The 72,089-nt window shown below is 41.7% G+C and overlaps 1 protein-coding gene across 1 annotated transcript; it reads right to left on the bottom strand.

Moving 5' to 3' along the window:
* Positions 1-38,594: 38,594 nt before the first annotated feature.
* On the bottom strand, positions 38,595-48,828 carry sox9 (SRY-box transcription factor 9). The gene is made up of 3 exons (XM_003224669.4): positions 47,714-48,828; positions 42,944-43,197; positions 38,595-41,896 (listed from the first exon to the last, which is right to left on the bottom strand). The coding sequence occupies exons 1-3, from the start codon at positions 48,220-48,222 to the stop codon at positions 41,079-41,081; spliced, it is 1,581 nt and encodes a 526-aa protein (XP_003224717.2). The 5' UTR covers positions 48,223-48,828; the 3' UTR covers positions 38,595-41,078.
* Between the last annotated feature and the right edge of the window lie 23,261 nt (positions 48,829-72,089).

The following is a 72,089-nucleotide window of genomic DNA, read 5'->3' on the forward strand; positions in this document are numbered from 1 at the left end:
AATATTAGAAATTCCTGCACTTGGGTGGCAGACTAAAGAACAGCTGCAGGTAGCTGATTCATTGCCCAAATCCTTGCAAAAAAAAGCTGCAGGGCCCCCTGCCAAAAATGAGCAATGGGTTTTCAAGCTGGAAAAGGCCTCAGAACAAGATGGATGAAGTTGGGAAAGGGGAGGGGGGAAGTTTGCAGTGGGGAAGGAGAGTTATGGAAGCTGGTGCATATTTAATAGGATTAGAGCACATGGGTTTCAGGCTGAGATTCCTCAGACTGGGCTTGTTAAACAGTCAAATGTGCACTCAGTGCCTGCTCCTGAAGCGAAGACAAGGAGGTGTGAGGCAGAGAAGAAACAGATCTTATCCAGAAGTGATAGTTTAAGTGCAACTAAAGAGGTGTCAAAAAGACATTGCGTGCTCCTGTCCCTCCCTTTGGAAATATCGGGATATTTGGTTGTATCCTTGAGAGGAATGCGTTCTACACCACTTCAGAACAGTGACCTCTTCAACCCACCCTGTACCCTCTGAAATGGCAATGCAGAAGTATGGAACTTTTGGCCTTCCAGATGTTGTGTCTATAAATCCCATCAGTCTAACCCAGTATGGTCAAAAGTAACAGACTGTGAGACCTGTCTTCAATAGCTTATAGAGGGTCAAAGATCCTCCCCCTCCATTGATGTACACAGTCCTCTGAAGTATTAGTTTCTAACACATTGCCACCCTCCAAGCAAAGGTTATCAATTGCCAAAAAAGAGGACATGATTTTGCACAGTATGTGGACATGGCATTTGGCATGTCTAGCCACAAGGATTAAAATAATTAATATTGCTTATATATAAATAGTATATCTCCCATCAGACTATTGCCTGGTGAATTTGTGCACCTGCTGTCCAATTTCTTTATCCAGACATGATGTAGCAGTTTCAGAGTCAGATTATAGCTCTGGGAAATGAGGGCCTGAATCCACACCCAGCCATGGAAACCCATTAGGCTGTACTCTCTCAGTCTTAGAGAGAAGCGAAGGCAACCCTCTTGAAAACTTTGAGATTTTGCTCTAGGGTTGCTATGAGTTGGAAACCGCTCTAAGGCACATGACAAGAACAACACCTTGGCTTCCCCCTCCCCCTGCATTGCTGGTTATTTATCTTTCAACCATAATAGTAATAATAATAATAATCATCATCATCATCATCATTTGTAGACCACCCTATCTCATACTTGGACTGGACAGTTCTTCAGGTGAGGGACAATACCAGTAGCATACTGCCTTTGAGAACCCATCAAATGGAGGACCTTCTTTCTGTAAAGTATGGCATATGGCCACTCTAAATGGAGTGGCTGGATACTCCCATGTGATTACTTTCAACAGATCATTTCCAGAAGCTGTCAGAGGAAAAAAAGCTTGGATTTCACCTGTTGTCTACCATGCTTCTTTAGTATCACCCGCGGGCAATAGCAATGTGGCTCAGAATTTTGCAAGCGTTTATTTCTTTCACTTGAGCCCAGTCTCTCTGCTCAGGTTCTATTTTAAAAAGAGAGCAGAATTGAAAAAATGCCCAAAGTAAAAGGCTTTTTGAGTCAAAGACTCAGATCTGAATACCCTGTACTTGTATTGTCTTGAGGGTAACTGTGAATGTTAATAGAGTAATAGACACACATCTCTACCCGTCTCCATCTTTGTGGCATCTTTGTGACCCCATGGATTTCAGGGTAAGGAATCCTTAGTGATGTTGCCCAATCCTTTTTCTAAAATATAGCCCATAGCTCCTTGCATTCCTTGGGGTTCCCTTGTCTAGGCATGACCTGCTTGACATCCAAGGTCAGACAGGTACCTTCAGGGTATCTCGGCCTCTCATCAAGATAAGATAAGTTGCCCCTCCTCAAGCAGAGCTACCAGGTTTTTTACATGGGTTGCAGGGAGCAGATTTAAGCTAAGAGGAGCAGTTGAGACTTGCATCACTTCTTCAAAGGCCAGGACAACTAGAAACCTATTCATACACACACATACACACACACACACACACACACACACAAACATCTGTATGTAGATCTCTTCCAATATTCAAAAAAGCCACAATTAAGAGTAAGAAAGGCCATGTCAGCTTACTAATTGTGCAATCTCACTCTTCATGTGGCCTCATGTTCATAAAGGTCATATATAAATATGACCATGGCCCTCCCTGCTTGCCTTTTGCAAGGCTGCTCGGGAGGGAGTGGATGGAATTTTGGGGAGGATGCTTAGCTTTTAAATGTAAACAATAAACATAATTTTAATTGTATTTTTATTATATTTCAATGTTTATATCAATGATACATTTTTGGTCTTTTGCCTTGCTTTCAGAGCCGGCCCTAGGTATTTTTCAAGTGTAGGCGAACAGAATTTTGCCCCCCCCCCCCCCCCCCCCCGCCCAAAACCAATTACTGAAAAATAAAAGCGTTGGATAAGCGAAAATGTTTGATAATAAGGAGGGATTAAGGAAAAGCCTATTAAACATCAAATTACATTAAGATTTTACAAATTAAGCACTAAAACATCATGTTTTACAACAAATCAACAGAAAAAGCAGCTCAATACCTTGTGGAGGCAGACTGCAGGAGACAGGAGTTGCCTCGATGGCACCCCCAACAAGATGGTGCCACAGGCAACTGCCTAGTTGGCCTGGTGGCTGAACCGCCTCTGCTTGCTTTCACATTCTATTGGGTTGTGCCATGTTATTATTAGCTGCCCTGAATCCCTATGGGGAAAAAGGTGTGATAAAAAATAAGATAAATAAACCAATAAAATAACCTGTGTTCCTAAACCAGGTTATTACTTCAAACTCTTTTGGCATGTTACAGAAGACAGAATGCCTGAGGGTCTACCAAAACCAAAGGTGTCACTTAATAACACTTGTCCAATTGAAATTGTGATGAGTTAGAATCAGGATATCAAGGTACATAGGGGCACACTGAAAATGTACCCAGATACCCCCAACATTTTATAGATGAACACCAGAAAACAAGTGGCCAACTAACAGCTGAGTGTGGTTAAATTTTAAAGTTATTGATGAGGAAATACACAGAGGCCAGGAGAGATTGTAGCAGTTTGCTTTTGCCTGAGCCTACAGTGTTGGGCAAGATTTTATTTTTGCACTTTGCACCTGGTTTGCAGCAATCCAACTAAGCCAAAGACCAAAGAGGAAATGGGAGGTGAAGGGAAAAACTGGGATATTTTAAAAGCAGCTGAAAAAGTGGGACAATGGAGAATGAATTGGGATTTTTCTCAATACTCTCCAGCTGTTGCAGTACCCTCTAAATTAGAACAGCTGGGAGATATATTTCCATCTAGAGCTTCATTGCTTGTAGATATGGGCTACTTTTGGTCTATCCAAGATATAACTTGAAGGGATGAAGCTGCTGGACTTTTTATTTTTATGGGTGCATCTACACTGTAGAATTAATGCAGTCCGATACCACTTGAACCATCATGTCTCAATTCTATCGAATTATGGGAATTGAAGTTTTGCAAGGTCTTTACTCTTCTGCTGCCAAAGAATGCTAGTGTCTCACCAAACTACAAATCCCAGGATTCTATCACTTTGGGCCATGCAGTACAAGTGGTGTCAAACTGCATTAATTCTACAATGTGCATTCTATGATCTCAGAGTGGGGCTGATTTCTCCTTCATCACTGCCTGTTTTACCATATTTGTTCGGACTGCTTTTTATAGCATAATGTTCTTCTCTATCTCTCTTTGCAATTATGTTCTTGTGACTTTATTATTTCACTGTCATTCAATTTGAGTTTATATCAAGGAAGTCAGGATATTAAATTAAATAACAGTAAAATAAGTAAGCACTGCAAAACTGGTTTGACAAGAGACCACTGGCTGGATACAAATACCAGTGATTGGCTTTCTTTTTATGTCAGCTTTAGTTCTTATTGGTCCCATCCAGCACAAATAGTGATGAGGGATAATAGTTCAGCAGCATTCTGAGGACCCATACCCCCCAACAGTCCTGATTTACTATATTTCATTGCATAATATTTGCTACCACATACAAGTCACACCCCCATTTTTTGGGAGGCAAAATGTGGTATTTTTACTTTCCCCACATAATAGTTGCACCCTTTATTCACGTGCTCATGTGCCTCCCCGCCAAATTATGGAGATTCCCATGGCTGGCAGCTGGGAGAAGTTTGTCACATCCTCCTTTTAAAAAAATGGAGGGATGTGACTATTATGCAGTGAAAAGCATAATAGTCACATAATAGTCAGTAGGGATATTTCCAATTAATCTTTGCCACCCCAGTTTTTTAGTTGCTTTTTAAATGTCCCAGTTTCTTTCTTCTTCTTCTGCTTTTCCTGTGCATCTTTGGAAATTTAAGAGTGGAAAAGCAGAACAACAACAACAACAACAACAACAACAACAACAACAACAACAACAACAACAACGACTCAGTTAGCAGGGAAGAGAGGGGAGGAGCAGGAATCTTGTCCTTCCTTGTAGACTCAAGCAAAAGCAAACTGCTGCAACCACTCCTAGCTGGTCTGTTCTTTTCCCATCTACACTCTTATGTTGCATGTGCACATTTGTCCTGGCTTTCATCTGTGAAATCTTGGAAGGTATGAGAACCATGTTTTCTGCACACTTCATTTTGTGTCTCTGAAACACTGTTGGATCACACAGCCCATAAATGAAAGAAATTTGAAATGAAATAAAATTGGCATTTATCTGTGGAATACATGTATGATCAAAGGCAAGGACCAAGCTACTGCCACTCTTGTCTCTCATTTCCCTTTCTGTTTCCTGTCCTGGGGATATCTAGTACAGTATAAGATATGATGTCCCAATGCTGTGTCACAACCAATGGGTTAATGGATAGTGTGATTTATATCAGTCACTTCATGTGATGTTCATATTTGGACTTCCCTAATGATATATATACAAATGATCTTAGCAAATGAGCTACATGACACACTAGCTAATTTTGGGACTCTGTTTCACTTACAGCTTTGACCAGTTTTGATATAAAACATATACTCATTTGCACATGAACACAAAGGGTATCTATCCTCCACAATGTATAGCAGGTTCATATCATTCTAACTATCATGGATCCATTCCACAGAATTCTGAAAGCTATAAGGTGCATCTGCATTGTAGAATTCATGCAGTTTGACACCATTTTAACTGCTATGGCTCAAGGTTATGGAATCCTAGGAGCTGTAATTTATTGAGACACCAGCCCTCTTTGGCAGAGAACGAGCCTGTCAAAACTACAGCTCCTATGATTCCATATAATTGAACTATGGCAGTTAAAGTGCATTAATTCTACAGTGTGGGTCTGCTCATAGTGTATTAAGGGACTTGGACTTTCCTGCTACAGAACTCCTGCAATGACATATATTTGAACATTCTAAGTACCTCACCAACTATGAACCCCAGAATTCTGTAAAATGGCACTTAAAGTGTTGCCAGACTGCTTTAACTGTAGTTTAGAGTTAATGAACTGGCCCATGTTCACTGTATGAAAAATACAGGCCAGGTCTTACCCCAACACAATGTGAGTTCAGACTTGAGTTATGCAGCCAACATTGTTATTGAAAAAACAAATGGGGATTCTTTCTTTTTTGCTTGGCTGCCATTATGATTTTCAGCAAAAAATCTAATAAAAGTTTATATTATAAAACAAAATATAACCAAAAACAAAGACAATTCAGAATGCAGTCCACTCCTTAGCTCCCATTTCATACAAGTTTAAGGGATGACTACATGCTTGTACATCTAATGAAAGCGATTTGTGTTAGAGCCCAAAACTGCATGTGTCTGAGTTTGAAGTCTTGATCACCAAAGAGGTATGGACATTATAAACACTGCTGATGCTGAATGTTTTCTAAGGCATGGCAATATGATCATGCACAGCTTTGCAGGGTTAAAACAAGTCATCACTTCCCATAGAGTTACTGATCAAAAGTGTTCCATATTGTGTGCCCAGTTTTTTGGTAGCTGTTCATCTATGGCAAGCTGAATTTGACCATGCTTTTTGTTTTTCTGTGGTTCTGGCAGAACAGTTGATTCTGGCTCATGATGTGACTGGATACAATAGATGACCAGCTCAAGGTCTATTACATGCTATGTTTGAAGCCATGGTGAGTTTGTATCTATAAAATGTCCTGGCTATTGTGAGTCTTGGCAGTACTACTCCTTGGGGAAATGAAGGATGTCGGTTGAGTTATTCTTTCCATAATGTATTTATGGACAGAAATTCTGAAAGAGACATTACTCCAGCATTCTGTTTACCATGTTGCAAACACACATACTTCTACAGATTATAAACCAGAGCACTTGATTTGTTATATTTCATCTTGTTTATTGCTATTGGCTTCAGGATGCTGAATTCAATTAAATTCCAGGCTTGCTGGTAGGACTGGTTTATGGATCCTTGCCATAGTCCTATGTTCCCAACTGGATCTCACTAACAATGGGGTGAGGTGGGGGGGGGGCACTTTCTTGGGATAAACTACACAACAAGGAAGACGTGACTAAACCTGTCCCTGCCTAATGTTTCTTAGCTGCAAAGGCTTTGTCCGCAGTTTTTTCTACTTGATTTTCCCCATCTGTGCTCTCAAACTAGAATCAAATAGCCTCACTTAGACAAATTCTGGAGATAATAATAATAATAATAATAATAATAATAATAATAATAATAATATTTTTAATTTATATTCCGATCTTCTCCTCTAGGGGACTCAGAGAGGATTATAGCATTTACAGCAGGCATAGGCAAACATTCAATGCCTTTACAATTGCATACAATAGACATGCAAACACAAACAAAGGCAAAGGCTTCTCCTTTCATTTCCGGCTTCTGGAGGCGGTGCTCATCTCTGGCTCTGGGGAGGTGCTTTTTCCATTTTCAATCCGAGGAGCCTGCATTGTTACCTTCTGGTTATGCGGCTGGCAAGATTGTTTGGAGCGTCTCTTTGCCTTTACCTGCCAAAGCGGCACCTATTTATCTACTCACATTTTCATGTTTTCAAACTGCTAGGTTGGCAGGAGCTAGGTTTGACAGACAGAAACTCACTCCATTTCACAGATTTGAGCTGCTGACCTTCAGGTCAGCAATTCAGCAGCACAAGGGTTTACCCCATTGTGCCACCATGGCCCCTTGTTAATTGTTATGAGTGCTGATGCTCCCTGGCTTTCCTTAAAATAGACATTGGTGCTACACAGAATTCATATCCCTTGCTCCATGCAAGAAATATGAAATGTCTCTCAATTGAACATAGGAGTCTCCACGTCCCAGTGCAGTTTGAAGAACTGACACAGTAAAAACAGATTGTCAATATTCAGGAAAGTAATGAAAAAGGCTGCAGAAATGAGAAAGAGCATCTTTCTCTTACTCATTCCTTCAGAAAGAGTGGGCTCCAAGCATTGTGGCAACAATGAAGAAACAAATATCAGGATCTATGTGATTCTCAAATCTTCATTTGCACTTTTGTGAATGTTTCAGTTGTAACTTCCATCTTTCTAGTTCAATTTACACATAGTTCTAAATTTTAATTTTATTTGCTTCTTCCTCCTGCAACACACACAGAGACATGAGTTAGGTTGGTTACTGTACACTGACACATAATCTCATTTTACAATTTTGCAAATTGTACTTAACGGGCTACCTATCATTTGCATCCAGCTATCATTTTTGTTCAATGTGCCGCTTGCATAAGGCTTTTCAAATTAGCACCGCCTTTCAAGCCGAGAGGGCCAGAACAGAGTTTGCAAGCCATAAAAAGCTTCTTATCAAAGCTTATTTCCTCAGACCTACCTTTCATCTTTTATAATATTTGCTTTGCAAATCCTTGAACTTAAAAGGATTAAACAGGTTGGGGGAGGGGAGGGGGAGAGAGGGAGACAGCTAGGATGCATTGAATGTAGATTTGTCAGTGGCCTGTAAAAATTGTAGATAAGGATAAAGCAATTTAGGCACTTGTGCATTCAGAGTCACTAAAAGCTTATAGCACATTAGAAACCATTTTTCTGCTATAACATTAAAACACAGAGAATGCACTTGCATGAATATAAACCATCTAATTTGTTTGGACATAAGGCAGGAAAGGCCAGCGGAAGAGCAGGTGCTTTGCATGCTCAAAGTTCCAAGTTCAACCCTTGTCATCTCCAAGTCTTGGAGAGCCCTTGCCAGTTGGTATAGAGACAATATTCAACTATAAGCTTCAAAGCTCTGACTGGATGTAAAAGGACAGCTTGCTGTGTTCCTATTGATTGCAGTTACTCAGTTGTCCATTTATATGGTTGTCTCCTGCAGTTGTGGTTTCTCAGGTTCTGATGGCTTCTGCATTTCATCAGCATATTTCTGCAAGTCAGTAGTAACATTGGCTTCTGAGCTGCTCTATCTAATGACTGTTTAGGCACCTTCAGTAGGGACTTTCAAACTAGAATACTATTCGTTAGTCCTAACAAGAGTATGTAATGTATATGTGCCTTCAAGCCACCAGTCAATTTATGACAATCACATGAAATTCTCATAGTTGTTGGTGGCAGGTCTCATCTTCCACTCTGTTCAGCATCCAACTTTTGATTACAAATAGAGTATATCAAATGTTTCTTAATTTGTCTCCCTAAGTATGTTTCTCTTTAATCTGGGATCAGCTCCTTTAGTGAAGAATTCTATCTTAGTTTCCAAACAGTAATGTATGTTCTCCTTGCACATACAATATTTATGTCTGTACATGTTTGAACAACAAGTTGTGAGCATTGTGGATGCTGTTATGTTACTATGAAGCAGCACCAGCAAAGTGCCCAATATAATAATTTTTAATAGGTAGTTTTAAACATTGAAGGAGTGAGAACAATAATGGGTATAGAACAGACAGTGAAAAGGGAAGCGAAGGTGATGGAGAAAAAAAAACCCTGCAAAAAAAAACACAACAAAAAAAAAAGTACAAATGCGATGACTTCCTTTAATCCTTTGTCGTTAGGGTCCTGTTGTTTCTTTCATCTAAAGTTATTCATTGTCCTTCTGACCCTAATTCTTCTCCAGATATTAATATTCTATTAATTCTTCAGTCTTCTGAAATAATTTTCTATAGTTCCCAGTCTGTTTGTTTTATAGGGTTTCCCAAATTCTTTTTAAGAAAAAACGTTAATTGGTCCATATCTTTCTGTTGTTTCTTGTTTCTTCTGACATAGGAATGTGAAAGATGAATCTTTGTAAATTGCTCTCATAATCTCTAGAAAAGAAATACATACTACCTACAGTTTGGAAATCTCCTCTGATGATGTGCTACTTAATGTAATTTTATCTATCATTTAGCAAACTACAGAGTCATTGTCATTAAAATCCATTTTAGTGGCTCAAATCTCATGCCAGAAAAAGTGTTTTGTATAGACTGGTGCCTCTTTTTATCAAATTTGTGGGTGAGATATTACCTCCTTTTGAAAAAAGAGGCTGTTGTTAAAAATCAAAGTTCTGTAAATGTAGCTATATATTCTTTATGCCACCTCTGAAAAGGTTAGTGAGAAACGTATAGTGGATTGTTTTACATTTAATTAAGAGCATTACTATGGAATTTTTAACTCCTCCACCACCCTTACTCCCAGAACAGGTGTGATAGCACACCGGTATTTGTTTACAGAGAAGGATGGGGAAAGCAATTCTGCGGAGCTTTTAAGGGAGCTTTGCAAGGTGCTTTGGATTAATCATTAATCACAACCTTTATTCTTCAGCTTCACTCTGTGCATTTACCCTCTCCTTAAAGAATGTTTTGAAGTAGCCGCACTTACAGGAATGGGCCAACTGGCAAGGCAAGGCAAAGTTTCAGTTACCAAACTTGCTATGCACCAAGCACTTTACGAAGAGACTTACCGCCTACCAACACTGTAATTCTCAAACTGTTATTGTTGTGAAGTTCCTGCCATTGAGCTGCTGCCTGTGACCACTTTAAAAACTTTAAAAACTAGATGCATACCAAGCACTTTAAGGGGACAGTGTGTCACTATTAAAGCACTTTCAGAGTACTGAAGCACTTTCCAATAGAATTGAACTACTGCACTTTATGAAGTAACTTGAATTGAACCGCCTACCTCTTATACCACATCAAGTATATATTATGATTACATCAAATATTTATTGCTGGACCCCCCTTTTTATTTGAATTAAGCACTATTGCACTTTGGGTAGTTACAGCTATTGTTAACATCTGTTGTGATCAAGGTGTATTAGGAGCTAGGAGGTTAATTAAGGGGCAGGGAGGGCTAAGAGGAGGGCGGGAAGGGAAGGCGGTGGTTAAAGTCTATTGGGCCAGTGCAATTAACAACCATGGATAAAAGCACTGGAGCACTCTCATAGGAGTTGGGGTAAAGTACCATCATTGTAGCACTTTACGCTGAGTATACTACTGCTCCCAGTTAGAATACCAATATGTCCTTAAAGGAGATAGAAGTAGGAGACAGCGGTAATAAGATCCTCACGTGTGAAAGTGAGTCTACCATTATGGTAGACTATGTAGGGAGAGGGTATGTGTCTAGCAGCTGGGGGGCCCCCATCGAGGTGATCCAGGGGAGGGGGAGATACGGGAAAGGGAGGCATAATCTAATTCGGCCTAGGGTGAGCAACAGAGTGCTTGTAGATTTAAAACGGCCTCCTGACACAGTAAACTTGGGTGCCCAAGTTGGCGGGCCCTCCGATCTGAAGGTGGTGCTGCTGAACGCCAGGTCTGTCAATGGTAAAGCTGCAATCATCCAGGATCTTATCCTGGATGAGCAGGCAGACCTGGCGTGCATAACGGAGACCTGGTTGGATGAAGCTGGGGGGGCCAATCTCACCCAGCTTTGTCCACCAGGTTATGCCGTGCAGCATCAACCAAGATCTGGAGGGAGGGGAGGAGGGGTTGCAGTGGTCTATAAGGAGTCCATCCCCCTGACCAGGTGCCCCATCCCGCAGTCTACCTTGTTTGAGTGTGCTCATCTGAGGGTAGGGGGCCGGGACAGTTTAGGGATTCTGCTAGTGTACCGACCACCCCGCTGCACTACAGTCTCCCTGCCTGAGCTAGCAGGGATGGTCTCTGGCCTGGCGCTGGAGTCCCAATGACTCATTGTGCTGGGGGACTTCAATGTCCATGCCGAGACCACTCCTTCTGGTGCAGCTCAGGACTTCATGGCCGCCATGGCAACCATGGGGCTGTCCCAACTAGTATCTGGCCCTACCCACAGAGCGGGGCACACACTTGACTTGGTTTTCTGCCAGGGATGGGAGGAAGGTGGCGGTGTGGAGGAGCTCACCATCGCTCCTTTGCCATGGACCGACCATCACCTGATCAGGTTTAGAATCACTGCGCCCCCCAACCTCCGCAGGGGTGGAGGACCCAAAATGGTCCGCCCCAGGAGGCTTATGGATCCGGATGGATTCCTGATGGCTCTTGGGGAATTTCCTGCCACCTTGGCTGGTGATTCTGTCGATGCTGTGGTCGCCCTCTGGAACAAGGAGGTGACTAGGGCAATAGACACGATCGCTCCGGAACGTCCCCTTTCGAGTACCCGAGCTAAACCATCTCCTTGGTTCACTGAGGAGCTGGCAGCGATGAAGCGAAAGAAGAGGGAACTAGAGGGTGTGTGGCGTTCGAAGCCGAGTGAGCCAAACCGAACACGGCTATGTCTCTATCTCAGGGCATATGCCGCGGCAATAGATGCTGCAAAGAATGTTTTCTTTGCAGCTAATATTGCGTCCGCAAAGAACCGTCCGGCGGAGCTGTTCCGAGTTGTCAGAGGTTTGTTATATCCCGCCCCCCAAGACGGGATCCCTGACAACTCGGCAGCCCGCTGTGAAGCATTTGCTCAGTTCTTTGCGGACAAAGTTGCTTTGATCCGTTCTAGCTTTGACACCATATTAACGGCAGTCTCTGAGGATGTAGCAAGAGCACCTGCTTGTCCCATTTTGATGGATTCGTTTCAATTGGCTCAGCCTGAGGATGTGGACAAGGTGCTTGGAGAGGTGAGGGCTACCACATGCATCCTAGACCCCTGCCCATCCTAGCTGGTGAGAGAAGCCAGAGGGGGATTGGCCGAGTGGGTGAAGGTGGTGGTAAATGCCTCCCTTCGGGAAGGCATATTTCCAGCGAGCCTTAAATTGGCTGTGATCAAACTGCTGTTGAAGAAGCCATCACTGGACCCCACTCAATTGGAGAACTATCGGCCTATTTCCAATCTCCCCTTTTTGGGCAAGGTCGTGGAACGTGTGGTGGCCGCACACCTCCAGGCATTCTTGGTAGATACCAATTATCTGGATCCGGCACAGTCTGGCTTCAGGCCGGGGCATGGTACCGAGACAGCCTTGGTCGCCTTAGTCGATGATCTACGCCAGGAACTGGACAGGGGGAGTGTGTCCCTGCTGGTTCTGCTGGACCTCTCAGCGGCCTTCGATACCGTCGATCACGGTATCCTTCTGGGGCGCCTTGCCGGGATGGGTCTCGGAGGTACTGGTTTGCAGTGGCTCCGGTCCTTCCTGGAGGGGCATTCCCAGATGGTGTCATTGGGGGACGCCTGCTCGGCCCCACAACCATTGACTTGTGGGGTCCCGCAGGGTTCAGTACTGTCCCCCATGTTGGGAGAGATCATCCGGAGTTTCGGGGTGAGGTGTCATCTGTACGCAGATGATGTCCAGCTCTGTCACTCCTTCCCACCTGTCACTAAGGAGGCTGTTCAGGTCCTGAACCGGTGTCTGGCCGCTGTGTCGGACTGGATGAGGGCGAACAAATTGAAACTTAATCCAGACAAGACAGAGGTCCTCCTGGTCAGTCGCAAGGCTGAACAGGGAATAGGGTTACAGCCTGTGCTGGACGGGGTCGCACTCCCCCTGAAGACGCAGGTTCGCAGTCTGGGGGTTCTCCTGGACTCATCGCTGAGCCTGGAACCCCAGGTCTCGGCGGTGGCCAGGGGAGCCTTCGCACAACTAAGACTTGTGCGCCAGCTGCGCCCGTTCCTTGGGAGGTCTGACTTGGCCACGGTGGTCCACGCTCTGGTTACATCCCGTTTGGACTACTGCAACGCTCTCTACGTGGGGTTGCCTCTGAAGACGGCCCGGAAGCTCCAACTAGTACAACGGGCGGCAGCCAGACTAATAACTGGGGCGGCTTACAGGGAGCGTACTACCCCCTTGTTAAGCCAGCTCCACTGGTTGCCGATATGCTACCGAGCCCAATTCAAAGTGCTGGTTTTGACCTATAAAGCCCTAAACGGTTCTGGCCCAATCTACTTGTCCGAACGTATCTCCTCCTATGAGCCAGGAAGATCCCTGAGGTCATCTGGAGAGGCCCTGCTCTCAGTCCCGCCTGCCTCACAGGCGCGGCTGGTGGGAACGAAGGACAGGGCCTTCTCGGTGGTGGCTCCCCGGCTATGGAACACCCTCCCCAGAGATGTACGGCAAGCCCCAACCCTTTTGAGTTTTAGAAAAGCCTTAAAAACATGGCTTTGTGCCCAGGCTTTTAATGAATAAATGATAAAGACGACCCAGATTGTTATATGGATAAAGTTGGAGGATATTGGACGAATGGATTTTAAACACGTTTTATGTTTTATATTTTATACTGTATTTAATTGGTTGTATTTTTTATATGTTGTTGTTTTTAATGATGTATCGGCATCGAATTGTTGCCAATTGTACGCCGCCCTGAGTCCCTCCGGGTGAGAAGGGCGGGATAGAAATATTTGAAATAAATAAATAAATAAAACTGTGAATGAAAAGCAGACAGAGGTGTGACTGCACCATGCCTTTCAATGCTTGTGAATCGTTCAGACCAAGGCTGGGAGAACATGTGGCCTTTCCAATAGCAGGACAACTGCTATAATCTGTGGTGTGCCTATTTGGCCCTCGGGTAACTAAAGGTTGGACCACACTGACCTAGGGGACAGAACAGTTGCAATCTAACACTCTGCCTTTAAACATATGGGCTACATTCAATATTAGCCCTATGTGCTTATTGGTGTAATGTTTTGAGACATTGGACTACAGCTCTGGAGACCAAGATTCAAATGTTTGCTCAGCCATGAAATCCACTTGTTCACCTTGGGCAAGTTACTCTTTTTCAACCTTAACGGAAGGCAATGGCAAACCTCTTCTGAACAAATCTTGCCACGTAAAACCCCTGTGACAGGGTTGCCTCTGGTCGACATGGGCTAGAAATGACTTGAAGGCACACAACAACAACAGCAAGCCATTTTAAGGAGTGGGACAACAGATATTGGGCCACTCTGTATAGGAGTAATGTATGTGAAGGAAATAAGAAAAGAACTAGAGCTTCCATATAGATATAGATTTCATATATATCCTAATGGGTAGAGCTCTACAAAGCATGGCTGTATTGAAATCAAGGATAGTCAAAGGTTAGATTCCTGATTTTTGTAGTTTAGTGAGGCACTAGGACTTTCTGCCAACAGAAAAGGGTAAAAACCTTATAAAACTACAACACCTATGATTCCATAGCACTGAGCCATAACAGTTAAAATGGAGTCAAATTGCATTAATTTTTCAGTGTAAATGCATCCTACATTAAATAGAACAGAAAGGTAAATCTAAGAGAACAAGGGAAGCTTCTTATGAAAGAAAGGGAACTATCTAATTTACAAATCCTCCTTCGAGGTCTATCTAATTTACAAATCCTCCTTGGAAACAAACAAAATGGCCAGCGAACCCCTCCTTTTTTGTGTGTCAGGAGCGACTTGAGAAACTGGTGTGAGAGTATTGGCCGTCTGCAAGAACGTTGCCCAGGGGATGCCCAGATGTTTTGATGTTTTTACTATCCTTGTGAAAGGCTTCTCTCATGTTCCCACATGGAACTGGAGCTGATAGAGGGAGCTCATCCGCCCAGGTTGAATTTGAACCGGCAACCTTCAGGTCAGCAACCCAACCTTCAAGTCATCAGTCCTGCTGGCACAAGGGTTTAATACCGCTGCACCACTGGGGGCTCTGTCTTGGGGATGGAAAATAAACAGAGATGTGCCTTTGACTAAGATCACAGAAAAAAGTCAGGGGCAGAGGCAAGTAGAAAAATGGTGCTTCCAGTAGGCATACTAAAATCCGACTCCAAGGGTACACAGCAGCAGGGTGGTCATTGGAATGGATTATCCTTAAAGGGCCCTTAGTGCTTTAATGCTGATGGATTGGTCAATTGATTGGCTGACAGAGGAAACAGATCCATCAGTTCATGCATTAGTTACGCTTACTAAAAATAGCTCTGCAGTAGCTATTAAGCTACAACAGTGAGAAAAGATGCTCTGCTTTGAAGTAAAGCAACTTTCTGTCCAGCCCCTGTTGACTCACAACCTGTTTGTAGAGAAGACCTTTGCTTCCCATGTCCCCACTCCTTCTCCTGCCAGTGTTTCCCCCTCAGCCTCTGTAGGCAAAACACAGGAAGTTGTGATCACCATGGACATGCAAGGCCAGAAAAGGTCAAAAACTGTTTCTGATTGGAGTTTCCCAATGTGTTTGCTTTGCATGCCCCATGGACCTTCTGACAGAAAGGGAGTCACCGCCTGACCCCTCTGGTGACCCATAACTGGGCCATCCAAGCTGCTGATTGCAACCTTCTGGGAAATGCAACGGGGTTTAATAGAATCCTCTTGAGCCACTTATTCAAAATGGAACTGCCATAGTGTCAGTTCTCTCTACTCAGGAAAAATGAGGCATCTAGATAAGTTTTTAAAAACTATAGGATAATAAATGTAATCCTGAAAAAAGCCATCTATGTCAGCCATCATCTCATGTTGCATTCTGAGACCCTTTCAAACTCAATCCAGACTCATTTACAGCATGTGAAAATCCCTCTGATTTGCATTTAGACTGCTTTGCTCATCTGCATTCACAAATTCATTTATATTAATTTGTGGAAAAGTGTTTACAGTGGACTATGCAGAAGATACTTCAGCTGTACTCCTTAAAAAGGAAACTCAGCCTGTGTAGCAACCCTTGCAAATGATGACTTATCAGTAAATGTTTAATTTTTATACTTATTTTATATACCTGAGATTGTGTGAACATTTTTCAAGCCAAAAGGGGATGTGAGTGGATACATTTAAGTATCCTTGCTATAGATCAGCCATACTGCATCATTATAGCGCTTTGACACCACTTTAACTGCCATGGCTCTATGCTATGCAATCCTAGGATTTGTAATTTGTGGCAGCATCAGAGGTGTATGATAAAGAAGGGTAAATATCTCACCAGACTACAGATCCCAGAATCCTATAGTATTGAGCCATGGCAGTTAATGTTGAGTCAAACTGTTGTAATTCTACAGTGTGGGTATGGCCCTAAATTTCTCTGTGAGATCTTGCTAGAAACATCTTAGGGTACACCTATGCTTTAGAATTAATAGAGTTTGACACCATTTGGGGCCACATCACAATGGCCAGGTGAAGTGTCCTGCTTTCCCTGGCATCACAGCAAAAGGAGAAGGGCAGCAGGGTGAATATGCCACCCCGTCTGCAGCTCCCTCTTGGCAACATTTTCCCCATCACATGGGGGAAGCATCACACTCCTAGAGAGGACAATTCCGGAAATCTCCCATTTTGGTGGGAAAGTCTTCGGTGATGCTTTCACTCCGGATGGGGGCAGGGCCTTCATCGGAAGTCACAAATTAACTCACTGCTTTAGAAGATGGGGTGATAGTTAAAGCAGTGTCAAAATGAATTCTTTCTGTAGTGTAATTGCACCCCAAGATAACCTTTCAAAATATATGAGTATATGTGAATGAGTAGGAAAAAATCCACTTTCACACCTTAACTTTCAGCACCCAGATAAAATGTCTTTCTAGGATGAAGCCATGTAGGTGGCTCTTAAAGAGTTGTCAGGTTATCTCTCACTCCCCCGTTTTACAGTTACATTTTAAAGACATTGAATGCCCATAGATAGGGCTCCTATTGAAGAAGCAGTACACGAGGGTGATTTTCATCTTTTACCTGATGCAAAGTGCCTAAGAAATAGCAGACATTGCCAGATTCTTAAGCCAGATCAGTGACATATGGCAGAGTGTTCAATCAGAATGGAACTCCTGATCCCTTAATACATTCTCAAGAAGGCTAAGTGGGAATACCAAAATCTGTTGGCTCTGCTATGTGTTGTCCCACATGCAGGGCTGATTGGCAAGTGTTGCAATACAGGACGTGCCCCAGGGAAGCATCAAAGGCTGGAATGCTCTGAAGGGTCATCATTATACCCTTCTTTTTCTCTCTGCTCTAGCCACTGATGAGGTTCATTTTCTGTTTTTCATCAGGATGGATTAGTGGAAAGAGGAAGAAAGCTGGTTTCATGTTGTGCTGTCTTCTGGGTTTGTAGCATTGTTTGGATGCATCTATTAGTGGACTCACCAAAACTTGGTTTTTATAGTTGGTAGCCCAGGTTCCTCCAAATGGGTTTTTTTCCTGTACAAATAGATGGCTCTCATTTGGCGGGGAAGATGAGGGTAAGTTTTGGGGGAGGGGGTGAGTTTTGCTTGACCTGGGATGGCATCTAGCCACCCACCCAGGGAAAGCTGGGGGTTTGGGCAGGAAGTGGGTGTGGGGACTCAAACCCAGGAGGAAGCAGGTTATTTTAACCCGCTTCCTCCTAGGTTGTATTTAAGTGTAGAAGGCCCCTTCTACACTGCTATATAATCCAGATTATCAAATAAGATAATTCACATTATTGCTTTGAACTAGATTATATGAGTCTAACCTGCCATACAATACAGTTCAAAGCAAATAATCTGAATTTTATATGGCAATGTAGAAGGGGCCTAAGAGCTCTTACATACTACATGGTTATAGTGCCATGATTTCTTCTGGAATCCTGGGATTGGTAGCTGAGGAAGAGGCCTTTCAAACCCTTTTATGCATCTGACCAAACTACAGACCTCAGGATTCTATAAGAAGCAGCCATGGCAGTTAAAGTGTAATCATAATGCTATAATTGTATAGGGTGAAAGGGCAATAAATAATACTGTGGATGGGAATGCACCCATTAGAGGTTGCAGGAGAGTAGAAATAGATCAGTGCTGAAAACCTCCCTCTTCTAAAGCAGTGAGTTAACTTGGAGCCAAATCCCGCACCTCAGCCCCAGCAATGGATTTTGACCACGGCTGCAAGTACTTTAGAAAGTGAAGGAATTATTGAAGCCAAGAATTTGCTGTCTCATGATTTAGCCTAAATTTTGGACACACTTAAGTGTTTACTCTTCATCTAAGGAAGAAAAAAAAATGAAATTTGAGATTGGGGACTTGATGCCTGCCAAGCAATGCATTCTAGCATGAAGGTCAGTAGTAACTGAGTTCCATCCAGATGTCATTCAACTCGGCTTAGCTCCATGCTAGAATCAAATTTATTTGCACTGTACTGGAACAGAGGGAAATCCTAGAATTCTTCTTGTGATTTATCATCTAAAAGAATCTACCAGTGGATTTTTGAGGCAAATCTCACTCATCCCTGTGGGTTCTGGCAACCGCTGGCAGAGGAAATCCTGACAGATATTCACTGATGTGTTGAAACAATTTTGTTGTAATCTTATGTCAGAACTTACAGTACTCATTTCTTTTTCTTCCTCTCCATCTTGTAGAAGTTATGTTGGATGAACTGAATGTTTATGTGTTTGCCGTGAAAGATTTCCATATGACTGTGGGCCAACAAATAGAATGCAGATTTGGACACTATGCTGCCTGAGGCAAAACAGAAAAAGGAGCTCCCCCCACACCCTGGCCTCAACTCTCAGGAAGCCAGTCTCCAGGCAAAGGATGGCGTTGGAGACACACCTTGTAGGGCTGATCTTAAGAATTTGTATTAGACAGTCTCCAGTGGGGCAAAGTCAGAAAAGGGTCCTATTTGGGCACCATAAAGGAGTTGGGCCATTGACTTGGCTTCAAAAAGATTGAGTGCCACGGATATAAAGCCCCCCCCCCCCCCCGCTTTTGACCTCATGGTAGTATTTGCCCACCACTTCACACCATTAAAATTGTGGGAAGCAGTGAGTGATAAGGAGACTTTAACCCTTAATACATCTCTCATATCCTCATTGCCCATCTCCATACTGCTCCATGCATTTTGGGCTGCATATTTTGCAGTGGGGAATCAGATATAGTTATGTAGGCCCCCATGTGATTTCAAATGATAATGATCAGCAACCCTTTCACACTTTAAAAGTAGAGCACTCTGATCCCAGTTTAACACCCATGGCTGCATCCACTGAAATATTGGGATTTGTAGTTTGGTGGAACATTCATGGGCTGAAAGAGCTCTTGCTGCCCTTCAATACTTAGAGCAGTGGTTCTCAACCTGTGGGTCTTCAGATGTTTTGGCCTTCAACTCCCAGAAATCCTAACAGCTGGTAAAGTGGATGGGATGTCTGGGAGTTGTAGGCCATAACATCTGGGGACCCACAGGTTGAGAACCACTGACATAGAGGAAGAGGGCTCTATTTACACTGACCAGTTAATGCAGTTCGAAGCTGGCATTAAATGGAATGCTCAAGTCCCATTATATACAATTGCATAATGAAATAGTGTCCCTTATATAAACTGGCAAAATCAATGTTTGCTTTTTAAAAATTTGTTTTATTTACCCTATTTATACCCTGCTTTTCTCAACCCCGAAGGGGACTCAAGGCAGCTTCACATATAGGCAACTATTCAGTGCCCTAAAACAATATACAGTTAAAATAGATATTTGAATTAGGAATTTAAATTAATGCACATTAAAACATTTGAAAACATTACATTCACTGTTAAAAAACCATGCCATCCACAATCATATTCCAGTGCAATTCCAGTAGTCATTGCCCATAATCTGTATCTATTGCACTACATTTTTTTTTAAAAAATTGTTTGGGTGTGGAACATTTTCAAGTCACAGATTTTGGAATCCATGGATGAGAATCTCCAGATACAGAGGTCAGCTATGTTTACTGGGCTGAAAATGCTGTTTTCTGCACAGAAAATATTGTTCCTGTAGAAAATCACCACATGCAAATTTCGTGGAAAATATGTCCTGAATTGTGAATGAACTCTGAAAAAATCATATAATTATTTATAGCTACCTTTGAGAGGAAAATTAGTGAAGAATTATGCTCCTAGTTTGACTGGACATAGCTTTTGTCACAACTGTCGGTGAATTATTTTATATAACATGGGATTATACAATCTTTCTGATTTCATTGGAGCCTAGATTTTAATGTAGTAGATTTTTTAAAAAAATCATCGCAAAGAGGTGTCAAGCTGTTTTAGTTCTATAGTGTAGATGCACCCTAAGACTTTGGAAGACCAGGGTTTAGTTCCACCTTCAGTCATGGAAGCCCACTTGGTGACCTTGGAAAAAAGCCACACTCTCTCAGCCTCAGAAAAAGGCAATGGAAAGCCTGGTCGCTACAAATATTGTCAAGAAAAACCTGTGATAGGTTCATTTCAATGTTGCCATAGTTCGGAAAGGACTTGAAAGAACACAACAACACAATACTATTCCTAGTGTTTGTAATAGCTTCTCAGAATCAAGCCATGCTTTACTGATTTTTGTATAGAATGAATGGAAAAGTAAAGGAACATTACTTTAAAATGAATAGATAGGCTTTTTAGTTTGCTTTTTTACAGTTAATTCCCTTCATAACTATATAAGATCTTACCTTTCTCTAGTCCTAGATTGTCATGGTTGATAACCACTGGCAGCATTATCTAACATGAATTTCTGTAATCACAGTATAAAGCTTGGTAGATTGTGGCTTAGGACTCTCAAATAACACCTCCTCCTATGCAGTCTTTTATGAATGAATCACACTGCCTTCTCCACATAAATAGCATGACATTTCCTTTTGGCAACGCTGGGAACTGTAGTCACAGACTGATGTGTGGCACAAATAGAAGAGCTGTCTGTGATCTGGGGCATCTGCTCTTTTGATTTCCTTGCCACCACAGGGATCCTGAGAAGGGGCAGGGGTTACAGAAGTGGGCACACTGGTCTATACCTCCACTGTAGCTTTACTTCAGCATGTGAACTGAATGCTTGCAAAAGGCTTGAACTTCCTAAATGCTTGATTCTGATGCTCACGAAAGCATGACTACTTTGGGTTTGAACTCAATATGCGAGAGTAGATGGGCAAACAGACTACCATTAGGCAGCATGTGTGCTCTTTAAGTGTCTAATCCCCCTCCCCCATACAAGTGCTTCTATTGTTGTTTTACTTAGAAAATACAATAAGAAGTAAATGACTTCTCTGAAAAAAAAGTTTCTTTTTTAATGCCCACTCTATTTTACTCCCCCCCCCCCCCACCAATGAGCTGCCTTTTCAGGCAGCTGGGATCGGAAGCATGCCACGAGTGGGTGCAGGCGTACCCAACCGTCCCCAATTAATTAATTTCAAAACTATGCAGAGGTCCCGTTTGCATTGGCTAAAACTGTGTGAGAAAGTGTCTCTCGGCATTTCAGTGTTGTCCAGGATGCAGTTTTGTCATCTGAGGCTGCTTTGCATGACAATACACCAAGCTCTAATTATGCACAAGGGATGCTAATAGGCCCTGGCCATGTTGTATCGCCCTGGGAAAAGTATCTCTCTGGGAGAAAGAAAGAAAGAAAGAAAGAAAGAAAGAAAGAAAGAAAGAAAGAAAGAAAGAAAGAAAGAAAGAAAAAGAAAAGAAAGAAAATCTACCCATTGAGACAAAACCAGACTATAGCATAGAAATTGAAAGGAGAAAGGAGTGTTTGCATGGTATCAAGTTAACAAATAATAATAATAATAATAATAATAATAATAATAATAATAATAATAATAATAATGCTTTATTTATATCCTGCCACCATCTCCCCCAAGGGGAGAAAATGAAAATTACTGTTAATGTTATTTTTATGGTGCAATCAAATTATATGGTGTTATACAGAGTAATTTGAGCAAACAAGGGTCTCTGCATCAAGAGGATTATAGTATAAATTTAGAGGGTTTGGGAGGCTACAGATCATCGGTGAAGAACAAAAGAAAGGGAAGCCAATAGTACATATTACAAAAGATAATCTGCAACTATTAAAAAAACAAATGTAAAACAAAAGGACAGCCTCGAGTCTCCTCTAGAACCCTTTTAACTTTTAGAAAACTAAATATGCAATATTAGTGTACCCTGCAAGCAGTCATCACTGGTGAAGCAAGGTTGAAGAAATCAAAAGGAAATTATGTCAGGAAAAAATGGTGAGGATGTAGGGCTGCTGAGAGCCAGTGTGGAATAGTGATTTCATTGTTGGATTATGACTCTGGAGACCACGGTCTGAATCCCATCTTGGCTGGTTCTGGGCAAATCACACTCTTTCTTCTTATAAGAAAGGAGAAAGTGAACCCCCTCTGACCCAATCTTCCTAGGAAAACTCTGCATTGGGCTTGCCTTAGGGTTGCAAAAAGTCAGACATGACTTGAAATCAAACAATAATAAAAACAAAGTTGAACTGCTGGGCTTGATGACAACTTTGCAATCCTCACAAAACCAAGAATGCATCAACACTGTAGAATTCTCTGCTAAAGAGTACTGATGCTTTGCTAAATTACAGTTCCCATTTTTTGTGTCAGGAGTGACTTGAGAAACTACAAGTCACTTCTTGTGTGAATTGGCTGCCTGCAAGGACGTTGCCCAGGGGATGCCTGGATGTTTGATGTTTTGCCATCCTTTGGGAAGCTTCTCTCATGTCCCCACATGGGGAGCTCCCTGGATTTGAACTGACAGCCTCCAGGTCAGCAACCCAACCTTTAGGTCAGCAGTCCTGCCAGCACAAGAGTTTAATATTATTAAGTGAATGGGTTCCTGATTATGCACCAAACTAATATATACCCACAAGTACAACGACATGCACTGGTAAATGGTCAATAAACTGGTATAAAATATGAACTTATATTGAATAAAATACAATTTATACAAAATTAGTGGTAATGTTACTGCTCCGTATATAAAAATGAATATATAACCGACAGAAGAGTTTAACCCATTTAACCAGGGGCTCCCACAATTCCCATGATTCTATAGCATTGAGCCAAGACAGTCAAAGTGGTATCAACTTGCCTTAATTCTACAGTGTAGAGATGCACACTTAGTTCTGAATGAAGTGAATAGGGTAATAAGTACAATGATATTCTCTGATATACCCATCCCAGTGACACTTGTGTATTTAAATTTCAAATTCATCTTAAATATTTGCTTTCCTTTTCCTGGTTTCAGTGATGTGGCACAGCCACTGCCTATGCTTCCAACCAGAAATGCTCAGAGAAATGCTCTAGCAGCTCAGTTCAGAGAGGGAGCTCTGTCATCAGATTAATCTGCTGATTAAAAAGTGCCTGCCTCAGGCCCAGTTATTTGTGCCAGTTGAAGGATTTCTCATTCTTGAGAGCCTTGTTGGTTTGCTCTACTTGGTGGCCTCTGGAACCTGGGACAAAGACTCTTATTGGATGGTGGCACTTGAAAGCAGGAATAAATGGGAGCAGGAGGGAAGCAAGAGAGCTGGCATCTGAGAAACCATCATATCTGAATGTGATGACTCTGGGCTTCTTTTTTAATCCTCTTCCAAGGACGACGACAACATCAGTACCACTGATGGCAGACCAAGTTAGAAAGTACCCTCCCTCCTACCGGGCTAAGCAATGCTTATTGTTTGATTAGGCTGCGAGACAGATTAGAGGCCCCAGGTGGAAAGTCATGAGAATCTGCATTTAAATGGGGCAGTTATAAAAGATAGTGAGCCCAGGAGCCTGTGGCATTATACAGCCTTCCCTAGGCTCAGTAATCGCTCTTTATTTTCCCTGTAGTCTGACCTGGGGGCACAGTTTCTAATTGCCAGGTCACTCCTGCTAATATTGTCATTTCCAGCCAGGGAGCGTGAAACCATGGTAACACCACATTTGGTTCCAAGTATCCAGAAGAATGAAATCTCCCTTCTCACATCACAGAAAATGTCTGGCTTTTTTTCTCCCCTTGTTTTCATTTCTGCATTGCTCCCATTCTGTCCTGCAATCCCTGGAAAGTTATTTTGCTCCTCGGTCGTGTTTCTAATTCAATCTGCCATGCTCAATTTTTGTGGACACCTTACAACGGTATCCTGGCTATTCTGGTCGTTGACATGCCTTCTAGAAGTTTTCTAGATACTTCGTCATCATATTGTTCTGTTTCCTTAGCTTCAGGCAGAAAAATGTCTTGGATGGACCACTACTGCCTAAAGATGAATATTAAATACATACTCACTCTGCGTAAGAAAAGAATGAGATTGTTTTGCTTTCTGGTTGTGATCTGAGTCACCTTGGGTTTCATTTGGGAGAAAGGTGGTATAAAGGAAATGAGTGGCGAGGCTCCTTTAGGCAGGGGGAATCATTTTAATCCCACCGCTGCCACCAATATAACAAAGGAGTGTAGAAGCCACCAAATATAACGGACACCTCTACATTCTACACTCTCACACACAAGCACACGTATGTGAGAGGCAAGGGTATACCATTTGATTTTAGATTTCCTTTTAAAATGGTAGCTGCCACCAGCCTAAAATGTCTTTAGGATTTTTGTTGTTAAATATGTCTGAGATAAGCTTCTCCCATTCCCTGCCCACATTGTTTCTACCCCTGGCTCCCAAACTGATGTACGCTTTGAGGCTTTTCTGTGGTATTTTATTGTTGTATTTCTGGAACTTTTATAAAAGCTTCTTGATGGAAATATTCACTGTGGAGGCTTTTGAAAGTTGAAAATAGAATAAAAAATTATTTTCTTAAAACAGGCAAATGATTACTTCAGAGAAGTACATTAGCGTAAACGGTTACAAACGTTCTTCAACTTAACGTAGTTGTATGTTTCAGATTATTTCACTTAGTTTCAAACGGTTCCAACCAACCAATCTATCTATTGTCACAAAAACCCTCACTCTATTTGCTGAGAATAGTCACGCGTTCCCCTGGGTTGTTAATTAACTCTAACTTAGAGTCCTTCTATTAACCAGCCCAGTAGTGAGAGTCAATCCCTTGAGTTATCTTCCTCTCAAGAGATCCAAACTGCCTGACCTAGCCTGTCAGTTTCCACAGCTTTCAGTTCTCTCTCACACACCCCCTCCAAACTGCTCTTTCCTCTCCAAACTCCAAAACCGAACTCTCTCTGGAGCTCTTTTTTCTCTCTGCACTCTAAGACTTGGTTCCTCCCATCTACTCTGGTTGGCCAATCCTAGGAGTCTCTCTCTAAGCTCCTCCCTCTTTCTAACCACACTCAAAATGGCTGCCTGGCATTCCTCAACAAAATGGAGGCTTGCCTCACTCACTGTTACCCAGGCTTCATCCCAGGCCTAATAGGTAAGGTTCACTACAGGTGGGATATAAAGCAAAGAAACAAAAAAAGTTGTTGGCAAAGTGCATGGGTGCTTCCTTGGTTATTCAGAAAAGGCTGAAAATTAGATGGTTGCAAATATCTCCATAGAAATCATGGGTAGAAGGATATCCCCAAATACCTAGTGTAACTTTGCACTGAAATCTGAAATGTGGTATAGGTTGAGTGTCCTTTATCCAAAATGTTTGGGACACAAAGTGTTTTGGATGTGGGGATACCTGTATTTGAATGTACCGTTAGCCCTCTACATTTATATATATATTTAATTTTGTGGATATGTTTATTCATGGATTTGATTAATATAATTTCTCTAGGACTCTCTGGGACTCTCTAGGGACCTCATCACATTAGCCTTGGGCTCCATCCTAGGATGTTTTCGGGATGGAGCCAGGACGGAGATCGCTGGAGCCGATCACATGATGCAGGGCTACTTCTGGTGAGGCTCCATCTTGGCTCTGTACTGGAAGTATCCTAGGACAGAGCCCAGAGAACACGGAAGGCTTTCTGTGTTCTCATTAGTTAGAATGAGGCCAGCGTGGAGGTAAGCCCAGCGACAATGCTTTTCCTCATGTAATGGGAAAGCGGCGATGCACATGATGTAGGGCATGGGTGATGGTTTCCTCCGCTGCCCCACAGATTCACCATGCTGCCCAGAGAATCCCCCCACTGTCACCTGGCTTAAGCACCTCAATGTGATGAAGTCCTAAGTCTTCTTATACAACTCTGTTGCTAATTTTGGCAGTTAACCACATTGGATGATCTAGAGATTCCTAGAGAGGTCTTCTCTAAGGTTTAAAATTAGTTTTTTTAATTCACAGTTTTTCCACTTTCATGGGGATCCTGTGCCCCTAACCCCAGTGAATATGAAGGACTGACCGTATGTATATAATGAGATACATTGAAAATGAGACCCAAGTCTAAACACAAAATTTATTTGTTTCATAAATATCTAATACACATAGACTGGATGTCTGTTTATACACAGAATTTTAATGATTTCTACATGAAACAAAGTTTGTGTTTATTGAACCACCAGAAAGCAAAGGTGTTACTATTTTAGCCATTCATGTGGACAATTTTAGAGTATTTGTTTTAGTTTTTGAATTTGAGATAAGTAATGCACCATCTGTATCTATATGATCCAAAATAGATTGAGTGCTATCACTCCCTTTCGGCCTGCCCTGTTATATTGCTCTTTGGATTTTGTGTTGTACTGTATATGATTCTTTATTGTATTGTTGTAATTGTATTATGATATGTTGTTTTTATATTGTGTTATATTGTATTTTTCCCGGGCATGGCCCCATGTAAGCCGCCCCGAGTCCCCATTGGGGAGATGGTGGCGGGGTATAAATAAAGTTTTATTATTATTATTATTATTTCATCTCTCATAAAAAGAGATGTGAATCTTGCTCATAATAACATCCAATAACCACCAAGTGAGGCTTCGTTTCCAACAGAAATCTGAACTGAAGGACTACAAATTCATCAATAGCTTAGAGTGAAGGCAGGAAGTTATTATATTCCATGCAAAGTACAAGGTGTTGGTTTGATCTTTAAAGCCATACATGGTTTGGGTCCAGGTTACCTACAGGATTACATTTTCCTGTACAATCTGCCCTGAACACTTAGATCCTTTGGGGGGCAGCTACTCCAACCAGCCAGAATCCGACTGGCGACCGTCACCCAGAGGACTTTTCATTGTCCGCCCCAAGACGGTGGAATGATCTGCTAGAAGAGCTCTAACAACTAAATGAGTTGTCAGAATATAAAACCCATATAATAATCATCATCATCATCTTTATTTATATCCTGACCCATCTCCCCAAACATAAATAAATACAATAAGTAATATGTACAAAATAAAATAACAAATCACTGTAAAAGGGGAAACAAAACAAAATAGGAAAATTAAACAATAAACAGTATAAAAACATTAGATTAAAACACCGTGGTTCCAATAATAAGTTAAATTAAAGCCAAAGTATCTGAATCAGCATATATCCATAGAACACTAAGACATAAACCTCGTCCACATTATTTATTTATTTATTTATTTATTTATTTGTTGCATCATTTATACCCCGCCCTTCTTACCCATCAGGGAACTCAGGGCGGCTTACAATATAAATTACCTATATCAGACAAGTTGCCATCACATTTAAAAATTCATTTAAATTAAAATTACATTAAGAAAACCTGCATTAAAAATACATAATTATAGAAATATAAATATACATTCAAGGTGCGCTTCAAGTCAAGGTGAAGTCAATCATTGAGTTGTATAGTGTCATTTCTGCTGCTACTCCTGCTTAAAAGCCTGGTCCCATAACCACGTTTTTGTTCTTTTCCAGAAGAATAGGAGGGAGGGAGCCTGTATTTATTTGGGAGGGTGTTCCATAGGCGGGGGGGCTGTATTTATTTGCAGTATTTATATTCTGCCCTTCTCACCACGAAGGGGACTCAGGGCAGATCACAATGCACACAATGCACACAATGCAGACACAAAGACAATTTAACCTTCTCCAGCTTCCAGCTTCCTGAGGGTATGCTCGATTCTGGCCACAGGGGGAGCAGCTGCTTCATCATCCACTGTGACACCAATACTTCCTCATTCCAAACGCTGCTGGATGATTTTTTTTATGGTGTCGTAAATTAGTTAAAAGATATTAATCTAATCATTTTCAAAGGCCTGTTTAAACAGCCAGGTCTTCAAGTCCTTCTTAAATGTTGTGAGGGAGGTTGCTTGTCTGATCTCCCTGGGGAGGGCGTTCCAGAGCCGGGGGGGGGCACTATTGAGAAGGCCCTCTTCCTCGTCCCCACCAGCCTTGCTTGCGATGGGAGTGGGATCAAGAGGAAGGCCTCCCCAGCTGATCTTAACACCTGAACAAGTTCATAAAGGGAGATGAGGTCACATAAATAGGCTTATCTAAAGACCTATCTCTTCTGGCAGACCTACCCAGCCAGTTTTCATTTTAAACTTTATTTTAATATGCATTTTATAGAAATATGATTTAATATGTGTGTGTATATATATATATATATACACACACACACACACACACACACACACACACACACACACATATATAGAATCTATACAATGATTATGTGTTTTAACTATGTTGTAACACTCAAGCCACGAGGAGAGGCGGGTAAGAAATAACAACAACAACAACTTGCAAAATAGGTGTTCATAGTCAAACTCATGGTCTAATGAATGTGAAGAGAGAAGTGGGAAAAGTCTGAATGTTAAGTGTGATGCAAGAGAAGAATGGGTATGGAAAAACAAACAAGAAGCTACTCAAAATGAAAACTGTGCCAAAACTTCTATAGAATAACAGGCAAACTTGATTTATAATCCTGCAAAGTATAAACATGCACATTTTTAAAATTCTAATAGATATTCCATTTTTAACGTTTGCCCTTTTGGAGCCACTGTATTTGCGTGTGTGATGCAGCACAGGACCTGGGGATGTTTCATCTAAATCTTACACCCATCCAATAGCTATTTCCTTCATACAGGGCAAATGAGGAATAATATCAAGCACCCGCCCCATTTTCCAAATAACAGTTTAGACATGGAAAAGTACAATTCTGCAAGGTCCTGTGCTATTTCCTGCACCAGACTAGCAGTCCCACCTGGCTTCATGTGTCGAGAGACCTGCCAATTTTGCCCAGCCTCCTCAATCCTTTGTGCTCCAGATGTATTGAACTACAGTGGTCTTACTGGAGCTATGATTCTTCAAACCTGGAGGACACCTGGTTAGAGAAGGCTGTCTTAGGGTGCATCTAATCCTATAGAATCCTGGTTGTTGTAGCTTTAACAGGTCATTGGCCTTCACTGCCAAGGAGTTTTGGTGCCTCACCAAATTACAATTCCTAGGATTCCATAGCATTGAGCCATGATGTCAAACTGCATTAATTCTATGATGTAGATGCACCCTTAAATATCTCATGATGTGTTTCTTCTTGAGCTTTGCAGTTTGTTCGTGGTTCTGATCTTTTTCAGAGATTCTAATTTGTACTTTACTCAGTTTCAGAAGCAGCACTGGAATCCCATTTGTTGATTTTCCAGCTGAAAGGAGTAAGTTAATTTTAAACTGTCCACTGAAGCTTTAAAACTCCTGTCCAACCTTATTATTAGCAGCTTAAAATTTATGGAGTGAGACTCTACTTGCTGATAGCCCTTTGGTGGTCAAGAAACTCAGCATAATTAGTCTCCAAACCAAGGGGGCTGGGAGCCTAATTTAACACTTATAGCATCCATTTCAAAGCAACTTTGAGGCCAGTTATGAAATATCGAGAGGGATAAATTGTGTGAATTGTGCTGGAGGGACCTGAGTTCAAGTTCACTTTGTGTAACCAATGTACACTTTATCCAGATGAGAAGTCTAACTGTCTCTTATCTTTTTTTATTAAATGAAAACAGCAATGGAACACTGTGATCAGAGAAATAGCAACTAAGGACACATGCCTTACACTTCATTTTACAGCTGGGTAGCTGGTGTCCACTTCATAACCAGCCCCTTAATTGTGTCCTGTGAACATATTTGGTTAACTGAAAGTCTCCATTGTGAAAGATGAGAGAGCTGCATCATCATTTTTTTTGTTAGTGAGCACAATGGTGCTGAATTGGATTTGCTGCAGTGCAGCCAAAGGCTGAAGGTTATTTTGGGTGGTGGTGTGAATGGGAAGAAATGAGGTAAGAGAATGAAGATGAGAGGAAGAGATTGCCTTCTTTGATAACTGCAGCATTACATTCCTGGTTTGGTGTCCCTTGGATGCCAGCATGTATGAAAAAGCAGTCAACAAGCTTGGGTGGGGCTTATCAGATCAATGGCTCTGCCCATGTGGTTGTATCACTCACATTCAGCACCCTTTCACAGCATCATGACATATCATGAGATAGTGGCTCTGTTGAAACTGAGCCTGGAAGTGCTCTAGAAACAAATATTGCTGCTGCTAATTGTAGTCAGATGCAAAGTAGTGTCTGAGAGTAGACTCGCTGGTAGTAATACTTTTATGCTTCTGAAGACATGATCCAGGGTCAAGACTTTATTGTGCATCATGGTGGAGTGCAGATTCGAATCCAGGTTTTTCTGGTCTTCATAAGGTTCTATCAGGGATGCCCAAGGCTTGTTTTTGCCTGAGGTAAAGTATGAATTAGTTTCCTTTCCCCCCATATACAAAAGTTGACTACATTGCAACCCTCATCCATACCTGAATTATGGGTAAATATTCATCTACCTGAATCCACCAAAACATCTCCTTTCAGAATTTTCTAGGTGTTCCAGGTGATTTTGTAGTTTGCTTTGACTGGAAGCTACCACAGTCACACCGGAAGACTTTTTTTATTCATAGGAAGTTTCTAGTGCTTTCAGGGCAACTTTATGGTAATTTTGGCAGAATTCATTCATTTCAATGGGGTTTGCTATTATCCACCATTTCCTGCTTCCACAATAAGTTTTCAGGAACATATCCCCATAGGTACTGGGGTCATACTATAGTTTGAATTTCACTTCTATACTGTGATCTCTCATCGTTTAGAGGGAAACTTCAGGAGATTTGAATAGAACAGGTTTTGGGACGTACATAGCTCTGTCCTTCAATGAAAAGAAATTGCCAGAGAATTCAGGAGAGATATTCAGGGAACTCATGCTGCTGCATCCCAGCTTCTACAACTTGAAACAGTGGCCCTACAAGGCCACATCTTAATCTAATTTAACATTCAGTCTTCTCCATCATATCGGCTCGTGATGTGTCACCACCAATATATCACCACCACAGCAACTGCATCATTACAACAAATAACAATTACTAAAATTGACAATACATGCTATCTGAGTTGCTAAAATTGTATTATAAGCCCTTACATGCACTTTTGTAACCTCGCAGTATATCACACTGATAAATACCTATCAGCCAAAGAGATTTAGTATCAAATTGTGAACTATGATTGTCAGCAGATAGTTCTGGACTGTGCATTGGAAGTGTCTCTCAAAAGCTATGACTTTGAAAGCCTATCAGCAATATTTGCCAAATCGAGACTTGATTTTCCAACGGTTTGTGTTTCCAGACAAAAGGGCCAAGTTTGCAGACGTGTTGAATACACAGCAGCAGTATTCAGCAAATTTAGTGTGTTAATTAGTGCAGGTTTTTTTTAAGGAATTCAAAATTGCTGGCAGTCTTTTGACAATGAGATCATAGATCAGATCCAAATGAAGAAACTTCTTTCTTCCTTTAAAAGTTTTTTTTTTAAATTCTAGGTGCAAACAAAAATGTTTTCAGAAAGTAGAACTTGGCCAGGGTAACCTTAATTACAAGGATAAGTAGAAAATATAAATGTAATGTTGCAAAAGTTAGGGTTTATGCGTTGTGCTCTTATTGTTATTTCTCCTTTCTACAGGTCTTTTGCATTTTACCCAGCAGTGCCATATCCAACTTCAAACCCCAGGATCCTATAAAATGGAACCAAGGAAATTAAAGAAAAAGGATAACACTTACTTTATAGTATGAAATGGCTCCTGTCCTGTCCCATCCCTCTAGGTTTCTTATTATCTATCCAGTTCAGATCATACTACCAACTCTATATTCACAAAAAAGAATTTCCAAGGGAAAGCATTTCTTAGTTTGGTAGCATACATGCATGCACACATACTCAGAGTCTTGTTTCACCCTAAAGTAGGGTTTGGGAAAGCCATGTTAAGAAAATGATTAGTTGGAGATAACTAGAATTGTAATTTTACTTTAAAAATAGATGAACATCACACATGCCTCCAGATGTTATTGGACTGCAACTCCCAGCATTTTTGGCCATTGCCTATGATGGCTGGGACTGCTGAGATTTGCCATCTAGCAATATTGGGAGGATTATATGATTCTTCCTCATTTCCTTTTTTGTTAAAAATTCTGAATTTACAAGCCACTGGCTTGTGGTATGAAATGTGTTGTCCTTACCTGTTGACTCAACACTCACAATATAATATGGAGTTGACACACATGGTAAACCAGCTATGTGATATTTCTCCTCTACTGTTTAGTGAAGATATATCTCTTTAAATATCAGTAGATAAGTCACTCTGCAATGAGAATGAAGGTATCTGTTAAGTTGCATTATGACTGTAATTAACTATACCCTTGCTCTTAGTAATAGGAATTAATTCCAGGTATAATATTTGTAACTAGTTACTTCCAAGTTCTGCCTTAAACTGCCACAATTTGAATGTTGCATAGATGTCAATGGTCTAGAAACCACTTCATAAAATGCATGAAGATTAGACCACAAGGCATAGTCAATTTCACTTCCAATTAAGTTTCTCAACTCCAAAAGTTCATCCATGTCATTAATCCCAGCTTTGAGAAGGCAGTTCACCAGCCTCAACCTGATGGAGGGATGTGGCTTCACCTTACCTGCACCGTTGGGCCAGTTGTCTGCTTGAATAGCTAAGAGGCAAAGGGAATCCACATCCTTCTGCCAGGCCAAGGCTAGCACAGTTCCCAATTGGCCCCTTGACTAGTTTACATGTACGATTGTAATGTGTCATCAAATCTAATGCGCACCCGAATTTTGGTGACGTAATGCACATTAGACTCATGTCTAATATGATAATATACTTTCGAAGTATAGAAAATGCTGTGTGTGTTTGTGTTTACGTGTGTGTGTGTGTGTGTGTGTGTGTGTGTGTGAGAATTACAATACCCAAGAGTCCACCAGATAGCATGGGCAGTCAGTAAATTTGAGTACACAGTAGTGAGAGCATATAGTGGAAGGAAGAGCATTATTGTGGTCATCAGATAAGCAGTACTTGCAGCTTAAGGAATGTAAAACTAGTATATATAGATGCTGCTTGGTCTAAGATATACCTGATTCCCCTCGCATTGGTAGTGTGGATGCAATTTTAGTCTTTTTTCATCACTGATGCTCTTGAAATTTTACCATAGTAGGACTGACTCCACTCATAATTTATCCTAGTATAATACATCACTTCAATTTTCAAGGTATGCACTGCAAAAAAAGGTTTGTTGTCCAATGTAAATTGTGGCTTCCTCTTGCCTATTGGCTGTTCTGCTGTCTATCTTGGAATAGCCAACAGGCAAAGGGAAGCCGTGCCCCTCCATTGGCTGAGGCTGACAAATCACCATCCTTGGCCTTATGAAGTAGTGCAGTTAGGTTTACACACAAAATTCAAACGCACCATCAAATCAAATGCACACCTTACTCTTGGCTATGTAATTTAGCCCAAAAAGGTGAGATTAGATTCAAATAAATATGGCATTTTCACTGACCTCCACCAAGTGTATTTGCATTCTGAAGACATGCCAACTATTTTTTTCAACAAGCTATCTGAGATGGCTACAGAATGACAGATGGTAAGCAGAAGTGTCTTTGCATTGTAAGGCAAATATGTAGCTTAAGGACACTGCAGAACAGGTGTTTTCCTCCAGATTTTTGAGGGCTGGAACATAAACCCATTCTCAGCAGGGAACTTCTTTAGTGCATCTATGGGTCCTTTCAGACAGGCCAAAATCCAAATCCCAGTTCTGCTCGGGATGGAGGCCATGCAGAAGCCCCACACCCCGGGTATTTACGGGGGTGTGGTGTGTGTGGGGGGTGGGTGGGAGGAGTGGCTACATGCCCTCTCAGGTCAAACAAAGTCAACCCAGGAGGACATCTAGCTAACACCCAGCCCTCCCCCCCCCCTGTTTCCACTCTAAGCTTACAGGAGGGGTCTGGCTGTGTCAGTAAGCTTCTGATGCATCAAACCAACATGTCAGGAGCTATGGAGAGGGGATTTTCCATGTCAGAAGACTAATCTGAGGGGGCAGAGGACACAGCTAGGCCCCTCTGTTAAGTTTACAGGGGAAATGGGAAGCTGGGAGGGGAGGATGGGGTGCTATCCTTTGGTCTCTTAGAACCCAAAAAACTGGGTTGGCAATGGCGATTGAAGTCCAGGATCATGGAAAGTGGTCCTGAGAGTCAGTCCCCACAGGCCCAACACCTGAACAGATCTGGACCTTGCTGTAAGCTCCGGATCTTTTCCAGTGTTTTTTTAATCCAGAATAAATCAGGAAATCCCAGTTTACTCTGGATTAATAGGGATAAACCTGAGCCATCGTTTCATAGAATCACAGAGTTGGAAGAGACCTCATGGGCCATCCAGTTCAACCCCCTGCCAAGAAGCAGGAAAATCACATTCAAAGCACCCCCGACAGATGGCCATTCAGCCTCTGCTTAAAAGCTGCCAAAGAAGGAGCCTCCACCACACTCTGGGCAGAGAGTTACACTGCAGAACAGCTCTCACATTTAGGAAGTTTTTTCTAATGTTCAGGTGGAATCTCCTTTCCTGTAGTTTGAAGCCATTGTTTTGCATCTTAGTCTCCAGAGCAGCAAAAATCAAGCTTGCTCCCTCCTCCCTATGACTTCCCCTCACATATTTATACATCGCCATCATATCTCCTCTCAGCCTTCTCATCTGCAGCTCTGCTCTTTCAGCCACTCCTCATAGAGCTTGTTATCCAGATCCTTTTTAGTTGCTCTCCTCTGGACACATTCCAGCCTGTCAACATCTCCCTTAAATTGTGGTGCCCAGAATTGGACACAGTATTCCAAGTGTGGTCTGACCAAGGCAGAATGGAGGGATACTATGACTTCCCTGGATCTAGACACTCTACTCCTATTTATGCAGGCCAAAATCCTATTGGCTTTTTAAGGCACTGCATCACATTGTTGGCTCATGTTTAACTTGTCCACGAGGACTCCCAAGATTTTTTTCACACGTACTACTGTCAAGCTAGGCATCTCCCATTCTGTATCTTTGCATTTTATTTATTTTATCCCATGGCAAAATGCTATGGAATCATGGGAGTTGCTGATTTACTTTAACCTTTTCTGTCAGAGTGCTGGTGCCTCACCAAACTACAACTTTCAGGACTCTATAGCATTGAGCTATGGTAGTCAAAATGCTATAGAACTGCATTAATTCAATAGTGTAGATGCATCTGGAGTGATCACTTCAGGTTGCACATGCTGAGGATCAGTTCCAGCAGTCTTTTAGCTTATTTCCTAAACTTGCTGCTTTTTTCCTTCTGTTGCATTGCAGAGTAACATATAAAGTAAGACCTGCCCTGGTCCCCCTAACACAGGCATGGGCAAACTTCAGCCCTCCAGGTGTTTTGGACTACAACTCTGGCTGTAAGGAATTGTTGGAGTTGAAGTCCAAAACACCGGGGGGGGGGGCAATGTTTGCCCATGCTTGCCCTAACCTATGTCATTTGCTGATTCAGGTGTGATGGAGGATATCACTTCATCACCAGTTGAATATTCACTCAGCTAATGTACATCAGCTAGCGTGTGGGCCTTCATCTCGTCCTTTGTCACTAGCAACACATACCTTGGTTGAGCTGTCACTGGCTCTAACAAATAACCCGAGAAAATGTATACAGATGGTGTAGTGGATCTCAAGAGAGCAGGAGATATTAGGATCATTCTTGGGAGTGGGAAGAATTTTCAACTGGCCCCAACATTCATTCCCATTTCCACCAGTCCTTTTGCATCCTTTCTCTTCCAGCATGTGTAGTTTTTCATTTTACTCCTCTGAATGTTATACACATTTGTCCAAAACTCTCATTGATCCCAGCTTTCTTTAAAATCAAAATAAGGGCACAAACCTGAAAAGCATAAACAAACCGCACTATGCAATAGCAAACACCAAATTAAGCAGTATGGAAATATAAATCTAGTGCACGCACAAACATACACCATCAATCCTAGATCGTTGCCTTCCATACTTAACATGGAAACATTCACTTTTGTTGTTGATGATGATTATATTTCTTCACCTGCTGTTGTTAATTTGTGGACAGAAAGGCCATGTGACTGAACTAGTATTCTCCAATGCTTGACTGGTACTGACAGCAGGGGCCACATCCTGGTTTTGTACCTCATAACTACGTGTGGCGTGTGGCACATGCAAAAGAGAGATAGAGGTAATGCTAATGCAAAGGAGAACAGAGAAGTTCTGGTTTGAAACACAGAGGTTTGGGGAATGATTTCATCTGTTTGTTTTGCTAGAGGGGACCTGAGAGTCAATATGATCTTGAAAAGCTCCCCAACTGATTCATGCCAAAGTCAACAGTCTATTTCACATCCTTCCTCCATCCTTCAGGCTTGAATCACCTTTGACAAGTGTGCACATGACCTGCCCATTTTTTTCTTTCCCAGGCCACAACTTGGCATAAACATAGATATTCAGATGTCCACGGAAATCATTGTTCAAAGTGTGCCTAAACTATGCCAGATTATATCCTCATTCCTGATTTAGTTCATCTATATATTGGCCTTAACAAGTAAAACAACATGTAGATTGTTGCGCCAGTTATTATGGCATAAACTTTCATGAATTCAGTATGGCATTGCAGTTTGAAAATTAGATTACAGACTGGAAACCAGGATTTGAATCACTGCTCAGCCATGAAACCCATTGCGTGACCTTGGGCAAGTCACACTTTCTCAGCCTCTGAGGAATGCAATGCCAAATCCTTCTGAACAAATCTTGCCAAGATAGCCGTGATAGGTTTGCCTTAGGGTCACTGTAGGTCAGAAGCTACTTGAGGTCACACAACTGAAAGCTTTCAGGCACAGATCACTTTATTAGATGCAACTAATGAAGGGCAAGTTTTTCGCCCTGCAAAATACACGAATGGCTACTTCTCTAAGAAATGTAATCTTATTGCACAAATGGGAAAGACGACGCAAGGCAATGATGTAATCCAGTGGGGTTCAACCTGCGGCCCATAGGCCGCATGCGGCCCACCAATTCATTTTTGTTGGCCTTTGCCCTTCTTACTGGAAAAATGTTTTAATTATGTAATTAAATATTAATATTTAAATTATGTAATTCAATACTAATTATGTAATTTGTTTTCTTTCTGGAATGTCTCTGGCCCTCACATTCCTATGCTAAAGTTTGATTGGCCCTCGGGTAACTAAAGGTTGGGCCACACTGATGTAATCAAACATCATATGGCTTTTACACAAAGTGGAATCAAGATTTCAAGGCCTAGGTCTTCTATTGCAGGGCGTTTTAGATTTTCTCCACTCATGACTCCTTTCCACCAGAGAAATTTTTTCACAACCCATTATATAGGTATATATATATATATAGAAATCAAACATTTAGTGATAAATTCATATTTGCAAGGCTTGCTAAATAGGCTGATTTTCCTTTTTTTCTGAGTACAGCTGAAGCATTCTCTACAGAGTTCACATAAACATGGCACATTGTTGCTAATACATTTGTGTAAACGTTCAGTAACCTTTCACTGTTGGTCAAATTTTCCATGACCCCAACATTGAGCTATGGGGGAGTCAGGACAGTCAGTTTTAAGAAGCTGTGTTCTACTAGACCACTGTAATGGCTACTATCTGACTTTCTATTGTTACCATCATGTTTGCTTATTGTTTCCATTCTACTTCCAGATATGAAACAGTTATTAAAACTTCTAACTTCCTTCTAAAATTCGACAGTAGAGGGAAATGTGTCTGTTTGAAAAGGCTATCTCCAAGTGAAAAGTTATGTGTAAGAGTACCTGACAGATTTTTAAAGGTAAGGATACTTCACAAGAGAGGAATGGGGTGATTGACTCTATTGCTTCAAAAATACCCTCTCTAATGTGGCTTTACTCTCAAATCAATCAGGTTTTCAGAAAATAATTTCTTGCACCTGTATTATCTGTACAATATACAGCTGATTTGCTATCAAGTGGCCATTTAATGGAGATTAGCTCTACAAATGGCAGGTGTGAAAGAATCATAGGGCCATCCACTTCAATCTCATTTTGCCATGCAGGAAAACAGAAAGTACTCCTGACAGATGGCCATCCAGCCTCAGTATAAAAACCTCCTAAAGAGATCCACTATACTTCCATGCATCATATTCCACTGTTGTATAGCTCTTCCTGTCAGGAGGTTCTTCTGAAAGTTTCCAGAAAGAAATGAAATGGGTGGCCATCTCTCCATAAAGGGGAGCCCATCATTGAAAACAGATTCATCAGTTATAGGCAACTGGGCTACTGTGTGAACTAGGGGGAATCTGAGTACTGAGAAATGCAAATCTGTTGGATCAATAGGCTAACATGGACAAACAGTGGTGACTGAATAGATGTACAAATTGTTATATCCTTACCAAAAGAGGGAACATGATATGTGATACGTTTGCTTCAGCAATAGATACTGTAATTCAATAAGCCCAATTTCACTTAAAGTTTAATACAATGTATATTTATTGTAAACAATAATATACAAAAAGATAAGTTTTACAAATAACCAAAGGGATTTGCAAACAAAATGACACACACACACAAAAATCCTTACCTAAAACTGATTTTTAAAAGGACAGGTCTTTTAAGTTACAGAAATATTTTTTAAAGATATTTTTCAATAGAGAAATAGAAAAGATACCATATTATAAGAGTGCTTTAAGATTTTCATCTACTGAATTCTCTACAAAACTGTTAACAAGTATATCTTTTTTTAGAAAAAAAAGTTGGCTATCTTTTTTTAAAAAAAATAGCAATCCATAACTGTTCAGCCACAGCTTTGCTGATGTTAGTTTCTCTGCCCCAACCTCCCTCTTAAATCAAACAGCAGAAAGAAGTGGAAGGCTAGCAGGGCACATTAGGAGATATCCATCAAGAAATTCTGGGTTGCAGCTTCACTTCATTTCTTTGGGGTTTTCAAGAAACAAGAATAAAAAAGCCCTATGAAAATGTGCAAACCCCATAGAAAAGAAGCTTTCCAGAGCAGCAAAGTGTGATGATTGTACCCATGTGTTGCTTCAATTGGACACATGAAGACCTGGATTACAAAGATGTTTGAATGGAGCGGAGACACCTTGAGGTACCAGAGTGAGCTGTATTACTTCAGTTGATACAGTAATTTTTAAAATGTCCATCCTCTGTATATATATTTTAAAAAGGAGAAGTACAAAGGATTTTTTTCTTTTAAAACACACACACATACACCTAGAGATCATTTCAAAATGGTGTCCCCATCTTTAATGGTGCAGACAATTCTCCCTTCCTGTTACCTCCTCCTTCTGCTGCATGTGTAGACAGACTTAGGTCCAGTTCATGAGTCGAGAAGCACCAAGGCAGAAAACAATGCAAATGACTCAGTGATACACTACTTTTGCAATCTTGTATTTATACAGAGAGAAATTGAAGGGAACAGGGGAAGCTTTCCAGTTTATTCTTTAAACATTAAGAAAAGGAAAGAAAGGAAAACAAAAGGAAGCAGATGTATTTGTACAAACCTAAGACACATTTTGGAGGAATAATAATAATAACAATAATAATAATAAAATATAAAAAAATTAAAAGAACAAGAGAGATAAATAAAAAACAGGTTATTGATTTAGACCATAATTTAAAGATTAGGCACCATATACCTTCTGTGTAAGACTCTTCAATTTCTGCTTACATTACATGACCTTGTGATGTGGGAGAGAGGAAATGGAAGAAACACTCCTGATTAAAAACCTCTTTTTTCACAAAATAAATATATATATTTCATTTCCCCCCCAAAAAAGGGTCACCAATGAAGTTTCCTAAAGGCAGTATCTCCCCCTGCATTCTCACCATCACACTTACAATAGACCCAGGAATAGAAAATCTAGTTTACAATGGGATTTGTAGGAAAGGTGGATTTTAGACTAGGAAACTTTCCCTCACACAGAGGAGCTCATGTCAGAAGCCAAGGAAGGCTCTGTTTCTGTGCATGTGTGTGAGGGAATACTGGCATGTGGCTTTATAATTGGGTGCTGGTGGCTGCCAAGAATATAAAACTATTTTTTAAAAAGCTTCAGACCTTCAAACTGACTCTTCTCCTTTAGAGACTCATATTTTCCCTCTTGGCAATGAGGAAAATCATTGTGCAAGTCTCTTGGAAGCTATCACAGGGTTGTTCTTTAAGGCTTTTTATGAATGTTACATTAAGGCTCAAGGTGTTATTTCTTTTAAAAAAATCTCCCAAAATATATTTTACTTCCAAGCTAGAAAAATAATGTCTCTTTCCATATCCACATCATCACACTGAGCAAGTGACCACCGGTTAGTGAGGAAATATTCCCCCCTTGTTTTGTGGACTTCATGCGTGCATTTTTTGCTCTCTACAAGCAAAAGACTATATAAAAAATACCTTTGACAGCAAGAAGAAGGGCTAAGGCATATTGTTTTGTTAAGTACTGTTTAACTATCAAAAGCAAATGAAGGAACATTGTTTTTTTTTAAAAAGTATGTCTAAAAACATGAAGTAAAATTACTTGTAAATCCCCTCAAATTGGTAACGAATCATACACAGTACATACTAAAATATTTAAAATAGAGAAGATTCCTCACAGAGGAATGTTTTGACTCTTGTCTCGTTTTTATCTTTTTTTATATTTTTAGTTATCGTTAAAAAAAAACAAACACCAAGTCCAGATCTAGGCAAACTTTGCTTGAAGAAGAAGAAAGTAGAAATTGCCTTCAAATTAAGTTTTAAGTCATCAAATGAATCTTCATTTTTTGAGCAAAACAGTCTGGCAAATTTCGAAAGGATGCGGTAGTGCACGAGGCATTCTAGATTTTTTTTCTCTTTCCTCCACCTTCCCGTTCACATGTTCATTTGCTGTTAGCATTTCTTTTCTTTTTCCTTTCCTTTCTAAAACTGTTCTAAGTCTGAGGAAGTTTTCACCATGGTTCAAACCCTCAGGGCCTGGTGAGCTGGGTATAGACTGGCTGTTCCCAGTGCTGGGGGCTGTGGGTTTGGGGGATGGATGGCACCCCAGTAGTGTCTGCAATGGGTGTGTACATGGGCCGCTGGGTGGGGTTCATGTACGTGAAGGTGGAGTAGAGGCCGGAGCCCTGACTGGCGGCATGGCTGTAGTAGGAATTGGAGCTCTGATGGTCTGTGTAGTCATACTGTGAGCGCGTGATGGTGGGGTAGGAGGAGCCATAGTGCTGGAGGTTGAAGGAGCTGTAGCTCATCTGTTGGGGGGAATGCTGCTGCTGCTCACTGTAATGGCTGGGGCTGAGCTGTTCGGTCTTGATGTGTGTCCTCTGCTGTGGAGGCTGCCCTGGCTCGCTGCTCAGAGTGGTCAGCGTATGGGCCTGTGGCTGTGGAGGTTGCTGAGCTTGGGACGGTGGCGGCTGTGAGGATGGGGGCGGCTGCTGTGTGGGTGGCTGCTTGGACATCCAGACATGCCCAGGACCAGTGGGAGTTGCGGTCGTGCTGCTGATCCCATAACTGCCAGTGTAGGTGACTTGTCCAGGCTGACCATGGGTGGCTGGGACACCTGGATGGCCATTGGGTGGGAGGTACTGGTCAAACTCGTTGACATCAAAGGTCTCAATGTTGGAGATGACGTCACTGCTGAGTTCGCCAATGTCCACATCACGGAAGTCGATGTGAGGTGGCTGCCTGCCCCCTTCTTGCAGTGGGCGGCCTTCCCGCTTGAGGTCCTGCTTCCCAGTCTGGACGTCAGTTTTAGGGGTGGTGGGAGGAGTAGGAGGCCCTTGAGACTGCCCTATTGGTGATACAAAGGAAAAGTACATGTTTATAGTAGACGTCTGCTACCTTTTCCACCTCTGGAATCAAACTGCAGGCAAACCACACCTGGCCCTATCTCTTCCTACTGATACAAGTACAAAGAGAATGACATAAAGCAATGCAAATCTAACAGTGGCCATTTTTAATCAGCCAGAGGTGTTGTATTAACAGTGATAGCAAGGTTAATGGTTAATTTAGGCTGGAAGTGAATAAATGAGAGGCTGGGAAGGGATTAAAAAGATCACAATTGAAAGTAGGCAGTTAGTTGCTTGGCAATAAACCAAGATTTTATTTTATTTTTTAATCAGAGAAGAACTATTTTTAAGCTACAGGAAATGATAACACTATTTAACAAAATTTGAAACATGTTCTGTTCCTGGTTTGAAAGTGTTATTTCCTGTTTTAATTGTGCAGTATTTTCTTTGAAAGTAGTTGCTATACTCCAGAAACTTCGTTTTTGTGGTTGCCACAAGCTATGTTAAATTGGTTGAGACCCGATCAGTTATTCATTGAAAAACTATAGCAAAATGTGCTGCAGAATGTCTTTTAAAAGTTTTTACAGTTTAATCATTTTTATGATAGAACCAATTAGGAAATGGTGTTTATAACCCAGGGACAAAACTTGTGTTACATAGTGTGGTAAAATAAAAAGGAGAAGCAAAACTGCTCACAGAAATGGTTTGTCAAGCAGTGAAACAGATTTTAATGTTACCATCTTAGAGAAAGGCAAATATTTTTTATTATACTCTTTGTAAATTATATTTTGTGCTGATGTCTCTTCACATCATTTTCCCACAAAAGATACATTCTCAGTTATGGTGAATTTTTGAAAACATGTTCCATACATATGTGCCTTGCACCTATAGTTTTCTGTACTCTCTATGATGTCCAAAGATGCATGTTATTGATAGATCATCTGGTTAACTGCTAATCGTGCTGTACTATTCAGCTCTTTTTGTGTGTCTGCCTGCAAGAATTCTCATTTTCTTTTGCAAACAGTGACTTTGGAAGATGATGCACTTACCAGAATGTTCTCCGGGGGAATGCACTTCACTCATGCTGGAAGAAGACTGGGGCGAATCTGCCTGCAAGGCCTTGAAGATAGCGTTAGGAGAGATGTGGGTTTGCTCAGAGCCTTCCTCCTGCTCAGCCTGCCCGTTCTTGACCGACTTTCTCCTTCGGGGCTGGTATTTGTAGTCTGGATGGTCCTTTTTATGCTGCACCCTCAGCCGCTCAGCCTCTTCGACAAAAGGACGTTTCTCACTCTCGTTTAATAACCTGAGCAAGACACAGAAAGACAAGAAAGGCCCCATGGTTATTTAGTTGATTTTTTTACAACTAAGACTAGGATCTCTAGTGCATACAACTTAAGCCATATTTGTATTGAAGGGACAAATCGGTAAGGAACACTAAACCAGGCAGTTGTAAGAGATTCACAATATGTGCAAAATGAGCTCATAGTCCTATGCAGCTCAAGATTCACATACTGATGTGAAAGTACGACATGCTGTCAAAATGCCAAAGAGCCAGATTGAACCTGGCAGGGCTATGCTGCCTTTAAACACACTGCTATCCTAGCATCACTTGTCCTTTTAGAGGCAGTAAGGAAATTTCCCAGGGAAGATCAGGGCATTGTCAGGAAAGGGACCTCTGATCCCCACTGATTCATCATAACCCATTTAAGATCCCTTTCAGTCTTCCAGTCTCTCCCAGAGGAATCTAGTTGGCAGTTTTGGTGGCCAACAAATTATGACATGGCAAACAAAGTAAGATGGAAACCCAAACAAAATAAAGCAAGAAGTCAAGGCAGGGGTTTTCCTCCACTTTCTCCCTTAAGCAGAATTCAGTCAGAGATGCCCCCACCCCATCCTAGTCAAGACCCATGAATGTAAATTCAATAACAGATGAGGTAACAGACACCTTGGATGGTTCATGTTCCTGCACATTATGCCTAAATGCAACAAAATACTCTGCTTCACTTACAAGCGGGGCTTAGCTTTCTTTCTCCCCACCCTTTTGTGTTTTGCAAGTCACAAGCATCAGCTGCAGCCAGGTGACTCACTTTCTCTTATCCCGCCCACCGCTCCCCATTTCCACTGGCACCATGCAGTAGCAAGTCACCCTTTCTATCCTGCCTCCTTTTGATTCATCCATGTCAGGTTTATGCCAACTATCATCACACCCTTTGTGTGCCTGACTATATTTTGTTCCCAAGAAAGGTGCAATTTGTGTGAGGGCTTCTGGTTTCCCAGTGGGATTGCAATATTGCTTCTTTCTTTTTTCTCAAAATGAAGTTTTGCATATCACCTCCATAAATATTGCTTCATCATTTCACTACACTCGTTTTTTCCTGGTTTGGTTTCTTATCTGCAGAACCAAATCAGGTCCTTTGTGTCTTCTATCCCAATCTAATATAAATAGCAGAAAATACAAACATATTTTCCAAACCTGTAGTGATATCCAAATTTCTGATTCAGATAGATTTTACCAGTATCACTTTGTCTCTAAAGCAGTGGTTCTCAACCTAGGGTCCCCAGATGTTTTTGGCCTTCAACTCCCAGAAAGTCTAACAGCTGGTTAACTGGCTGGGATTTCTGGGAGTTGTAGGCCAAAAATATTGGGGGACCCTAGGTTGAGAACCACTGCTCTAAAGTCTTCCTGGATATTTTGGGAGATTTATGTACAAGTGCTATATAATTAAATATTTTAAAGGCACCTGATCCCATCTGAATTTAAAAGCTAAGCAGGATCAGTCCGGGTTAGTACTTGGATGGGAAACTTCAAATAACAGGTGTCGTAAGCTATATTTTAGAGAAACAGTCAAAACCACTTTTGAGTATTCCTTGCCAAATAAACCCTGTGCCATTCATGGGGTCCCCACAAATTGGCAGGCAACTTAAAGACACACACACACACACATACTGTACATGGACTGCATACTAAATGCTCTCTCTCATCCTTTCCTCCAAAGTCTCACAGGCCTCTTTTACACCACAGAATCATAGTGCTATTTTCCAACTTTAAATGTAATTGTTTCATCTTGAGGAATCCTGGGATTTGCAGTATATGTGTGTATTTTTATGGGGGGTGGGGAGGAGTGATCTTTCTCAGCCAGAGCGCAATATGAGTGTTATCAATCTGGAGCCTCTGCTATCATGAGAAGCAGCTATAATCTGAACTTACTTCTGGGTGGATGAGTGCAGACTCCTTTCCTCACCTCTCGCCTCCTTGCTAATGTGGTCTCTCCTGCCCAATAACACAGGGATGTGCAGTGCCTACTGTGCTTCCATTCACACTGAGTCGTCGAAATGTTTCTGGGGGAGCGGGGGCAGTGGCCATCCATCCATGTCAAAGGACTGCACAGAAGCTAAGGAGCAGAGTCCACACTGTAGCATCATTGCACCATGATCCCATTCTGACTGCCACAATAACATCCTTGGGAACCCCATGCAGTTTAGGGAGAGGAGTCCCAAATACTAAATAACAGGGAACTCGAGTATCTCCCTAAACTTCAAAGCTCATGGGGAATCTGAGGGCTGTATGTGCCTTTCTACTTAGCAGTGGTTTACAACATTGGGCCCTACAGGTGTGTGGGACTTCAGCTTCCAAAATTCCTGACAGTTGGCCAAACTGCTTGGGGCGTCTGGAAGCTGAAGTCCCAAACACCCAAAGGACCTAAGGTTGGGAACCACCACTAACTAGGCAGTCATTGCCTTCTGATTCTGCTTGGTCTAGTGCGAAAGACATCTGAGGCAATCTTGGGACCCTCTTTCACTTCAATATCCATCCCTGGGTGCATCTACATTGTAGAATGAATACAGTTTGACACTACTTTAACTGCCATGGCTCAATGCTATGGAATCCTGGGAGTTATAATTTGGTGAGACACCTGCCTTCTCTAGCAGATAAGGCTAAAGACCTCATGTTTCCATACATGCCAGTTCAAGTGGTGTCAAACTGTTACTTCAATGCTCAGCCCTCCTTAAGTTGTTGGGAATGCAATTCCTAGTACTCCTCACTAGCAGAGCCAATGGTCACAAACATTGAAAGATAAGGTCATAATAATGGCCATAGCGAAGACAAGTACTGTCAAAGTGTGTTAATTCTACAGTGTGGGTGCACAACCTTGGAGGGCTCTTCAGTGTGGGCACATTCCCTCTCCCACTTCCTCTCATTCCTCTTCCAATCTCACCCACAGGGTTTGCTGAGCTCGATGTGCCATAGCAACCACTAATTCTAGATCAGAGTTTTCCAAACTCTGTGTCACAGCATGTTAGTGTGTTGGATGCAGGGTGTAAGTGTGCTGCACGAATGTACGGGAAACCTCTGAGTCGATGTAAAAGAGGCATCCAATTGTATATGTTTAAAAGATATAAATGAAAGGTTTCCATGAGATATGCTGTGTCTCCATACATTTTACTATTACAATGAATGTATGCATCTTTTTCTCTTAGGAGAGATGAGTTTATCCTCCAATTTGCTAGTAAACCTGCATTACTGGGTCGTGAAATGTCTAAAAACATGTTTGGAAAGCTCTGCTATAGAGTGAGTGAGAATGGGCAGCCCTAGAGTGCTCCTCACCTTCCCATTCCACCCCCCTCCAGTTTGCTGAGGCAGTTAAAGTGCTGTCAAAGCATGTGAATTCAAAAGTGAGTGCACTTCCCACTCCATGCTCTCCTTCCTCCCCTAAAAGGCTCACCTCCAGAGTTTGCTGGGCAGCTTGCTGCGCTCCATGAGCCATGCTACTTGAAATCAGCTTGAAAGCATGTCAGTTCTGCAGCATGGGATGACTCTAGAGCAGTGGTTCTCAACCTGTGGGTCCCTAGGTATTTTGTCCTACAACTCCCAGAAATCTCAGCCAGTTTACCAGTTTTTGGTATTTCTGGGAGTTGAAGGCCAAAATACCTGGGGACCCGCAGGTAGAGAACCACTCATCTAGAGGGCTCCCCCCCCCCCCCCCAAGACAATCCTGGGTCTCTCTCCCACTCCCATCTCCATCCCTGGTCTGCTGGGTGCAACTACAACACAGAGTGAATAATAATAATAATAATAATAATAATAATAATAATAATAATAATAATAATAATAACAATCACTTTATTCTTATACTCTGCCTCCAACTCCCCAAGGTCTCTGGCAGCTTATATATGGCACAAAGTGCCTAAGACAAAGCATAGAATAGTACAATAGTACTATACAACAAAATAAAACTATAGTATATAAAAATAACAATTTAAAATTCAGAACAGCACCCAGTGACCTATGGTGACAACAACTGTAAGACATGGCCAAACTGTAAACAAGGCAAGGGAGTGGGATAGTTCAAAACGTGAGTAAGGAACCGGGCATGGGATAGAAGTGCAGTACTGTGCCCTTGATTGCAGACCATTGGGGCTAGACCTTCTCAAAGGCTCGTTTAAACAGGTCTTCAGAATACAGTTTGACCCCACTCCAACTGCCATGGCTCAATGCTATGGAACCCTGGGAGTTGTAAGGCTGGTGAGACACTAGCCTTCTTTAGCAGAGAAAAAGCTAAAGACGTTCTAAAACAGGCATGGGCAAACTTGGGCCCTCCAGGTGTTTCGGACTTCAACTCCCACCATTCCTAACAGCCTCGGGCCCTTCCTTTCCCCCCTCAGCCGCTTAAGCGGAAAAGGAAGGGACCTGTGGCTGTTAGGAATGGTGGGAGTTGATGTCCGAAACACCTGGAGGGCCTAAGTTTGCCCATGCCTGCCCTAAAACTACAGGGAGGGAGGGAGGGAGGGAGGGCCCAATCCCGCCGCCGGCGCCTCACCTCCAGAGCTTGCCCAGGGTCTTGCTGAGCTCGGCGTTGTGGAGGTGCGGGTACTGGTCGGCCAGCTTCCTCCGGGCGGCCTGGGCCCAGACCATGAAGGCGTTCATGGGCCGCTTGACGTGGGGCTTGTTCTTGCTGGCGCCGTTGACGCGGACGGGCATGGGCACCAGGGTCCAGTCGTAGCCCTTCAGCACCTGCGAGACGGCCTCCCGGATGCAGACGGGGAACTTGTCCTCCTCGCCGCCGCCTCCGCCGCCTCCAACGCCGCCGGCCTCCTTCTTCATCTCCGCGTCGCCGCTCTTGGCGAAGGCGCCTCCGTCGCCGAGGCGGGGAGGGCGGCCCCCGTGGCTGCTGCTGCCGCTGCCCTCGGCGTCGGAGCCGGATCCCGAGGGGCAGGGCGAGCCCGAGGAAGAGGCTTCCTCGTCGGAGAGGGCCGGGCTGGGCGCGCCCGCCGAGAGCGCCTTCTCCTGCTCGTCGGACATCTTGAGGAAAGGGTCCAGGAGATTCATGCGAGGAGAGAGAGGGAGGGAGGCAGGCAGAGGAGGAGGAGGAGAGGGGGTCGAGCCGGAGGGGCGGCGGGGAAGCGAGGAAACAAAACAAAAAGGGAGAATAATGAACGGGCGAGGGAAGAAGACGCCGTTAGGAGCAGGAGCCGTCACAGCGCGGCATGGAAGGAGGCGCCGGGAAAGAGAGAGTCGAGCGGGGAAGACTCGGCCAACCCTGGAGCTCAAGAGATGCGCATCGAAACCCGCAGCTCTCTCCTCGCTCTCTCTCTTGTTCTCACTTGGCCCTTTCCCCAAAGTCCCTCCAAGTTTGGGGTGATCGTTTTCTCCCCTCTTCCAAAAGTCTCCCTCAACTTGAGGCTCTCTTTTTGTCCCTTGGAGGAAAGAAAGGAGAAGGGTGTTTTGGAAAATTATTATTCCCGCGGCTTTCTCTCGTGAAGACTTGCTCTTCACTCCTTTCCAAAAGTTCCTTCTCCCAAGTTTGGAGTGGAAAGGAGAAGAAAAGTCTGGCTTTTTTCTTCTTCCTCCTCTTCTTTCCCTTCACAACCCTTCTCTTCACATCAACCCCTCGGTCCCAAGCTCGGCTCTCCTCCGTCTCTCGCCTCTCTTTAATAAATACTCTCCTCGGCTATTTCACCTTAGAAAATCCCAGCCAATGGCGGCTCTGCTTCCCCAAGGCTGGCAAGGCCAGGATTGGCTGGAAAGTTTTTTCTAATTTTTAACTCCCCCCGCCCTCCCCGATCCCTTCAAAAGTTTGGGAAGGAGGGGGATAAATGAGCTCAAAAAAAGAGGAGGGAGCGAGAAAGAGAGAAAGGAGGGGGGAAAGAGAAAGTTTGTCGCGCGTTAGACTTCCAAACGCTTCTTGTCCCTCCCGAGTCCATTTCTCTTTCTTTCCTATGTTGATCTGAGCAAATTGCTCTTTGACTCTTTCAGAGTAAAGAGCACCAAATCTCTTGAAAGCTAATATTACACGGCCCCTTTTTCCCCCAGGAAGGGGAAAGGGGGACACATAGAACTTTTCTGCTCTTTTCTGCCTCTCCCTCCATCCTTGTCAAAGCCAGTCCCTGATTTGAGTGAATCGTCTATTATTATTCTAAGGGAGGGTTTGTTTTGCTTTTGCTCATCCCAGTTCTCTAGCCATCCTGAAGAATGCCAAAGAGGAGGCAACACAAGGGTGTTATTTACATGGAAAGAAGCATTTAGGGGTCTTAGATTGCACTATGTAACACGATGTATTTTCCTGGGTTCTAAACGTCATTTTCACAGATATCTAAACCCCACTTGCCTAGTTCCTAACAACTCAGAACCTCTGAGGATGCCTGCTATAGATGTGGGCGAAACATCAGGAGAGAATGCTTCTGGAACATGGCCATACAGCCCAGAAAATTCACAGAAACCCAATGTCATTTCCTATATGATTCTGTCATAAAAAAATGGAAAACAGTTTATTCAACTACAAAAACTTTGTTTTTGAGGGACATCCTGCAACACATTTTGCTATAGTTTTTCAATGAATATCTCATTGAGTCTGATCCAGCTAATTTCAAAGCAAGTACCACACAATTAAACAAGAAATTTCAAACAAGGAACATAACATCTTTCAAATTTTGTTATATAGTGTTGTATATCTTCAAGCCACCTCCTTTCAAGGCAAACTAAAATGCCCATGTTGTGAACATAAGAGACCCGATCAAGACAGATTTAGGATCCAGAATGCCTTATATATCTCCAAACCGCCTCCTTTCACAACTAAAGTTGGATCTATACTGACATATAGTTCAGTTTATAGTTTGCAGTATAGATCCAGCCTATGATGCTCATCTTTTGAAGGTAAGGGACAAAGGTCAAGATGGATTGCTATTTTTTTTCAGTGACTGCCATACCCTTCCCCTCAGTATATGTCTTGTTACAGTAACATGCATTGAAACATGTGATGTTTTGACTTAGTATGTCAACAATGTATGTCAGGTATTTTTGGGTTAGATTTCCATCCTGACTTCAAGTTTGGGTGTACGCGCCATTGAATCCAAAAGAATTAATTTCCCAATAAATTCACCATAGTATTTAGACTCTCTCTCTCTCTCTCTCTTTTGGGAGGGGGGTCTATATAAAAAGGTTGGCTTTGCAATTTGATAAAACACATGCACTGAATGTGCAAAATCAAAACCTGAAAATTTGGTTTAATGGGAAACTGTTCCGAGGCCAATGTTCCTCAAATAGGCTTGAAGTATGAAGCGTGAACTGAAATCTTGTCCTGCCTAATCTCTCCCTTCAGTCAAGGGGAATGAATTTTCTTCTGCTGCTGTTTCATTAGTAGTATTAATATTAGTATTTTGGGGGGTCACTCTCAGAAATGTATATGGCTAGGAGGCCAGGCTTGGCATGTATTGATTTAAATTCTAATTCTACAGATGTTGGGACTTTTCAACCTCTATTTCATCTCCTGGGTTGTATTATTTTTTAACCTGAGGAAGAGAAGGAATGCCAGTGAGCACTTGATGAACCAACATAGACAAAGCATATTATTTGAGAACACACAAATGCTGGACCACTATGTCAAACTACACAGACATGCCACTGAAATCCACAAGAAGCATGTGGACAATTTCAACAGACAGGAGGAAATCATGAAAATGAACAAAATCTGGCTACCAGTATTTTAAAAACTCTAAAATCAGGACAGTAAATAAAGAACAACACTGTGAAAACGGGAATTCCAGACATGAAACAATCAGGGCCAGCTAACACCTCCCAACAAATGATTCCCCCAGGCAGGAAGCAGCCAGGCCTTGAAGCTGCAAGGCTTTTCAATGCTAATCAAGGCGATTAATTGCAGCATTCATACTTGCTACCAAGAGACAGGAGTTCTTTCTCCCATCCTGGACTTTCCAGATATATAAACCTCTCTTGCCTAGTTTTCCAATATACTTCACAACCTCTGAGGATGCCTGCCATAGCTGTGGGTGAAACATCAGGAGAGAATGCTTCTGGAACATGGCCATACAGCCCGGAAAACTCACAGCAACCCAATATAATGGTTTAGATAAAAAGACAGGTTTGTGGACATTGGTGGCAGAAGTAACCAAGGCCATCTTCATTTCCATATCATGCAGCTTCAAGCTGCATGATATGGTCAATATAGTCTCATATAATGAAGTTCAGTGCAGTCAAACTGCATTATATGAGTCTACTGACCTATGGCATAGAATCATAGATTCCTATAGTTGGAAGAGACCTCGTGGGCCGTCCATTCCAACTCCCTGTCAAGAAGCAGGAACATCGCATTCAAAGGACACCCGACAGATGGCCATCCAGCCTTTATTTAAAAGCCTCCAAAGAAGGCGCGCCCACCACATCTTACATGGGGCTTTGCTTAGCTGTGGCCAAAGGGTGGCGGTGGCAGGGGCGAGAGAGAAACGGCCATCGCTCGGGATAGATTCACTCTTGTGATGATCCCACTTTCCTTTCGCCTGGAGACGTGACGCGTGGGTTGCCTCGCCCGGCCCACGCACCGCATCACTTTGGCAAGGACGGAGCCCGCTTCCCGCCCTGCAAACCTCTTTAAATCATTAACTGTCATGTCGCCTTGCCTAGGAAGACAGACGCCACGCCACGGCTCGGCTTTGCTTTGCTTTCCGTGCGTTTTTTCCACTCGCTCCTCGCAGACTCCCCCTTTCTCGCTTTGGGATTTTTTTACAATTACCTCTCTCTCTCTCTCTCTCTCTCTCGCTAGGTCACCTTTCCTGCAATTCCCGCTTCCGTCCAGAGGGGGCAGCATAGGCTCAGAAACTGGCCCCAGAAGCGGCCGGAGCGCCGCGCGCCGTCCAGGCCTGGGGGCGAAGGAGCCTGCCTGCATCCGCGCATGTGCGATGGCACGCGCGGAGATTTAGCACAGATTTAGCCATTCCCGGTGGGGACCCCTTTCTCCCTTTCCACCAGCCACAAAGTTACGCCAACCGAGAGTGAAGTTATGAAGCTTCACTCTTCACCGGCGTAACTTTGTGGATAAAGACCTCAAAGGGGCCATCTTCTACACCGCAGCATGAATGCTGATTGACACCACTTTATCCTGACTCAATGCTATGGAAGCCTGGGATTTGTAGCTTGGTGGGGCACGGACAGTATTGGCAGAGAAGGCTAAAGACTGTGTCAAACTACAACTCCCTTGATTACATATCTTTGAGCAATGGCGTCGAATTAAGTTCACCATTCTACAGTGTAGATCAAGCATGGGCAAACTTGGGCCCTCCAGGTGATTTGGCTTCAACTCCCACCATTTCTAACAGCCTCGGGCTCCTTCCTTTTCCGCTTAAGCGGCTGAAGCGAAAAAGGAAGGGGCTTGAGTCTGCTAGGAATGGTGGGAGTTGAAGCCAAAACACCTGGAGGGCCCAAGTTTGCCCAACCTGGTGTAAAATGTACCCAAACACTATTGCAATGCTATTTAATAATTTTGGTTCATGTCTGTGAGTGCGCGCGCGCGGCAGCCTTTGAAGTGAAGGGAGAGAGAAAGCCGTGCGCATGTGCGAGTCTAGCTTCCCGCCTTTCCCTCAGAGAGCCCTCGGCTGCTTTTCTCAGCCTCCCTCGACGGACCTGACCTTGGAAAAAGCCTTGTGCGCGCATGCGCTTTCAAGTCGCCCGTGCATTTCAGCGGGCAGTACTTCTCAACCTGTGAGTCCCCAGTTGTTTTGGCCTACAATTCTCAGAAATCCCAGCCACTTTACTACATGTTAGGATTTCTGAGAGTTGAAGGCCAAAACATCTGGGGACCCACAGGCTGAGAACCGCTGTCATAGGGTTGCGTTCCTTAGCCGAGGACTTCAGAGGTGGTTGGAAGCAGCTGTTGAAGATGGTGCGCCCTGGCCTTGTATAGCTGGGTAGGAAAGCCTGATCCCTTCCTCAAAAGATGTTTAAAAATATATTGTTCCACCACTTTCGATATATTATGTTTCTTTACAAAATAAAAAATAATGAGTCAAAAGATGCTTTAAAAAAAGAACAATGAATATTTCTCGTTCTTGAGATAGTTTAGGCAAACATTTGGAAAGCAACCTAATATTAATAATTCGCCGATACATCACACAGTCCTAGACACTTGAGAAGTGTCCTACGTGTGATCCAATACAACAGCCAGCAGAGTGTCTGCTGTGGACTCATCTTGTTGTATTTCAAATAATAATAATAATATGGAATATCAGCTCTGGGTTGCTGTAAATTTTCCAGAGCTGAATGGCTATGTTCCAAAAGCATTATTTCCTGACGTTTTGCCCCATCTATGGCAGGCATCCTCAAAGGTTGTGAGGTCTGTTGGAAACTAGGCCAGTGGGGTTTATATATCTGTGGAAAGTCAAGGTGGGAGAAAGAACTCTTGTCTGCTTGAGGCAAGTGTGAATGTTGTAATTGACCACCTTGATTAGTACTGAATGGTGTTTCAGCTTCAAAGCCTGGCTGCTTCCTGCCTGAGGGAATCCTTTATGGGGGTGTTAGCTGGCCCTGGTTGTTTCATGTCTGGAATTCCTCTGTTTTCAGAGTCTTATTCTTTATTTACTGTCCTGATTTTAGAGTTTTTTAAAATGCCGACAGCCAGATTTTGTTCATTTTCATGGTTTCCTCCTTTCTGTTGAAATTGTCCACATGCTTCTTGTGGATTTCAATGGCTTTTCTGTGTAGTCTGACTAACTCAACCAGAGAGGTCAGCCATAGCAGAGCACTTGATGAACCAACCTGAATACAGTATATTATTTCACAACATAGAAATGCTGGACCCATTCTTAACAACCACCATGTTAGACTACACAGAGAAGCCATTGAAATCCACAAGAAACAGAAAGGAGGAAACCATGAAAATGAATAAAATCTGGCTACCAGTACAGTAGAGTCTCACTTATCCAACATAAACAGGCCGGCAGAACGTTGGATAAGCAAATATGTTGGATAATAAGGAGAGATTAAGGAGAAGCCTATTAAACATCAAATTAGGTTATGATTTTACAAATTAAGCACCAAAACATCATGTTATACAACAAATGTGACAGAAAAAGTAGTTCAATAGGCAGTAATGCTACGTATTAATTACTGTATTTACGAATTTAGCACCAAAATATCACGATGTATTGATAACATTGACTACAAAAATGCGTTGGATAATCCAGAACATTGGATAAGCGAATGTTGGATAAATGAGACTCTACTGTATTTAAAAACTCTAAAATCAGGACACTAAATAAAGACTGACATTTGGAAAACGGAAATTCCAACATGAATCAATCAGGGCCAGCTAACACCTCCCAACAAAGAATTCCCCCAGGCAGGAAGCAGCCAGGCTTTGAAACTGAAAGGCTATTCAGTGCTAATCAAGGTGATGAATTGCAACATTCACCCTTGCTTCAAACAGACAAGAGTTCTTTCTCCCACCCTGGACCATCCACAGATATATAAACCTCTTTTGCCTCAGACCTCTCAACCTCTGAGGATGCCCCGCCATAGATGTGGGCGAAACGTCAGGAGAGAATGCTTCTGGAACATGGCCATAATCCGGAAACTCACAGCAACATAGGACCCTTCCCACACTGCCATATATTCCAGTTCAAAGCAGAGAATGTGGGATTTTATTCAGCTGTGTGGAAGGGGCTCCAGTGATTCGGCAATTAAAGCATTGGACAACACATATTCCCAAACAGTTTAAAATGTCTTTCAGTTTTGGTTCAAATAGGCGGCAGTCTCTTGCCTCTGGCCTCGCGTGAATGTTGTTTCTCGAGTGTGTGGAACCAAAGAATGGTTTCACCCTCCTTTGGCGCTTCCAAGCCATTCTCATTTCCTGAGAGAAATGGCGCTTCACGCCCCTCTCTAAAAAGAGCGCGTGGGTTTACTTTCCTTTCCTTTGGTGGGATAGGATCTCTCTCCTTTCCTTCACTACAGAAAAGGAAAAAAAAATGAGGCCAGGACTCAGAGACGGTCAAATCCCATTTTCCTTCTTCTTTTTTTTTTTTTTTTAAAAAAAAAAGCCTTTGCCTATCAATTCTGGAGGGATCCCTTCGCATCAGTGAAAGAGATAAACGAGAAGGAATCCTTTTGGGAGAGGAAAAAAGGATAGAAAATTCCCTCTGAAATAAACCTTTAAGGAGGGGAAAGAGAGAAGGAACGTTGTGTGGGAGATAATATTCTCATCTTATCCTTTGCCGCACTAAACGTCAAGGGAAGGAAACGGGTGGTTTGTTTTGTACAATATGTACCAGCCGTTTTCTTCCTCCTCTTCAAAAAAATTTGAAGGGGGATGGGAAAGACTAACTTTCTCCTTTATACACACAAAACATCATGTTTCCTTTCTGAGGCCCCTTCCACACATCTGAATAAAATCCCACTTTATCTGCTTTGAACTGGGATATATGGCAGTGTGGACTCAGATAACCCAGTTCAAAGCAGATCTCGTGGGATTTTCTGCCTTGATATATTCTGGGTTATTATATAGCTTTGTAGAAGGGCTCTGAGGCGCCGTTTTGAGACCTTAAACGTCAAGCAGAATAGTCTCTCTTCTACAAGAAAAATGTATTATTCTCTGACAGAAAAAAAAGATGAAACTCACACATGATTTAAAAAAAAAAACAACCTGAGTAGTTCGGAGAGATAATAACTCCATTTTGGGTTTTCAAAGCACATCTTAATATAGGAAACCAAAACGAGGGAAAAGTGTTTGGAAAAGGACCATTTTGGTGTCGAAGGAAACAATTTCCCCCAAAGGGAAACGTGTCCTTTCTCCTCATCATTCTCCTCCTAATATTCAAAGAAGAAAAGCCATTTGTGTACTACTATATGTACACTACGACGATGTAGTTTATTTTATGAGGAGAATTAATTCATTCAATATCAATGGGAGGCGGGGGAGGGAAAAGCCCATTCCTCTCAGAGTGGAGAACGACGTTGCTATTCCTCCTCCCCGTCTTTTCCTTTTTCCCTCGTTTCTCAAACCCGTTTCCCTCACACTTTGGGCGATGGAGCCACAAGGAGAACAACCCCGGGGGTTTCCACGCGCCTTTCCCCAAAGAGGCGCAGAATTCGTTCTGGAGTAACGGGGAAGGCGTTACTCCGACGGCGTCCCTATATGCAGTTCTTTCCCCCTCCGATGGCATTCATTCAGGGAAATGCCGCGAAGGGGTTGGAAGGGGGAAATGTGGGCGCGCTTCGGAAGCGCGACAAGGATCGAAGTCTGGTGCAGACGGTCTGATGCTGCCGCGCGGAGGGCATGTCCCTATAAAGTCCAACACAGCGACTTAAACACATGCAAAGACTTCTCTATTTCTTTCTCTTTCAATCCCCCCCTCCTCGAACTTTCTCTGAAACGGAGCGATCTCTAAAAAAAGCTCCTTTGTCACAGCATCGCCTCGGTTCCTCTCTGTCTTTTTCCGATCGTTCAGTTTCAAGCTTTGATGCCTGATGTCACCCGGTGACGCCAAAAGACACACACACACAGATGTGAGGAAGCGAAAGTGGGGCAGCAAGGAGAAGCGGGGAAAACAAACAACCAAAGTCAAGGGAGCAAAGGCAGGCAGGGAGGGAGCCCAAGGGAGGAAAAGGGCTCTGCTCCTGAGGTAGGAAACACATCTCCCATCCCTTGTCACCCCGAAAACCACTCCAGTTTTCGCGCCCATTCTTCCAGCCTTTCAGCCTCTGATGGGATTGAAAAAAAGCCCCTTTTCAGAGTCAGAAGGGATTGGGGAAAGAGTTTTCGATTTTGCTTTAGGAAAATAATCATCACCATAATTTTATTTCTTACCTGCCTTTCCACATGGCCAAACAATTAAGGCTCTCCACAAAAACAAATTATATTTATTTTTTCAATCTTCCCAATATTTCTTAAATGTGCAATGCCAAATTTAAATGAATTGTTATTATTATTAGTCATATCCCACTTTCCTTCCTTAGAAGACATTCACAGTGACTAACATTGCTAAAAACAACATAATGCACAATTATATAAACATTAAACCTGGAAGCATTAAAAATAAAAAACATTTAAAAAACAATTACAATGCATAGATTATGGTAGCATTTTATTCTTACAAAGCCCCCAATTTGTCTGTCCTCCATTCCTTTTTAAACAAAGATAATTATAATCCTCTGGTATCTCTAATTCATCTTTTATTTGCCTGCCAACTCTAGTGAGAGATAGTTATAAATCTTAAAGACCCTGGTTTAGTTTAGCTAAAGATGGGCTTAATTTTTTTTTAGAGTTTTAATACATTTTTAGAATATACAATGCAGGATTTCATAATCCCAAGTGCTTCTTGTAGTTATTTCAAATTCAGATAGACCGAGAGAGTGTGGCATGTTGTGCTTGGGTGCTTGAACCTTCCTTTCAGCTGAGAAGTTCTAATAAAAGTCTTTTGAGAATCTTAATACTACATACACCAGAGAAGCCCCCGCTAAACTATAATCCAACAATAGTTCTGCTCTTTAGATGTAGGACTTAAATCAAATGTGGGTGGGAAATATATCGGATCTCCTGGTAGATTCCCAGGGATTTGCAGTCAGCCTGCAAAGGAATCTGATTCCCAGCTATTGGGCAACAGCTAATGGTAAGAAATTATGATGATACATTTACATGACTACTGTTCCCACCTATTAAAATACAGACATTATAGCTGACCTTTGACCAGGTTTTTATGCAGCTTTATTTTCACTGTTAATGATTTATTTATAAGAGTTTTTTGTCAAAATCTTTGAGTTGTGACAGTAATTCAAACATAAACAACACATTTCAACAATCATGGGATGAAACATGCAATTGACAGCACAATTCTCCCTGCTCCTAATTTATACCTAGATCTGATGAGTAAATTTGGGGCTTCTAGTAGAAAATGTTTACTTTCCAGACCCAACATTTGCTTCTCACCAGTTTAAATATTTGTGGTTTGACTGTAGCAAGCAACACACAGAATTTTAATATTATGTTTTTCACCCATTCTTTCTTCTGCAAATATTTCAAAATCTCATCCAAATCATGCATTTGTGGATGAAGGAGCAGGGTTAGAGATGAGGACAAAAATGTTTTTGTCACTTAGTTTTTAACATGTTTCCCAAATACTGTTCAGTTATAAGTATAATATACAAATGAAATGAAGTGCATGATTGTGAACTTTGAAAAGGGAAGGTCATTCTGAAGCAGTTAATTCTGTCATTTCAAGAGTTTGCAAAAAGAAAACTTTATGAAAAAGCTCAGATTTTGCAACAAACTATAAAATAAAAAACAGCAATTTATCAGAGCTTACAATAAAAACTTCAAGTTGGATCCTTGCTTTTTGAAGAGAATTGTCAAACAATAGTAAAAAACAAAATAAAAAAGCATAGCTTTAAAAATCCTATTGTATATCAGGAGATCCTTTTGGAGATATCTAGGACAGCAAAACAATCGTAAGTTCAGATAAGTGGAGATATGTTTTTCTAGGGCTTATGTTTTAACATGAGGTGGATGGGAATACTGAAAGTTAGGGTTTTGAATAATAAAGATGTCCTCATGTAGGGTTAATGGTCACTCTGTCTATCCAGTTTTCTGCATCTTTAAGGTTTATAATGAATAGAGCTGTGGGCTATTATTTACTATTTATGTAGTTCAAAAGAAGAGGCGGCAGGGAAATTAATGTAGATAGCATCTTTCAGAGTGTAGTCTAGCTGAACTTGTACTACATAGAAACACAGTAGTTAAACCAAACAGCCATTTCCATTTCTTTGATATGAACTTTGAATGAAAGCTAGTAAAATGGACTGCATAGAAATTATGTTTGTAAATATGCTAGACTCCATTCTCATGCATCCTCATTTTACTGACTTTGGTGGGATTCTTGGGACCACTGTTTCTTGAATCAGTAATGTCATTTGTACATCATAACAAAACCTCTGTTAACTGGAGTAGTTCAGTGCCTTGCATTTTTAATGATATGCAAGCTGCATGCTATCATTTGCTCACTAAAACCTTAAGAGGATAACATGCCATATTTCATATGACGTGAAACTGTAAATATATTCATAAATTTCTCCTTCATATCTGTTTTAGCGCCACTTTCAAAACTTTGCGTAACTGTCTGCAACTCTCCTTGCTTTCTAATGTGGACCTGGATGGTTCTTTAATTTGTCAGTGTGCATTGCTGCATCTTTTGCCTTCAATCTTCCAAGAGAATATCTTGATCAAGATTTTAAAACACAAAAATCAAGGCCAAAAGAACATCCCGAAACTACTCTCTGAATGAACAGTTAATCCTTAAAGAATTCTGAATATACACACATTTTGTTCATAATTTATCTTTCATTATTTATCACCTTGGAACATATTTTTGCTTGATTTTTTGCACCAATCCATCTTTGCTCTTTTAACCCCTCATTTCACATCTAGCACCTGAAAAGGTAAAATGTCATGAAATTTTTGGAAAGCATTAAAAGGAAGGATATAAATCACTTAAAAGAGAAACAGCCTTTCTTTTACTCTTGTAACCAATCAAAGAAATTACATATCAACATTCAAGCCATATTGAAACGATCCTGGTGATAACTTACAAATTTGTCCTTAATCCACATGCAAACCAATTAACAGAGGTGTTAGATTAATCATGAACTGAAATGAAAGTATTATTGCTGCTGCCTGTGAATATGTTGTAGTTAGCATTCAACACTTTAACCAATTTCTTTAAATGAAATCAAGTTTCACAAATGTGATTTTTTTTAAAATGCTATTGTAATAACTAATGTTCCCAATGAACTTATGCTCATGCCAGATCCAATGACTTAAAGGAGATCAGAGATGGGGAATGACTTCCTTGTCCACTAAGTACATCCATTAAGCACTAAGTTTCTGTGAGCCTTTTCTGGGTACATTAGACATTCTAAATTACTTTGACAGCTTTGGGAAGAACCCTTTGAGAACTTCCTATTTTGGGTGTTTTCCTCCTCCTTGCTATCCTTTCAGTAGGGATTTCATAGAACAAATTCCTAGTGATTTGCATCTCTGTATGACTGAAAGGGTAGGCATAACAGCTAAAAGTGAACCTTCCTGCAAATTTACTTGGAAGAAGGTATGTGTACACTTAAGTCAATTCGCTTAGTACATGTACTTAGATTTTCAGCCGACATCATCTGCAAGAAGCAGTACTAGAGTACACTTAAAACTGAGGCAGTCGGGTTGCTATGAGTTTTCCGGGCTGTATGGCCATGTTCCAGAAGCATGATCTCCTATTGTTTTTCCTTTTTGAAAGTATATAATCTTAATACTGTATAGTTAGGGTGTTTAAATCTTGCTGGCCCCAATCAATCCCAAGGTGCTTATGTCCTGTCAATACCGAGAGGGGCAAGCTCTAGTCATAAGTGTCTTAAATTCCACTCATTTCAGTGCAGTGGAGGTACAACTAACTTTCTCCAGTTTGGGTTCATTGACTTCAGGGGTATTCAATCATCCTAATGGTGGGTAGGGTTGCAGCTAAACTATAAACGCTTCCAGACAGTATTTTCATAAACTAGTCATATGCAGCAAGGACTGAACTGTAACACTGAAGCTATAGTTTCTGTTCGTCAGGTTGTTAACATTTTTTTTGTTTTACGTTTTCCTTTCTTGCTAGTTTGAGTCACTTTACAACTTTAGGTTAAGGGCTTTTAGCTCCCCCCCCCCCAATCCCCCAGCATTTGTTTCATGTGAGTATATAATATAGTCTGAGTATATTTTTAATGTCAGTTTGTGCCTAAGAATTTACAGTGCAATCCTGAACAGGTTTACTCAGCAAGTAAGTAAGATCTAGCTATGCTTTTCATAATTAGTACTGTACGGTGCAAGGAATTTTATAGAATTCCTTAGAACAAATAGTTTCAATTCTATTTTAAAATAGTTGTGCCAATGTAGTATTAACCTTTTTGATTTACATTTTCCATCATCATATCTTACTATTGCTATCAATATTGCTGCATGTAGCAGTCTTCTTTCACAAAGACAAATCTAATATTTTTGCAGGCAGCTGTTTAATTATGACATCTACATCCAAGTTAACATGCTGTGAAAATTATCCATGATGTTTCATAGCACATACAGATAAATAAATGACAGTAAGTTAAAACTAAGTCATATTCTGTTTAGGAACTGGGTTAGTTTTAAATTACTGCCAAGGAATAGTTCAAATTACACGGCCAAGCAATGGCTTACAAGAAATCCATCAGAAATGGAAGAGAGAATAGAACAGCCATTCTCTCTACCTGTTTGTGTAGCTCCTTGCTAATGCAGGACAAGCCAGACTGTTTATTTGGAGAAGTAAAGTTGTGGAAATATACTTGCAGGGTGTAATGTGGACAGCACGTGTTCCTATGAGCTACCTGAAGTCTGCGTCCTAATAGTTTGCAGATGTCCTTGGGTCACTGATTTCCTATGGGCCAAAGAGCACAGCTCCCCTCCTCTCCCCTTCCAGCTCTTCAAATTAAAAAGAGAGAGAGAGAGAAGGGGGAGCAGGGAAGTATTCACTTCTGGAACTTGTAAAATTGTTTGTTTGAGTTGTTTCCAACACTGCCCCAAATATTGAATCATTTGGAAATTCTAACTGCCAGGTCCCCCCGCTCATTTAGAGCAATGATTTATTTGAAAAATAGAAACATAGACTCTGGGGTTGTTTGAAGTTTGCTCAAGGTGGGGAATTTATTTACATTGGAGAAATTTATTTAAAAATCTCAGTTTTGCTCTACTGCATAATAAATAAGGATTTTCAAGTATGTGTCTATACATGTGTATATATATGCATTCATACACGTGCAGCTGAGTTTGTGGGGTGCACAGCCATATGTACAAAGATTCCCACATTTGCACTTGTTAGCTGTATGCCTATGGTTTTTTTTCTTTTCCCTACAGGTATTGATTTGATGTGTATTTGTTATCTCTTAGATTTATTTTCTACCTTTGCCTGCTAAACTCATAATAGCAACACTGATACATAGGATCAGACCATCCTGGATGAATGATTGACCCACTGGAGTATCAAAATGGCAAAGAAGTGACTACACCAGAATCTGGTCCAGTTAAATGAGCAGAAGTTGAATTTTCTAGTTAAATATATGGCTTATTAGGACTGCCTGAAACTTTTAGATCTTTTACAAAACCCATCAAGAACAATGGATCAATAAAAAGTCCAGGACTTTGACAACAAGCCAGTTTACTTACGGAGTACGTAAGAGTGGGATTCTCCTCACATCCCCAGCTAGATTTCTGTGGGTAGTTGCATTCATTTTTATCCCATTCTCTTTTTTAGGGAGTTCAAGCTTGGTTTCTATCTCACATTTAATCTCAAGATAAATAGGACAAGAGGGTTAATTACGCTGGAAGGGATTTCTCAACACCACCTCTAAACTTTATGTATGAGTAAGATTTGCTTGGGCCATAATTTATAATAAAAGCTAGAAGCATTTTTATCTGCAAAGTAAAAGTGCTAGTACTTATTAGTGTGTGTAAAGGCTTTTCTCTGTAACACAGAAGGTGAAGTGCTCTCCTATTGTAGATAACAAATATATACACAGAGGCTGCTTGTGCCACATGGAAATACTCTCTTGGTCCCCTTAGGTTGCTTTAGGGTTAGGGGAAGCACCCTTAGAGGCTTGATATTATGGATACTGGTCCACATATGCACAGAAGTTGATAAGAGATGAGAAGCTCTTTTGTGACATGGTAGGGCTGCCTGAGTAATATCCTCTCTATGTAGGATTTTATCACATGAGGCTGACCAATCACAAATGTAGCACTAATTCTGAGAGTGCTGAAGGAACCTATCACATGATACTGGTACACTCCCATAGTAGCTTTGTATTAGCATTGTTACTGTAGTGCTTTTTCACATTCACAGGGGAAAAGAGCATCGATAACCCAAAGCACATTGCCTAAACCCATGTTCAATGCTTGTCCTGGTGCAGTTATTGGATTCCAACTAACCATGTGGCTTCAGTGGGCCTGGTTCTCCTATATACATGTGCATGAAAAGGAAGGTGAGGTCAACAACATTGTGCAGAATGCCTGTAATGGGAACAATAGTAAATAAGTTGCACCAAAGCTCTAACGAAGAAGGGGTGTGAAAGCAAACATTTTAGTGTCAGTATATTTCCATTTGCTTTCAGAATGTGATTGTTGCAATCACATTCTTGCAATCACATTGTTGCAAACAGCCTCATATAATAAAGTCATTAGAAGGAAATGTGGACAAATACCTTTAACTAGAAGACTGAAAATGTTCCACACAAACAGCATTCAAATAATCATATGGAGCATTATTTATAAAAAAAACCTCAGTCACAGGGTTTATTGTCCTTCTGCTTTGGAAGCTGTTATAGCTATGTCCCTTTCTCTCCAAAAAAAGAGAGGGAGGGGAGAAAGTGATAGAAGTAGCTGCATAAATTTATTTATTAGTATATATTATAGACATATGGGTGTTTGCTTGCATCTGTTCTTCTTGCTTTCCTATATTTTGCTAAGTGGAGAAATCTCACATAGGCCGCCCCCAAACCCACTGAAGAAACCTTCCAAACTGCAGCAGTAGCAGCTACCAGACAGGATAGTCCGCCATAGAGTATTGTACCTTCTATTGAAAGAAGTTGGTTTATTAGAAATCTTCTGCAGAAGAGAATACATTTATATAAATGCCTTGGGAGACATCCAAAACAGTAGGATAACCAGACATTTGCACCATGGGATTACATTAACTTGTGTCTACACAGTCAAGGTTCAGATAACCAGCACTTTGGCAAGAAAAGAGTTTGGATCAGAAAAGTTTCTATTCATTAGATCATGTACCCTCCTCCTTAAAAGAGTTCCTTATAGAAATTCAATATTCTTGTATTATGAAAGTTATTTTTGTATAGTTATGGATGTTGCGATTATTAGGTTCTAAATACTCTAGAGGTAACTGATCCCATCTGATCTTGGAAGCTAAGCATGATCAGCCATGTTAGTACTTGTATGGGAAACCAAGGAATGCCAGATAATGTAGACTATTCCTTATTTCATTTTAAAAATGTATTTACTACTTTTCTTCCACAGTGAGTTCTGTATTTCAGAGGATGGAACTAGCAAAACCATCTCTGAGTATTCTTTGCCTTAAAAAAATCTATGAAATTAATCAAGTTGCTATAAATTAAGGAAACTGCTGCATGCACTAGTACCAGATGCATTATGATAAGGCAATGATAAAGTATTATATTTATTAAATTTATTAAATACATGTATAGTCTTTGTTTCTGCCAATAACTGTGTACATGGTTCTGCTCCTACAACAATATGGGGAAGTAGATTAGTCTGATACTTAAGGCTACCCATTAAACTTCATGGCTCAGTACTAGTGAGGACTAGACTCTGGAATTCCCAGGTCTTTGTCTGATCACCAGAGAGCAGTATAATATTGTCAACATTTATATAGAGTAATTCACACTGGGATAAAAGTTATGTGTATTAGCGGTAGGCTAAGAATGAAGAATGGTTTACTCAAGAACCATCCAATGAGTTCAATGAAATCTTTTATGGGTTAACTCCTCACATTTTTAGTCATTATATCAGAGATGTGGAAAGACTAGTTCAGTTTATCTAACCAAAAGGTGGGAGAGGGGAGATTTCTGTTTGTAGGTTTGATCCCTTCACCAACAAAAGTTCTTTTCCAGATTCTCCAGTAAGGCTACACTAAGGCAGTGTTAATGAGGAGGAATCTACAACTCTGCTACACCCCCTTTTAGATGAAGTATCTCTCTGAACATATGACTAAACCAGCATCAGATGATATATCTGGAAAGATGAAAACATACCTTGAAGTGAAGGACTATGTCAGGTTTGTTCTTGTTATGGGGAAGTTGGATTGCTGTTTCTCTCTCCTTCTGCTTCTCTCTCTAATGTGAAAGCTTATTTGACAGGAAGGCTTGAGTGGAAGATTTTTTAAATGCTGTGTTTTAAAACATGCCTCAAAACTTGCAGTGATTATTCCCTTGCAAAGCTGTCCCCAGGTGGTTAACATTCACCAAAATATTGATGGCAGTCACCTTTCCTGCCAGCGCTTATCTGAGAGGGCTTGAGAAGAAGCTTGGCACAGCCTGAAAGGACCTATTGTATTCCCTTTATGTTTTAGAAGAGAAAGCTGGGGAGGTGGGAGGGGGAAGAAGCAGGAGCCTAGCGCACAGGTTTAGTAACAAAGGAAGAATTTGAATCTATTCTCTCAATGACAGGGACAGGGCTCATGATGACATTCCTTGAGAATGGCTTATTATTTTGTCCTTGGCAGTGTCAAACATTGTTCAGGTTGGACCTGAGAGAAAATAGGGACTTTGATGATGGTCTCAGCAACCGGGGAAGAGAATTCTATATAATGAGAAAGTGGCTCATCATTCTAATGGTGGGGCAAAGTTGCAGGGAGGGCAGCTAGAGAGAGGGCTTGGATAGTGCAACACGCTCTGGGAAGAGCACTGCTGGGTTCTTTGTCTGGCCAATGCCTGGAATGGGGTTTAAGTTTAACTGTTGTTTTCCCAAGTAGATTTTAGAGAAGTAGGGTAGAGTTTTATTGGCAAGATTTGTTCAGAGATTGTTACCATTGCCTTCCTTAAGAGAAAAAGTGACTTGCCGAATGTCATCCAGTGGGTTTCTATAGCTGAATGGTGATTTGGCCCCTGGTCTCACAGAGTTCTAATCCAGTATTCAAACTACTGTGCTACACTAGATCTCTCGGGTAGCAGTGCTCACAATTGCTACTACCCATACTTGACAATCCAGCCACCATATTCTGAAGCATGGCTGAGTAGAGATTTGAAACCTGTCCTCCTAGAACCCTAATCTACACTCCAGTCACACCCCACTATTGCTGTCCCTAGCCCATTAGGGAGAAAAAAGCCACGTGTAACATAGTCCTATAGTTATTCAGCATATTATTTAAAGATATCCATAACCGCCGGCCACTGAAGTTATTTGTCAAGTATTATCAAAATATTTATCAGACTGGCAGTGCCTATTATCATTCATCTGGGAAGGCCTCGCTCCACAGAAAGGTTTTAATTTGTGAACAAAAGGCCAGTAAAGAGGGGGCTGATCGTACCTCATTGGAGAGGGAGTTCCAGAGCCGTGGGGCCACCTCTCTCTTGTTCCTACCAAACGCGCCTGCGATGGTGGTGGTCTGAGAGAAGGGCCTCTCCTGAGGATCTCAGGGCTTGAGTGGGTTGGTAGAAGGAAATACGGTCCCTCAAGAAGGCTGGGCCCGAATCGTATAGGGTTTTGTAGGTTAAAGCTAGCACCTTGAATTGCACCCGGAAACAAACCAGAAGCCAGTGTAGCTGCTTCAGGAGCGGAGTAGTTCATATGACTTATCTGTTGTGGGGATTGGTCCTTCGCCACAAATATGCCAGAGACAAGTACTATGTTTGTGTACATTAGCTGCCACTATTTATTTCCTTCTTAGAAAACTCACTGTGGGTTGTCAACTAATAATCTATGGATAGGAATTGGTTGAAGACTACCACCATGACAGTAGCACTGTTGTAGGAGTTACAAAATGAACTGAACACCTGGCCCAAGACTGGCAACTGAACTTGAGAGTTTGTTAACTAATACAGTAGATGGCTTTATCTAATATCACCTATGCAGATATCTGTCAATTCAATTGGACTTCCCTTTTCTGTTCTTTCTTGTATATTCCCTCATGCATTCAAAATCCATTGTGGATTGCCTCACAATCTTGTGAAACTGATCTGTGGCACACTGCTGTGCAGCATCATATGATTTTGGAGTAAAGATCAGAGTATTAGCCCAAATTTCCATTTTAGATTTGACACCCTTTCATATAATGGATATGCCAGACTCTAAGCTGCTTCTATATATCATATAGCAAATGTTATCTATAGACCACTATTAACTTTCAGAGGTGATGTTCATCCCTGCTATTTTCTCCTTTTCCCAAGCTGGTAACATGGCACTGAATTGCCATGGACTACATCTTTACCTTCCTTTGTCCCCTATAGAGAGGCATTGGACTTTGTGAAGGTAGGTGGAAACTTGGCTTTATTTTATCTCTTTAATAGTAGGAACCTGAAGAAAATTGGGAAAAGACCATAGCATGTAGGCAGGAAACACTCAGGAGGCACCCAGTTGCAAAATGACTGGGATTACAGATCATGAAGCCAACAATGAAGTCAGTCTCCCTGCCTAAAGGGCAAAAATTGGAGAGTATCCAACTGAATCTGAGTATGAAAGAAACACATCTCAATATGCTATGAGGTGATGTTTATTATTTAAAAAGACCAACACTTTTCAGGCTCTCTGATGAAAGAGCCTCTGATACAACTTACTGGCAACTGGTTGAAATTTCTACAGACTCCCCCCACCCTCCCCCAGACCTCGGAAGAAGGCCTTAAAATGTGAACAAGTCAAAATGTCTCAGGCTTTTAAATAATAAACATCCCATTACAACATTGTGAGACTTGATTCTTTCAGGCATGGCCTCCACCTGAAAGACCAACCAGAGAGCAGGCAAAAACCCACAACAACTGGCAGCCTAATGCCCATACCAGAACATTGTTCTCTAAGGAGCATTCAGAAAAAAAGAAAATCCAGGAATGAGTATGGTGTAGCACATAGAATTCAACTGTTATATTTATGACTTCTTCCTGATCATTGGGTGTTTAGGATTGGGATACCTTGGGGTGCTTGCTTGCATTCCAATAAAAAGAAGGGAATGCATCACCCTCCCCTCCCCCCAATATCGCTATATGCACAGGTGTAAAATAAAACATTTTTTCCATAACTTAAACGGATTCACAATACAACTGGGTAGGGAAATACGACCATGTGAATTGTGCCCCTACTTTTGCTTCTGTGTGACTGCAATATATGTACTACTGAAGGCCAGTTTGTCAGGTGCAGCCTAATTGTTTATGGTATCCACAACAAACATGTGCCTATTCTAATTGGTTTTTGGGCCTACATACTCAGCAGGTCATATCTTTGATGTTGTTTTCTGCTTGTAATGTACAGATTGTGGGTGGAGGTAGCCAATACCTCCGAGCCGTCACAGACATGTCATTTTCTGATCAGGGCTATAACTTACCTCTGTTGGAGGGGAGGATCTATTAAAGTGGTCTGCCCTCGAGGGATAATGGATTGTTTGAGATTCCAGGAGGCCTTAGAGCAGAGGCCAGTTCACAGTCTCTCAGACTGTTGAAGGTGGACAAGGCAGACTATAGTTTGAAAAAAACATGAACGAATTCTTATGCACACTTATCATTTTGCAGGTAAAATCTCTCACATAAAAGCTGACAGATGCTATAATTGGAGCAGAAGTTGATAACGAGGTGTCCAGCAACTCTGTAAGTGGATCAGTTTTAATTGTTGAGTATTAATAATCATCATAATCATAATCATAATAATCATAATAAAAACAACAACTTTATTCTTTTACTCCACTACCATCTCCCTGAAGGGACTTGGGGTGGCTTACAAGCGGGACAAATGTCCACAAGACATAAAAGCAAACTCAATCAATAAAACAAACACATTAAAAGGGATATCATAAAATACAGCAACCAAAATAAAACAAACTAAACATTATAGAGTAATACAGATTATATTGGAGCTCCATCAGACAAGATTCCACAATAAACAAAGACCAAGATTCTAAAATGGGCATGACCGAGCTTACAAAAGACTGGGCAAGAGATAGTGCAAATGGCTTACCATAAGGCCTGGGAAGTGGATGAAGTGCAAAACAGCACTTTCTGACAAATTAGGGACTTGGCATATATAACTAGGGACTAATCAATATCAAATGCCTCCTAGAACATCCAGGATTTCAAATCCCTATGAAAAGAGCACAGTGTGGGGGCTTGCTCAATCTCCCTGGGGAGGGATTCCAAAGTCGGGGGTGGGGCACCACCAAAAAGGCCCTCTCCCTCATCCCCACCAACCGTGCTTGTGATGCTGGTGGAAGTGAGTGGAGGGGAGGGCCTTCCCAGCAGAGCTTAAAAGCATAGGGGAAGATGCAATCACCAAGATAGGTAGGGCCCGAACATTTTAGGGCTTTGTAAGCCGTAACCTGCACCTTGAATTGGGACTAGAAACGTATCGACAGCCAGTGTACTGTTGATGTGGACAAACTTCTGGGGCAAATGAGTACAAGATCCTTCTTTTATCCCTGCCTCCCTTATCTGTTAATCCACAGAGTAAATGCAATTTGATCTCAAATACGAAATATTATCAATGAATCTCTCAGAGAAGGGAATTTTCCACCTGTTTAAAAGGGGCAGTCATTAGATTACTGCTGAAAATCCCTCCCTGGATCTCCTGAATCTTAATAGCTACAGACCAGTCTCTAACCTTCCTCTTTTGGGCAAGGTGATTGAGAATGTAGTTGCTCTTTAACTCCAGGCAGTCTTGGATGATGCACACTTCTTTGACCCATTTCAAACTGGCTTCAGAGCAGGATACAGAGTTGAGACAGCTATGGTTGTTTTAGAGGATGATCTCCATCTCAATACTGACAAGGAGTGTGTGTGTCTGTTGGTGCTTCTCAGCTTTAACTCAGATCTAGCTGGAGGAGATTAATGGAAAGGATGCCAGAAACAGTTTTCTTAAAACAGATGCCCTAACAATGATGGAAAGGGGAGCCTCGTAAGTTCCCTATTGCTGTCAATGGGCCGGATCTTCCTGGATCTTTTGGCTGACAAACTGAAAAATTGATTTCACCCTGACCTAATTTGGGAGAAAATGAATCAGGGTGGCTGCTGAAATCTGGACACCAAAAACAGCAGGGAGTTTAACTGAATTGTACACCCCTATGCAGTAGCTAAAAAAACCAATGGGATTTTGGGCTGAATCAAAAGGAATATAGTGTCTAGACTGAGGGAAGTCACTGTGCCTCTCTATTCGATATTGGTTAGACCTCACCTGGAATGTTGCGCCCAATTCTGAGCACCAAAGTTCAAAAGAGATATTGGCATGCTTGAAGGTGTCCAGAGGAAAGTGACTAAAATGATCAAAGGAGACAATGCCCCATGAGGATCATCTTAAAGAACCGGGCATGTTTAGCCTATAGAAAAAAAAAGATTAAGAGAAGACATGATAACCATGTATAAATATATGAAAGGACACTACAAGGAAGAGAAAACAGGCTTGTTTTCTGCTGCCCTGGAAACTAGTACTCAGAGCAATGTGTTCAAATTACAGGGAAGGAGATTCTACCTGAATATTAGGAAAAACTTCCTGATTGTAAGAGCTATTCAGTAGTGGAGCTCTGTCTCAGAGTGGTTTGGAAGCTCCTTCCTTGGAAGCTTTTAAACAGAGGCTGGATGGCCATCTGTCAGAGGTACCTGGATTGTGTTTTTCCTGCATGGCAGAGGGTTGGACTAGATGGCCCATGTGGGCATCTAGTCCATTATTCTATGATTCTATGTGGCATCCCACAAAGGGCCATTCTGTCCCCAATACTTTTTAACATTTACATGAAACCACGGAGAAAGATCATTTGGAGGGATGGGGCAGGGTGTTATCAGTATGCTGATGACACTCAAACATATTTCTTCATGCCTTCAAAAAGAGCCTCAGCTAAGGATAGTGTGTCTCCTTTGAATGAATGCCTGGAGGAGGTAATGGGCTGAATGAAGAAAAACAAATTGAAATTGAATTGAGATAAGACAGAAGTGCTTAGTGTCAAGGATCCTAACCTGTGGGTTGGACATATTCCAACCATTTCTGGATGGGGTTACCCTTTCCCTGATAGACTGTGTTCACAGTTTAGAAAGGCTCCTGGCTACATCTGTCCAAATGTCACCCCAGATAGATGCGATAGTCAGGAATGCTTACTCCTGGCTTTGGCTGATATGCCAGCTGCGCCCCTTCCTAGAACTGGCAGAACTAAAGATGGTAGTGCATACACTGGTTGTCAGGTTTCTATTTTAATTGTCTCTATAGCAGTCAGCAAACATCACAAGAGTAGTCCAGAATCAGTCCAGTGTCAAATCATCAGTCAATCATCAGAACAAGGGATAGGCAGTAGAGTAAAGCATATGTTCCAAAGTTCCAAAGCCAAGATATTCTAACAAACACAGTCCAAGGTATAATCTGAAATCCAAAACAAAAATCCTAGATACAGTCCGTCTTGCAAAGTTCCAGGTATCATACACAGTCACCAGGATTCTACTTTGACAATGATGTTGATGCCAGCAACTCACTGCTCCAAACCCCAGTTATTTATGCTGGTTTTGCAGCTGTGCCCAATTGTTGGCACCACTTTTTGGCCAAACAATAGGACCTGCGAAGTTATATTCCTTTTCTTCACAAATGCAACCAAGCAACTCCTTGTCTTCCAGCTCAGGGACCTGTTCCTGATCTATAGCCTATAAAGTGGTGGATTCTTCACTGTATGGTTGACGGTGCTGTTGCTGAGTTTTTGACTTCAGTGTGAATGCTGGGAGAGGCTGTCCCTCTTCCTCATACACACTGTCAGAGCAGGTCATGACATCCATAATTTCAAGGCTGGACTTCTGTAATGCACTGTACATTGGGTTACCTCTGTGCCAAGTTTGGAAGCTCCAATGAGTTCTAAATACAACAACCAAACTATTTACAGGAACATCTAGGAGTGAGCATATTACATCTATACTACATTAAATTATTTGAGAACACAGAAATGCTGGGCCACTCTAACAACTATCATGTCAGACTACACAGAAAAGCCATTGAAATCCACAAGCATGTGGACAATTTCAACAGAAAGGAGAAAACCATGAAAATGAACAAAATCTGGCTACCAGTATTAAAAAACTCTAAAATCAGAACAGTAAATAAGGAACAACATTCTGAAAATAGAGGAATTCAGATATGAATCAATCAGGGGCAGCTAACACCTCTGAACAAA

This window comes from Anolis carolinensis, chromosome 2 (assembly GCF_035594765.1).
Source record: "Anolis carolinensis isolate JA03-04 chromosome 2, rAnoCar3.1.pri, whole genome shotgun sequence".
Lineage (NCBI taxonomy): Eukaryota > Metazoa > Chordata > Lepidosauria > Squamata > Dactyloidae > Anolis > Anolis carolinensis.

Coding starts and splice junctions, on each gene's coding strand:
- sox9 (XM_003224669.4), bottom strand. CDS start 48,222: ATGAATCTCCTGGACCCTTTCCTCAAGATGTCCGACGAGCAGGAGAAG. Junction 43,198..47,713: donor ACCCTGGGCAAGCTCTGGAG/GTGAGGCGCCGG, acceptor TGTCTTGCTCAG/GTTATTAAACGAGAGTGAGA. Junction 41,897..42,943: donor TTCCCCCGGAGAACATTCTG/GTAAGTGCATCA, acceptor TATCACCAATAG/GGCAGTCTCAAGGGCCTCCT.